The sequence below is a fragment of the Meriones unguiculatus genome, chromosome 7, assembly GCF_030254825.1.
Source record: "Meriones unguiculatus strain TT.TT164.6M chromosome 7, Bangor_MerUng_6.1, whole genome shotgun sequence".
Lineage (NCBI taxonomy): Eukaryota > Metazoa > Chordata > Mammalia > Rodentia > Muridae > Meriones > Meriones unguiculatus.
The window spans coordinates 110,362,947-110,423,894 of record NC_083355.1 but is presented as its reverse complement, the minus strand read 5'-3'; the positions used below and the strand labels follow the sequence as shown (position 1 = coordinate 110,423,894).

Here is a 60,948-nt window from a genome sequence, read left to right as displayed (position 1 = left end):
ATAAATATTATTTAGCCCAATACTATTTATTTACCCTAACACCCATCATAATCTTTTATACTGGATGTTGTTTTAAGAACCATCCTCAGGTGCCCCAGCCCTTTTGTCCTGCTTGCTTTGGAGCCAGCCCTCCTGGGTCTGGACAACCCAAGAGTCACCTGAAGTTAGTAATTTACTTTCCCATAGCTGCCTCTGTTGGGTGGCTCACTACAAGGGGGACTAGTGAGGCGATGAGATCTGACAGCTTTTAAATGCTGGGTAGTGATTGCCAACTGCCCTCTAAGAGAAGTTGTATTTGTTCACACGCCCATCGTTGAGGCTTGCCATTTAAAAAACATTCTTGTGTGTCTGCTTGTGTGTGCACATGTGTGTGGAGGCCAGAGGCTGATGTCAGGGTATGCATGTATGTAGAGGTTAGAATGAATGATGTTCGTCTATTAGTGGTTCTGCACCTTATTTTTATTTTTTATATTTATTTATTTTTACAGTTTATTTACTTTGTATCCCAGCTGTAGCCCCTCTCCCTTTTTCCCTCCCAATCCCACCCTCCTTCATCTCCTCTGTGCCCCTCCCTTAAGTCCACTCATAGGGGAGGTCCTCCTCCCCTTCCATCTGACCTTAGCTTATCAGGTCTCTTCAGGACTGGCTGCAATGTCCTCCTCTGTGGCCTAGCAAGGCTGTTCCTCCCTTGGGGGTGGGGAGGTCAAAGAGCCTGCCACTGAGTTCATGTCAGAGACAGTCCCTGTTCTCCTTACTAGGGAACCCACTTGGATACTGAGCTGCCATGGGCTCCATCTAGCAGGGGTTCTAGGTTATATCCATGCTGGTCCTTGGTTGGAGAATCAGTCTCAGAAAAGACCCCTGTGCCCAGATATATTTGGTCTTTGTGGAGCTCCTATCCTCTCCAGATCTTACTAACTCCCCCTTCTTTCATGATTCTCTGCCCTCTGTCCAAGGTTTGGTTGTGAATCTCAGCATCTGCTATTTTTTATTTTTTAGCATGTGCTAATTATACATGATAGTGGGCTTCTTTTTGAAAAGGGTTTTTTAAAGATATTTTTTGTCTTTTAAAAATCTTTATGTATATGTGTGTGTATATATGCATACATATATATGTGGATATATGTATATGTGTGTATACATACATATATGTGCATATATGTATATGTGTGTATACATACTTATATGTATTATATGTATATATGCATATATATATATACACATCATACATGTTTGTCTGTACATCTTGCATGGTTGGTGCCTGTGGAGGCCAGACGAGGGTGTCAGATCCCCTGGAACTGGAGTTACAGAATGTTGCAAGATGCCATGAGGGTACTTGGAATCAAACTGAGGTCCTCTTGAACATCTAGTGCTTTTAACCTCTGAGCCGTCTCTCTAGCCCTTGATTGTGACATTTTCATACATCTAGATAATGCTGATCATAATCATCTCTGTTACCCTCTCATTCCCATTCGTGTGTGTGTGTGTGTGTGTGTGTGTGTGTGTGTATGACCCCTCCCCTCTTCCATGACAGGGTGCTTCTGGGCCCAGTGGTGAGCAGATCATGTGCAGTTAGTCACAGCTGCTGTGAGTTCAGAGTGCAGAGGTTAGGTCATGCCCTGTAGTCAACATTCCTCACTGCTCTCTCCACTTCCTCCCCTTCTTACGCTTTTTCAGCCCTTTCTGGTGATGTTCTCTGAGCATTAGGTGGTAATAGACACCCATTTTATGGCTGGACATCCAAAAGTTACTTGTCCTGGGCACACTGACAGAAGTCTGCAGTGGCTGCTGACCCCTGCCATAAGTGCTCCAAGCAAGGGCACAGCAGCAATCATCTGGGGCTGGCTCCTGTTCCTTTCCCCGTCTCCTGGAATGTTCTCCCACCACTGGGAGTGCTTCTGCCTCCACCTGAATGTTTGAGGGGAGGCCTCTCACTGAACATGGAGCTTGCTGATTAAGTTATGTAGTAGGCAAATGTCTGTGCCCAGCTATTTCACATGAGTACTGGGGCCCCGAACTCAAGTCCTCTTGCTTTCAGAGCAATCGCTTTATCCAATGAGCCATTTCTTTAATCCTTTTAAAGCATTTTTAAAGAGATCTAAAAATATCAATTCAAGGGGGATGGTTGCCTTATTGTTTGACTTGGACCTGTTTGTGGTTTTGGTTTTTCAGACTTTATTTATTTTTATGTGTATAATAGTCCAAGCCTACATGTATGTCTGTGTGCCATGTGGGTGCCTAAAGCCTGCAGAGGTCAGAAGCGGGAGACAGGCCCCTGGAACTGGAGTTACAGATGGTGGTGAGCCATGGGAGTGGCGGGAAACAGACGGTCCTCTGGAAGAGTAGCAGCTGTTACTACCTGCTGAGCCATCTCTGCAGCCCGTGGGTTTGGTTACTGTGTTGTTGTCCAGGTGCCCAGTTAGAGTTCTATGGCTGTAGAGACCTCATGTCCAAAGTAACTTTTTTTTTGTTTTTGTATCTTGTTTTTTGATACAGCGTTTTTCCGTGTAGCCTTGGCTGTCCTGGACTCACTTTGTAGACCGAGATCCGCCTGCTTCTACCTCCCAGAGTGCTGGGATGAAAGTAGTGCACCACCATGCCCAGTTCCCAGGCAAGTCTTATAAAGGAAAACGTTTAATTGGGGCTGCCCTAAAGTTTCAGAGGCTTGTCAGTCCATTACCACCGCAGTAGGAAGCATGGTAGTTTGCAGGCAGACATGGTGCTGGAGGAGCCAAGGGCTCTGCATCTTGTTCCCCAGACAGCCGGAGACCACACCATGCTAAGCTTAGCTTGAGCATAGGAGACCTCAAAGCTCACATCCTCAGTGGCAAGACTTCCTCCAAAAACAACACTTACTCCAAGGCCTTACCTCCTCATAGTGTCACTTCCTTTAGGCCAGGTGTTCAAACACATGAGTCTGTGGGAGCCATTTCTATTCAAACTGCCAGACCAGGATAGCCTTGAATCATGGTCTTCCTTCCTCATCCTCGCAGTACCAGGCTTGCCTGGGAGCAGTCCCTATGGTCTCTGGAAGGCTCCCTTTGAAAGAGTGTGCGGAGCGATCTGCCTTTCTTGCCAGCAGAGGGCGCCTGTGCTCTATCAGAGTGGAAATTGACCCCTTCAGTGGGGGTCCCTTAGGCTAAATGAGCTGTGACCCCTTTGCACCCAGAGAAGGCTTCAGAAAGATGCTGTCTTTAGCCACACTTGTGTCTAAGCTGAGGTCTGTTTCAATTAAAAATTTGAAAAGATGTGCTCCATTAAACTGGCTCAGTGGGTAAAGGCACTTGCTGCCAAGCCTGACAGCCAAAATTCAGCCTCCAGAACCTATGTCAGAAGGAGAAAACTGACACCTGAAAATTATTCTTTTACCTCCATCCAAGCTTGTGCATGTGTAGACACACCAATAGTAGCAATTATAATGAATAAGATAAAGTGTCATTTTATTCTGGTCAATTTCTCCCTGAGAATTCTGGCGGGGTAGCAACATGGCACAGCCCCTTCCCTACTGAGGCCTTGGGGCAGGCCTAGAGGGACGTTTAGAGCTTAAGGCATAGAACCGTTTGCCTTCCGGTAAGCCTCACTTGCTTTCCCTGAGTCATGCAGCTGGAGGCCAATCTAAGGGAAGTGTGTGCAAACCTCTCTGCTGTTGTTTGTGCTCCTGGAGAGGCGGGTGAGTCCCTCAACGCCCCTCACATAATGGAGTTGGGATGATGCAGAGTCACTTGTCTGGGACACAAAGTTTGGAAGGGGTACCAGTAATCAAGATAGCATTTTAACACAGTGTTTTAAAAACTTGGACTGAAAGGATGGCTCAGCAGATAAAATCTCTAGCCCCACATGCACGAGGACCTGAGTTCAGACCCTCAGGGCCCACATAAAAACCAGACGCAGTGAATTCTGTAATGCCAGTTCTCCTACAGCAAGAGCGAAGGTGGGGACATGTGAATTACAAAGAGCTCTGGCCAGATAGAGCAGCTCCCACTGTAAAACCTGTTCAAACAAGAAGGTAAGGACAAAGTTGTCTCTGACCTCCACAGATATGCCTTGGCCTGTACATGCCACACACAAACACACATCCTACACACGTACAAAATTTAAAATTAAAACTAAAGCTTGAAGTTGACAGGCCAACATCCACAGGGATAAACAACCTCACAATGTTAGATAAGGATGGGCTTTGATGCTGTAGGTTCCCTTTCTCATCCTTGCCTAGATTGGATCATGAAGATCCCACCTATCTGTTTGTCTACAAATGTTGACATTTTATGTGTCCCAGCTTACCTTCTCCCGTCTTGAGATTGGCAGTGGGACCAGGAAGGAGAAAGCATCAACTTTGATGGGTGGATCTGTACCACCTGGCAGGAGACAGGTCTGAGAGACACACATGGCTAATACCACCCCACCACAACTGTCCCAGCTTCCCTTGCTCCAGTTGTTAGCTTTGCAAGACCAAGGCCAACCACACTGTCCTGGAGGCTGCTTTGGGGGAACTAGATTGGATCAGCTGGATTGGGAGAGAAGGCTTCAGCCCCTCTGCAACATTTGTCATATTGGAGACATTTTTATTGAGGCATTCTGTAGGGTGGGTTGCTCCTGGTGCTATGTGCACAGAGGCCCGGGATGCAGATTGGCCTCTAACACCATGTTGGTCCCTACCACAGAGAACTGTCTTACTCCATAGAAACAGAGTGCTGCGTGACTCTGAACCACAACCCACCAAGACGTCAACCCCACCCGCTCACGAGACAGGAGCTGAGTCCCAAGCGCAAGACCATTCTGAGCGACTTAGGGTCTCAGATTTTAAACAGTAGAAGCGGGCCCAGTGTTTGGAATTTGAGTTTACTATAATAAAGAATACACAAGGATCCAAGTCCATTTCCTGTGACTATAGACAAGCACTTGAGACTGGGAAAGTTATAAAGAAGTGTGTATATTTTAAAAAGTAATTATATTTCAAAGTGTGTGTGCGTGTGCATGCGCGGGGATATAAGGACAACTTGATTGAAGTAGCAAGGGCCATTCATGCATTCCCGAAGAACCCGCCATGCCACTTCATCGAGGCTTTCTGTGTAATTCCCTTTCATAGTGCAGTCCGAATTACAACTGATAGTCACACTGACCCACTTAGTAGGGCCTGAAGGAAATTTGTTTTTGTCTGGGAGGGGTTTGTAACCTGAAGTCTTTGCTTCTTCAGCTACGACTGCATTAATTCATTTTAGCATAGCGTTATTTAATATGTGCTATACATAAAGTGAGGTTTCAAAACAAAACAAAACAAAAAAACAATAGTAGATTAATCAGTCAGGGTGGGCCAGGTTCTACTGCAGTAAGAACCATCTAGCTCCCTGCAACTTACAGTAACAAAAGTTTGTTTATTTTTACTCACTGTATCCTTATTATAGATAGCTGGGAGATTCAGCTGCCATCTCTCTACGGTACAGGCTGATGGTGGACTTTAGCTCTTTATTTTATTATTGTTGTTTTGTTTTTTGAGATAGGGTTTCTCTGTGTAGCCCTGGCTGTCCTGGAATTCACTTTGTAGACCAGGCTAGCATTGAACTTAGAGATTGGCCTGCCTCTACTTTCCAAGTGCTGGGATTAAAGGTGTGCACCACTACTACCTAGCCATATCTTGATGACCCATCTTGACACCAGGTTTCCAAGTAGGCTGTTGCTGTTTAGGCTCCATTTCCTACCCAGATTCAGATTGATTGGTCCACAGTCTTAAATGAATCCTTAGTCAATGACCAATCTGGTCTCTCAGGACTAGATTCTTGGGAGACAGCTTCAGTGAGATAGCTCATTTAATGGGGGGGAGGTAGGGGGTGGGGAAGACATGATGACAAAGGTTACTTAAACCTTTGGGTAGGGACTTTTGGGGTTGAGTGTATATTATTGGCTGGGGCCAGGGCACTGGGGAGGCCTCATCTGCATGAGGAGGAATTCCAGCTGCTGCAGGATATGACCGTACAAGGGGAGAGGAAATTTAACCTGGCTATTGGGCTATGTGATCTCCTGAGGGGTTGGGCAAAGGTGGGGGGTACAGAGCTATGCGTTCTGGGATACACAGGTCCAGGGCAGGGGCCAGCTATCCTACTCCTGCAGATCTCAGGATGAAATTTCCGAGGTTTGGACATCCCTCAACCCCACTCTTGCTCTGTGCTGGCTGCCCCCAGGCCTGCAGCTCCACAGCCCCCAAAGGCTGTAGCAGAAAAATCATGGAGGTCTGTGACCTTGACCCTTTCATGGCACAAGGTTCACTTCTCATTGCCCCATCCAAGTGAGAAGGCCACTCTTTCCCTGAATTGAATGAGCAGCAGGAATGGCTGTCACAGGTGGGTGAGGCACCAGGAGTCCTCTCCCGCCCCTCCCCCCACCTAGCAGCACTGGCTGAAAGACACTCAAAACATTTGGTGCTGTGGCTTGAATCTGAGACACCCATACGCGCTCACGTGCTGGGACACTGGTCACCATCTGGTGGGCTCCCGGGAGGTGGTTGGATCCTGAAGCTTCTGACCTAGTCAGTGGCTTTATCCCTTGATGGATTCATGCAAGGAAAGGGAAAGGCTGGAGCTTGGTGCCAGTCGGAGGAGAATTCATCTCCCAGGAAGAGATCTCACACAGTCCTGACAGCTTGTCCGACCAGCTTGCCGGAGAGGCTGGAGCTGAGGCAGTGATGGGTCAGTGATGGGAAGGACCGCACCTTGACGAGGACTGCTTAGATATTCATACCTCTTGCCTGTGGAGCATCACTGGCCTCTTCACCTGCCTGTACCGGATACTTCTCCTTTTTCTATTTTCTCTATTGTTAAGTGGCTTATTGAGGATGAAATGTATATCTTGTTCAGGCTGCTAGAGTCCATTCTGTAATCAGCTGCTCTGTCGATACAAAAGAGCTGAAGGTGTTCAGAGACCAGAGATCTGCTCCATTGGAACCAGAACTATCTGGCAAGCATCAGGACCTGGGTTTAGCCCCAGCACCCACATAAAAATGCCAGGCATGATGGTCTGAGCTTGTTTACCAAGCACTGGGGAAGTAGAGACAGGAGCATCCTTAGGCCTCCCTGGCCAGTCAGCCTACCCTAATTAGTGAGTTCCAGGTTGATGAGAGGCCCTTTCTCAAAGGAGGTGTGAGGGTGTCCTCTTGACTCCACATACACCTGTGCACACATGTATACACACACACACACATTAAAAATAAGTTTGTGTTCTGCTCCCTGCACTGGAGGAGACAGGTGCTGTGTCAGTAGTCTGCCCCCGCCCCCTGAGCCCTGCCATCTTCCGCCTTTGCTTCAGAGCCTTGGTTCCCAAGTTCTTGCCTAGGAACTCACACCAGCACGGAAGTCAGATCAGCAGGCATATTCAGCCCCTGCCCTCGAGGCATGTGCTATCTTCCTTAATCTCCTCTTTCTCTCTTGGAAGTTGACATAAACAGTTGGCTCCCACAGGGCGTCAAGAAGATGCAAGATGGCTGACAGTCACACAGCCTTCATATGATGCTGTGGTCCTCTTAGGGCTGCACTGGGGCAGGACACACTGACCAGTCTAGCTTCCTAACCTATAAACCAAGGAGCTGAACTATATCAGGTGGCGAGTTCAATCTTCTGGAGCTGCCAGGCCTGTGTGACATCTGCGGGATGATACTGCCTGTGCCTCAGAGGGTCTCCCCTGCGGGCACTGGGCATTCCCCTCTCTTGTTCACTGCGAAGTTCTCAGTGCCAACAGCAGTGGCCAGAGACTAGACCATCTGCTGGCTGTTGGCCAGAGGCTGAATGGACAGCCACACTGTCAGCTCTTTAGACAAGCTGGAAATCTGCATTGTTATGTGGGATTTCACATTGGCAACAAACCCAAAAGCATGTTTAAATCCATGGGGTCCAAAGTGGACACACGGGCAGGCTGACTCCTGCTGATGTATCCAGACCACACTGCCCTCTCCAGGAAAACACCGAACTGGGGAAATGGCCATAGAGTTATGATCAAGGTTCTGGTGGCCCAGCCTGGTGGACCCATGGCTAGGTTCCAAGCACACTGCATTACTTTTCAGTTACTGAGTGAATCTGTGTTGGGCTGTTCCATGATAACCCCTTCCATGCAGTTGTGACAGATGGCCATCCCCCACATCCCATGCATCCAGAATGTCTGGTCCTTATGCCTTCGTCATCCCTGGACACTGACTTTGGCCCTTGGCTCAGCAACTCTCTCTTCCTCAGGCCTTGCAGGGTCTTTCCTGATGGTGGTCTTGGCCGGCAACCCATTCTCCTCCCACCCGTGCAATTCCTGAGTCTTTATTCCTTCTTTCCTTCACTATCCTTCACCCCCTGCTCCAAACCCTGTCCCAGTGCCATGCTTGTCCTTGTCACCCCTGGGACAGCTCTCCTCCTGGGATGTCTGGGAGCATCCTTGCACTCTGGTCTGGATCTTCCCACAGCATCTTCCTCTTTTCCTGTGCCAGTGCCACTCTTCCCTACTGCCTGCTACTGCTTGGATCTGAAGAGTCCCACAAAGGTCCACATAGCAATGGCTTGGCCAGCCTGTGAAGCTCCTGGAGGGTAGTGGGATATTTAGAAGGCCATGTCATGGGGGCATTGCTTAGAGGAGGTATTGGGACTCCTGTCTGCCTTTGTTTCACATTCACCATGAAATCTGTATTACTTCCTGCACTATGTGCTCCTGCCAAGATGCCCTGTGCTGCCACTAACCCACAGCAACAAGACCAACCACAGATGGAAACCTCTGAAGCTGTGAGCAGAGATAAGCCTTTCCCTTTTTATGTTGGAATTTCTAGGTGTTACGTCACAGGGAGGGAAAGCTGACTATGCTGTATCTCCTAGGCTTGCTTTTACCCGTCAAACATTCCCCACAGGCTGGCTGACACCCCCAGCCTCCCAGAACCATGATGGTCTCTCTGCCAAAATCCAAGCTCAGCACAATCTGGCTGCCTTTCAGGGCCTGCCTAGCAGCAGTGAGTAAATTCCCACCCAAGTTCATGCTCTACAGATTACATGGGACCTCTCGGAGCCCCCAGAACACCCTTCTGCTTTGTGAGCGCCATCTGTCGGTGGGCATCAAATAGTCACTCAAACATCAAACAGTCTTTTTCTCCTCCAAACCTGCCTCTGTGATCTCCCCCACCATTCCTCCAACTCTTCTTTCCTAACTTTAGAACTCACTGCTCTGCATCTAGCTTGCTGCTTCTTTCTGGATCATGCCCTTTCCCTATTTTACTCGGTGAACTGCTAGTTTTGTTGTTTGTTTAAGAGCCAGGCAATGTCTCTCCCCCAGATACTTCTTTACTTGTCCCAGATAGCCCCCACCACCCTGTGCTCTCATACCACCCTGTCACCTGGATGGGTGTTTATCCTGTCCTGCGACACTCTCTTGGGTACTATCCAGAGCTCTCTGGAGGCAATGGTTCTGGGAGGGTCTTTGCTGGATCCTTAAAGCCAAGATGAGATCGGATGGAGGCTCCAGCATTTGGCAATCTTCATGTGGCCTCTGTGTCTTCCCACTGTGGGGACTGCCTGAGCACTTAGCTCTTCCTGTCTGTCTCCTTGGCCCCCAGGGTTCACCCTACTTAGACCTGAAGGGAGGAACTGACTCCTTCCCTGGGAGCTTCCTATTCTGATTTATTTAGAGGCATGCAAGCTCCTTGTAGACAGGGCCTGCAGCTACACCACCTCTGCATTCCTCAGTTAGCCTAGGAAGGACAAGGTACATGGAATTGTAAAGACGGACCCTTGCTGGGTGCATGTGTAAGTTTCCTGCTGTTGCTGTAGCAATAACCACAAACCACAAATCAGAACACAGCTTTATTCTCTCACAACTTTCTTCTCTCACAGTCATGGGGGACTGGGCTGAAATCAGCATGTTGTCCAGGCTGGCTCTTTCTGGAGATTCCACAGAGGATGTCTGTGGTTTTTTTTCAGCCTCGAAGGGTGGCTGCAATCCTTGGCTTGTGGCCCCTTCCTCACACTCTGACTTCTGCTTTTGTCTTCACACAATTACAGCCCCTCTAAGGCCCCCCCCTCAAAAGGAGGGGCTCCTGTTATTATAATTATATAATATATAATGTATAATTATAGAATATAATTATAATAATAACAGGGCCTCCCTGTTATTATTCTGCTTTCCCTGTCTTGCAAACACTTCCGGCAGCCCAATCTCCATATCCTTAGCTTCATTATGAAGGTCTTGCTACCCTGTAAGTAGCATTCCCTAGCATCTTTGTGGCCATGGGCCAGCTGACCAGATGGTCTTTATGATATCAGAGATGGTTGGTCAAGAAGCCAGGCTTCTTGGCTCACTGCTGTTTCAATCCCAGCAGGACAGTCGGAAGAGCTCTTCCCTATCGGGAGGTACGGGAATGAGACCTCTAGGAGTGCATCATTTAGAAAGTTCCCAGATCCTGGTCCTTAAGAGCCGGCCTGCAAAGACGTAAATCAGTGGGTTCAGGCAGCTGTTGATGAAAGCAAAGAAGTTGGCCAGCTGCAGGCCCAGGTCCGTGAGCTCCTTCCAGGAGCAGTCCTGGATCACTCTCACCTGGACCAGGAAATCCAGGAAGGCAAAGAAGTGGTAGGGGGCCCAGCAGACCAGGAAGGAGGCCACCAGTGTGAGGATCAGCCCCGTGGTCTTGCTGCCCTTGGGACCCCCACACCTGGTCCTGCTGGCTTCCCTCTGCCCTCTCAGGGAAGCCAGGATGTGATAGTTGAAGAAGATGATGGCGGCCAGTGGGAGGAAGAAACCTAGAATGTTCAACTCCACCATCCTTGCAAAGTGCCAAGCCTCGTGGGGAAAGAGCAGGATGCAGGCAGAGACGTTCAGGTCGGGGATGACTTTGACAGAGCGCAGAAGGAATGTGGGGATGCTCAGGAGTGCCCCTGCTACCCAGATGAGCAGGCAGGTGGCTCGGGCTTGCCATCGCCGCCGGAACCCCCGGCTGGTCATGGGGTATACCAGTAACCTGTAGCGGTCCTGACTGATGGCCACCACCAGGAAGATGCTGATGAACAGGTTGGCCTTGATGACTCCGCTGACCACCCGGCAGAGGTCAGTTCCAAAGGGCCAGTTGAAATGGTTCCCGATGTTCTCTGCCCAGAAGGGCAGGCCCAGAACGAACACCAGATCAGAAGCTGCCAAGTTAGCGAGGTAGATTTCTGCTACGGTTAAGCGCTGACGCCGCTGACGCCGAGGCAAAAGAAAGATGGACAAGACTAACAGGTTCCCCAGGAGGCCAAAGAAACAGATAGTGATGACAAACCCTGGAAGTACCCTATACAGCAGGTCCCAGGCTTCTGGAGCGCCCTCGCAGGGGGTGACGTTGAGAGGGGCCTGATGACTTTGGTTAGAGGGCTGCAGCTTCAACAAGGCCTGGGACGCCATCCACAGTGACCTGAAATCAACAGAGTGAAGAGTACAGGTGATGAAACCCAGCCTGTGGTCTGTTCCAGATAATAAAGTTTTATTGGCACACAGCCATACGCACTGCTTACATAGCATCTTTGACTACTTTTGTGCTATGGTGGCTGACCAGAGTGAGGCAGCACAGGCTGTCTGACCTGCGAAGCTGACAGTACTTACTACCTGTTCCTTTAGAGTAAGAGAGGACTACTTTAAAAGAGGGAATTAGTAGGAGCTGGAGAAAAGGCTCACTGGTTAAAAGTACTGGCTGCTCTTCCAGAAGACCAGGGTTTGAGTCCCAGCATCCACATAGTGGCTCACAACCATTTGTAACTCCAGTCCCAGGGATCCAACATTATTTTCTGTCTTCCACAGACATTGCATGCATTTGGTGCATACATGCATGCAGGCAAAACACCCATACACAGAAAATCAAAATGAAGGAAATAAAAGTTTTTAAGAAGAGGGGACAAGGGCCAGGCGTGGTGGTACGTGTCTCTAATCTGAGCCCTCCATGGGAAGAGACAGGATCTGTGGATCTGAGGCCAGTGTGCTCTGCAGAGAGAGTTCCAGGACACAGCCAGGGCTACATAGAGAAACACACACACACACACACACACACACACACACACACACAGTTAACCCCCTAACCAGAGGCTCGGTGTAGTGGTTCACACCTGCAAACCCAGAATTGAGGAGACTGAAGCAGTTTTGGGGTACATAGGGAGAGTCTCAAAACAACAACAAAGAACCCCCACACACACTCCAAACCAGAAAGAAACCCAAACAGACCAGACATAAGCTAAAAAGTCTATCTCTTCTGCCAGTACAGATGTAGACAACAACACTTTCTATTTGTTGCCTTTTGCTAAGAGACATGATCTATGATTCCATTTAACAGTCCCCAGAGGAAAATAGGCAGCTATAGACTTACCCGGATAGAAAACAAAAGAGCTCGGAAGCTTCGGCTGGGTTTTTGGTGGCGACAGCTGTCTCGGGAGGTTTCTGTCCTGGGCAGCTCTTTGGACACACACTGGTCTTAAATGAAACCACCTCTGCTCCCGTGATGTCACAGGGGATTACCCAAAAAGTGAGTCTTTGAAGCCAGAGGAGGCTGAGGTTTGGAAGGGGCGTGGCGTCGCCTTTCACTTGGCGCTTAGGGATAGGAGGAGGTTCTCAGCTACCTTCTCACACTTTCTCTGCTGCTGTTTGCGGTCTCTTGATTTTTGCCTAACTACTGTGTGTTGGTAAATAGGTCCCGAAGACATATCTCAACTCTGCCAACACTCCCCAAGGCTCACCCCTGTAGATATGTTGAGTGATGGCTTTCCCGAGTCCCTGTTGGCCCCGGGAGGTCTGGGATTTGGCCACAAGTTCTCAGGCCAACACACTAGAACATCTCCTCTTGAATCTGAGCAGAGAAGGAGACATTGCCAAGAATCCATCAGTGTGGACCCCGTTGTACAAACAGTGAGCTCAGAAAAAGTTTGACTCACGCAGGGCTCGGGCGTTGAGTAAGATCAGCTGCACTTTTCCTAATCCTTGTTGGCGGCTCTGGGTTTGGTTATGGTGTGAGTTGGCACCCATGAAACCGAGCTACCCTAGGCCTGGCTTTCAGAGAAGCTGGAAGTCCTGGGCTTCTCTGAGAGCTGGGCGCCAGGGTCCCCCGGCCACTGGCCAGCCGTCTCTCTACATTCTTCTGTCTCTCTCACTCTTCCTGCTGGAAACTGCCCAGGTTTGTGGCTGGACCTCTGTTCCTAAAGGTGAGTCCAGCTCGTCCAGAGAAAGATATTCCTGCTGTGTCTGGCATCTGGCCTCTCATCTGCTTTTGTTTATTTTTTCTCCCTCTCTCTCTGCTTCCATGATTTCACATCCGCTCGCACCACTTCCAGTTGTTTTTTCTTGCTTCTCGGGGCCGTGAAATCATGCATGCAGAAAGATAAAATAAAAGAGGGAGAGCTAGAACCTGTGAAAAGGTCCCCCACCTTCCTCATGACTCCCCAGAGGTGGGGCATGGTGAGCCAGCCAGGGTTTGGTAGGTGCTTTGTATACTCCTAAGGGTAGCTTAGCCTGAGAAAAGCTTAAAAGCCATGGGCTTTTCTACTTGGCAGTGTGGCTGGGCCTTGCTAGCCAGCGCTGGCTCTGTTGATTCCACAGCAGTCTTGACTGGGCCATGGCTAGAAGCATCTGTTCTGGGGACATGTCGCCTTGCCCGGTACTGACTCCTCTCAGGAGGACCCTTCTGGTGTGAAGAGGGAGGGCCTGTCAGCTTCCCTGACCCGGAAGATATGTTGACGTGTCCACAGGAATGAGAATAGCCAAGGACAAAAGGCCAGGTTTGGATGGGACCATTCCCACAAGCATTGTGGGGGCTGATGAAGCTGGGTTTGGAGGGGAATGAATCTGAGGTGTCTGGGTCAGGCCTGGGGCCACCATGGGTAGGAAGGAGAGGTTTTTTTTTTGTTTGTTTGTTTTGGTTTGGTTTTTTTGTTTTTTTGTTTTTTTTAACAGGTTTGTCCTCACTATAGTGGGAAGCTGGCCTAGGAGCAGGGAGCAAAGGGTCCCTTTTGTGTTTGGGGCAATGGAATATGGGAGAGGGTGACACAGGGGCCAAAGAGAGGTGAGAAGAGGGTGGACCTTTCATGAGGCTTTCTTGAGTGGGCTCTATTTTTAGCTCCCACATGTGTAGTCAGGGCTGGCTCATCCTCATAGTCTGGCTGAGCTCTCTTGGTTGAGTCAGTCCCCTAAGTGAAAAAAGGTGGAAGAGCCAGGACACAGAGAACAACATGACTAGTGGATGCTTATGGAAAAGCCTTCAGGCTAGCGGGGCGCCTCTCCTGCTGAGGACACAGAGGTTGGGCTGTGAGCAGGGCCTCTTCACAGAACACCAGTCCCGGTGCTTGGGGCACATGAGGCCAGTGTTCACTTCTCCAGCTGTTGCTCTTCTTGCTGATCTTACCTAGTGTTGGTGCTAGGTTGGTGCTCCAGACAGGCCCTCCTTTTCAGGCACTCTAGGATCTTCTTCAGCTCTCTCACCCAGTATCTCTACCTCCATCCAGTGTGAAGATGAAAACCTCAAACAAACCAGAGAGGAATGGGCTCCTTTATTTTTATTTATTTTTTCCTTGAGACAGGGTTTTTCTGTGAAGTCCTGGCTTTCCTAGACTTGCCTTGTAGACCAGGCTGGCCTCGAACTCACAGAGATCCATCTGTCTCTGCCTCCCAGAGTGCTGGGATTACAAGCATGCTCTGCTGTGGCCAATAGGGGTGGGCTTCTTTTGAGGCGAGATGCTCTATCCTCCTCAGGGCCCAGGCCTGGCCCTCACCTCTCTTCAAGGTTGGTGGCCACCCACCTTCTGGTCACAAGTTAGGAACCTCACACAGCATGACCTATGACTGAGGACTAGAAACCCTTCTCTTTGCTCTACCACTCTTCCTTTCCTCCGGTTCACCCTGCTAGATGAAGTTCCAGAAATGCTTGAATGTTCCAGGACGGTGGCACCACTCCTGGAGTGCGCAGGCCCCTCTGACACCCGCAGCCACACCGTGAGTGAGTGGATAGCTAGGGTTCCTGGTGTTTCCAAGATTCACCATGAGACCCTCAGAGACAGTGACCTTCTGCTCCTCTCTTCCTGGCCAGACCCCATCCATCATCCCGGTCCCCTGCAGCCCTTACCTAGCATTGGGCTGTGGCATGTAGGGATGCTGGGAGGACTTCAGGGAGTGGTTGTGTGTCTGAGAGCAGGTTCATGCCTGGTGTGGCCCTGGCCTGAGCTATCTGCAGCTAGCCTGAGGTAGAGGACTCTGGGCAGTTCCCCCGGGATGAGAAGATGCTCTCTGGAGGGTAGCTGGGCCAGGGTTCCAGGGACCAGGGGAGTTTATAAGGAGCTCACCTGTGCTCTTAGGCCCTGCACGGGGGTGCTTGGAAAAGGACATGGGGACTCCCAGGTGCTCCTCTCAAGGGGCCTGGTTCCAGTCCTCAAGAGGAAGCTTCTCCAAGGTCCTATCAGAAGGTACTCAACCTGGAAGGTCAACGCTGTTTCTTTATCTTCTGGAATCTAAGTCATTTCTACCCTTGAAATGTTGACACTGTCTCCAGCAGAAACAAAGACAGGACAGTGGTCTTCCAGGCCACGCGTGGCGCTGCTGGAGAGCACACCTCTCAAAAGCCTGGATCGTCCAGTTAACCCTCCAGACATCCTCAGTGGTGGCAGAGATGACACCTCTCACCACACGGCTTTCAACTTCTGACTCCCTCTGCCTGGTGTGGCCTTCCCAGGGAGCCACATGCTTACCCCCTCAGGCCATCCCAGTCCCTACAAATTGTCTTGCAATGATTGAGCCATTTTTGGAGCTACTTCTCCTCTCTGGCTTCCTGGCTCTTCCTTTCTGTTCTCACTTTCCGAGTGTTCTATACACATGTGTTCGCTCTCGTTTGCCTCCCCAAGTAAGTTGGGTTTATCTCCTGTGTTAAGGTCACAGTTCCAACACCTGCTACCAGCTGATGCTCAGGATTTGCTGAGAAAATTCAGAAACCATTCAGAGCTAATAATAGCAATAGTTCTCTTACGGCAATAAGCATGTCCTAAACCACTTGTGCCAGGTACAGTGTGCGCATGGGGCGGGGGTACAGAGGAAACTCAGCGCCCTCCTTCTCTCCCTTCTCAGAATGAGACTGGCCCTCTTCCTGCAGAAAACGGGAGGAAAACCTCAGGTCGCCCCAGAAGGCCCCAATATACAGTCCAGTGTTTCTGATCTCCAAAAGCCAGGCCTCCCACTGTGCCTTTCTCCAGGGGCCAGGTCATCTGACCTCAAGGCAAGACTCTGGTTTGGGGGCCCAATCTAGACATGGGGGAGTAGTAGGTGTGAGACATGGAATCACTTCTCCAGGGCCAAGCACAGCAGTTGGGCTTGTTTTCCACGCTGGCTGAAGGAGCTTGGATCCTCTGCTGCTGAGTAATCAGAACTGCAAGCCATGCCCCAGGGAGACCTGTGGGCTGGGAGCTCCCAGCAGGGGCTGCTTCAGCTTTCATGGTCCTGTCAGCTCAGGAGGGCTACATGGCTGTCCTCTGCTGTCTTCACTAGGGTTTCTATTGCTGTGATGTAACAGCAAAATAACCAAAGGCAAGTTGGGGAGGAAAGGGGTTATTCAGCTTACACTTCCACATGGCTGTTCATCACTGAAGGAAGCCAGGGCAGGAACCAAAACAGGGTGGGGAGCTGGAGGCAGGAGCTGAAGTTGAGGCCGTAGAGGGGTGCTGCTTCCTGGCCTGCTCCCTCGTGGCTGCTTTCTTATAGAACCCAGGACTACCAGCCCAAGGGTTGCCACTACCTAGCCACACCCACCCACCTTGGCCAGTTGTAGAAGAGCAGATGCTATTGCTGGCCCACTGTGGAGGCCATGCAGTGGACACTACAAAGAGGCAGCGTCCCCACGAGGCTCAGAACCCCACATCTGTTATGGTTTAGTTGTCATCTATGAAACAACAGACTTTCCCAGGGGCTTGGTGATGGCATGAGCTGTGAACTGGGAGGTGGAACGTTCAGCTTTTCTTTAACCTAGTTCAAGGTTAAAGAAAGAAAGAAGTGGGAGAGCCCAGGTTCAGGGTCTGCGGACATGGGTATACACATGCATCAATGGTTCCGGGCCAATGCTCCAGGTTCTGGGAGCCTGGGGTGGCCTCTGACAGGCTGTGTGACCTTGGGAAAAGTCCCAGTCTTTTTTGTTTGGTAAAATCTGCAAAATTTAGACAGCCAGAATGTGCTGTTCTTTCTTAGGATGCTTCTTGGGAACAGATGTTGGGATGGAGGCAGCCAGGAACCCCTGAGAGGAGTCTTCCTTGCTTCTTCAGAACCTTGTGGCTATCACCCTTTGCTCTCTTAGGCTCATGGTACAACACTCTGGTATGTGTCCCCTCCTTCTCTTAGACTCTGGGCCCTCCTTTGGTTCAGAATGACAACAGCTGTTTGACAGAGACCCAGTCTGCTTCAGCAGAACCTCATATTAAGCTGTTACTTGTGCCAAGGTGCTATTCTAAACCAGCCCTCACTGTGGGCTTCCAAATGGATGTGTGTTTTTTTCTGGGAGAGGCAAGGTGATTCCCCCACACCAACTTAATCTCACCCACTTGTCACAATACTTGGCTTCTTATTTTGCAAAAAACACAAGAGAAAAAACACAAGCAGGGGAGCTAATGGACCTTACCCAACTTCCTCCAGCCATGAGGTGGCTGAGCTGAAGTGTGAGCAAGGAGCCTGCCCCCACTGCTGACAGCTTTTGTCTCCTTGGCACTGTCCTCTACAGTTTTCTAAGGCCCTTTTCCAGAGTCAAATGCTGGAGATGTTCTCACTTAGGGAACTAAGTTTCCATGTTACAGAGAGAGAGAGAGAGAGAGAGAGAGAGAGAGAGAGAGAGAGAGAGAGAGAGACTGAGGCCAAAGTTAGGGGAGGGAAGAGGAGTGAAGCTGCCAGCCCAGGTCGTGCGGGGATTTCTCCTACAACTGTCACATCTCAGTGGGAAGCAGGTGAGAGAAGCCAGACACCGTCAGCATTCATGCATGAGTGAGCCAACGTGAAATGTCTGAGAGAGGCAAAGGGAGAGACAGAGATGAGTGGCTACGCGAAGCAGCGGGATGGGAGGAATCCGAGGTGACAGCTAACAGACCTGGGATTTCATTTGGGGATGATGAGGCGGTTCTGGAATTAAATAGTGGTGATGGTTGTGCAATTCTGTAAATAACTGAAAGCTGAAACCGGGGAAGCGTAGGGCGTAGGGATTACATGGAGACACAATTTACATGAGTGTATCCGTGGGAGTTCATGTGCTTCTCCACTCACAATGGGCTTTATCTCAATAAACCCACCGTACATTGAAGACAGCATGGATGGCAGATTTGTGTTATACATCGATGCCAGTGAATATCTCAGCTTAGGAGCACAGCTCTGCAGGGTGTTGTTTTCCCTAAGACTGTGACTGTGGAGCCAGGCCTGAGCTGTGGTGTCCCTGCCCAGTGCAGAGAGAGACTCAGACAGACACCAGCCTGGGAAAAGATTCTGACTGGACAGTCAAAGCCCAGTGCCAACATAATGTGATGCCTACAACCTAAATGCCATGCCCACAACCAGGAATAGTAGACTTTTGTACCCATGAGTGCTCAAAGACAAAGTTTATTGTGGTGCTTCCCTGGCACCACAGGGAAGCAATTTATGGGAGAAGCTCCCTGTAGGTCCTTTCTGTGGTAGATGTGGGTTTTGTTGGTTAAGGCCTGTGTACCCCAGAGTCATGGGGGTTCCTGAACACCCTCTTTAAGAACTGCGGGCTCCAGTAAGTTCCCAACCTTGCTGGCCTCCATGGAGAGGAGTGAGGTCTCATGTGGTTCTTAGCTGTGTGTGAAACACTCTCTATGGGCCTGATTGACCTCGGCCTGGCCTTAGCCCAAATCCACAGACTTGAGCTTTCAGCCACTGTTCTTGCCAACTCCTGACCACATGTTGCTCATCTCTGACCCCCACATCCTCCCTGGACCCAAATGAGGGATTGGGGCTGTGTGAGGCTTGCCGATGAGGTCGGAGACTGGGTAGCAAAGGGACGGAGGCACACACTGTTGGGTTCTGAAGCTGAACCTTTGCCTTCTGGACTATGATGCTTGTACTCAGTGGCTTCCTAAATCACTGAGCCAGCACATAACCTCACATGAGTTCATAGGGGGTCACCTGGATGCAGGGGGTATATCTGCTCTTGGCCTTGACTGTCCTGGCCAGAACAGATATATATAGAATTCCTGTTCTTGACTGGTTTCCTGAGGCCTACCAGGAACTCTCCTCATGGCTCTTACTTCCTAGAGCCCAGAGAGGGTTCTGTATGAGGGTGAGGGTAGGGTGGACAGTCCCATATCCAGATCTTACTGCTGTGATTCTAGCCCCAGTCCAGGGCATCCCTTACATATTTGTGAGGATCCTACACATATTTGTGCCCTAAATGTCATGCTCATATCTCTATTGCCTGGGGCTGGAATCTCCCTCAGGCACTTCAGACTTGGGGTGCTGAGTGTGGAGTATAGGCTAACAAGAGGAAGGTTACACGAGAAGTGGAATGTCTCCTGAGATCTGCCCAGGCATTTTGAGTCCAATGTGGCTGGAGGGTAAAGAGTGAGTAGTATATAATGGATGGAGCCAGCAAGACAAACAGGGGCCGGTTCACCAACGGTCTTGCAAAGCCCTGTATGAATGTGTAGCTTTGTTACGAGAGGGATGGGGCATATAAAAGTTTTCCTTGTGGAGAGCGTCCTCATCAACATCTCCATCACCACCACCATCCCCTTCAATAGCTTCATCACCAACCGTCAGCATAATTTCTGCCATTACCACCATTGCCACCACCATCATCATCGTGTCATCAAAGAAGACACACTCCATCACATAAACATGCATCACAGACTGGTGTCGAGTGTGAACTAGACACAGCCTTAAACGCTCTCCTACATGAACCCTGTCAGCAATTCTCCTGCTGGATGCCACTGCTCACTCCCGTTTTGTAGCTGACATGACATGGATAAGAATCAAACAGGAGCCCAGGGTAGAACCAGAAATGGGATGCCACATCCCCCCGACCCTGAAACCTGAGCTCGGAGATCTGGTCCTCATGATCACAGTTTCCTGGAACTATAGTCTTGAAAAATGCTGTTGCTATCGAGTGAAGAATGAGAATTAGAAGATATGTAACTTTGGAGGTGAGCAGCAGTAAAACCCAGGAAACATTAAGGGGAAACACTGTTATTCCCTCGGATGATCAAGACAGGAATGCAAAGAACACTGAGCCCCAGGTTTCTGGAAGGGACAGATGGGTGTGTGACTAGGTGGTACTGTTTGTGTGGCCACTAATGAAGCTTTGTTTGAGTGAGTGAGTAAACGAATACTCAGAGAATGGAAGTGGCTAAGCTGGAGGCATTGAGATCCCCATCAATGGGCATATATATACACGAAGCAGATTTTCATCTTGATATTATACGGGATGCTTTTGATTTGAGGTGAAGGTCAAAAGAAAGGATTTCATAGAAACGTCCCTGATGCTCTATGATAGGAGCATCTGAAAGGGTGCTTGGTAATGAGCTATCTATGGAGGAAAGTAGCAAGGGGAGAAATAAACCCAAACACACTTTCTGAAAAATTCTAATGCTATTTGTTTAATATATTTAAGAGCGCATATGTCAATGCATATTAGTAAGTGTACAAATTGTGTGTCCTGTGTTGTGTGACACACCCCCTCCTCCCTCCAGCCTCCGCCATCTTCTAACTCATAAGTGATACACATCACAAAAGTCTGGAGACCACTGATCTTTTCCAAGACAGAAGCTTTGGCTTTTGATGGCCAGAGTCAGAGCTCAGAAGTTCAGGAAGTGTGACACAGGCAAGCAGTATGCAAAACTCATCCATTTATTCCAATGCACAGAAGAGTTGTGTGTTTACACAGAGCAATCCTCTCCCACTGGCGCTCTGGCCATTTCCTCCGCACACTACAAAGCTCTCTGGGTCTTCCACTGGGCACGATTTCTCATCAGGGTGTCAACACAAAACACAAGGGGGCTTCCCTCCTGCACACCTCATTACAGACCCTGCAGTGATAGACCCTTTAGCCACCCTGAGGAGCCCAGGCTGTGGCCAGCCATGCTCCTTGATCCCACAGCCCACCAACTCCTCTTCTGAGGACGGAGGCCTGCCTGCTTCCTGTTCACAGTATGGGTACATTCTAGCCCTGAATTCTAGCACACGGGTCTTATGTCATCTATTTTTTATTTCTTTTTCTTATTGGTTACAAGTGTTGCATTTGCTTGTTGGAGTAGGGTCCGGGAGCATGGGGTGGAAAAAGAACTTCCTGGGATCCTGTCTGTTAGGACATTCAAAGTCAGATTGGTTGGGATTCATGAGCTTTTTGCCTTGTAAGCTCTCCGCTGCCTCCAGCCTGGCCACAAACCCCAGTGGACTCTGCTCACTTCCTGAGTCTCCATTGCTCCTAGGCTATTGAGTGGGTAGGTCCTAAGTGGCCTGGCATTGGAGGCTGTGTGGTATGTTCCTCCTTTCTCCTTGACGTAGTGTTAGCCACAGGGCCCAGTCGGTAATGACATCGTTGTAGTTTGAGTCTGAAATGTTCCCCCCGCTGCTCGAGCTTGTGAGCTTATTCCCTGACTGCTAGTCCTATTTTGGGAGGCTAGAGAGCCTTTAGGAAGTGGGACCTAGTTGGTGAAAGAAGGTCATTGGAGAAAGACCTTGGAAGGTCTTATCCCACCCCCTGTTCCAGCTCTGTCTCCTTTCTCTGGTCCACTCTAATGTAAGATCTTCCTTTCACATGCTCTGCTTTCCATACTGCTGCTGCTACCTTGGACTGAAACTTTATTTATTTTTTTTATTTCCAAGACAGGGTTTCTCTGTGTAGCCTTGGTTGTCCTGGACTTGCTTTATAGACCAGGCTGGCCTTGAACTCACAGAGATCCTCCTGCCTCTGTCTCCCAGAGAGCTGGGATTACAGGCATGTCAACACGCCCAACTCGGACTGAAACCTTTTGACACTGTGAGACAAAAGAAAACTTTTCTCTCCTTTGAGCGGCTTCTGTCAGGTTGTTTGTCACAGATCGAGTAACTGATGTGGACTTGTGGAAAGATAAACGCCTATGGAAGATTCTGGAACTAGGGGTATGGTGTTTGTCACCTGAGCCTCCGGCAGGATGGCTGGGACAAGTGTCTCCAGTGACACCCGAGCTCACCTAAGTGCCCTGGGATAGGTTCTGATGGGAACCCATTGGCCCTGGAGCCACCCGGGAGGCTGTCCTTTTATCTCTGTTCAGTGTGCAGGTGTGTTGTCTTCTCTAGGCGTTTCTCCAGTCAGAGTTCCCTGGGCCCTGCCATCACTCACGGGGCCTTGTATGGAGATGGTCCTGGAACTGACGCCCTGGGTTAAGTGACCTTGGGTGGGTCAGCTGCTCTTCGGTAGCCTCCACTGCTTTGTGAACCACTCTCAAATAAATCACTGATTGGCACCTGTTGGTCACTGAGACAGGAATCCTGTGACGCAGCATGGACTCCCCAGGACAGCTCCTGATTCGCAGCCAGGGTCTGAGGTGTGGATCCTCTCGGCAAGGGATGACATTGAATTCTTGCAGCATCAGAATTCTTTTTCTCGTTGCAAACCAAACACTTGCTGTCTCCCACCCTCCCCATGTACCAGATGCTTTATTGTGTGTATGTGGGTGTGGGGTGCTAGGAGGGGAAGGTGGAAAGGAGTGAGGGTCTCAGACACCTGCAGGCAGGTCCTGTGCCTTGCAAGGCTGGCTGTTCGCCACAGAGTAGTTTATGAGCCTGAGTGGCTTCGTCTGTGCCAAGCGTCTCTGTGTGGTACGTGCTCTGACGTGTGTCCACGTGATGTGTGTTCTGATGCATGTCCTCGTAATGTGTGTTGTGATGCCTCACAGTCATATAGCACCTCACTTTCCAAAGCACAAAACACCCCCACTTTACATCGCAGGAAGTGGAGGCATGGACCAAGCCACTGTGTTCAGGGTTCCTGGCTCCTCTAGGCCCCGTGCTTGCTGCTTCTCCCACAGTTCCTTGCTCTGATGGACCATCAGCAGCCTTCCGGGGGCTTGCAAGTCCTCGACATTCTCCACTTATGTCAAATTACACTGCACATTTCTTCCCTCTTGCCCACACTGTCCAATGCTATATATTCAGCAAGTGTTCCTTAAACACTTAGGGCTCTTCTTTTGTGCTTTCCACCTCGTCCACGGGTGAAAGAGCCACAGAATCCCAGTCTCTGGGTCCTTACCAGGGCTCCTCAGAACTTAACCTTCAGAAGACCCATGAAACTGGGAAGCAAGGCAGCCAGGCCTCCTCTGCATGTGGCCTCAGGGCCAAAGCTGGCAGCAGTTTGTTCTTCCCCCAAAGGGAAGGAAGTGCTGTTACTCCCATCCCTACCCCAGGACCCCTCCACTCATGGGGACCTGAGTGCCAGCCAGTAAGTACAATCCCACTGTGCTTCAGCGTACCCACTCCTCACAGCATGCTTACGCGGTGAGATAGGGCTGGAATCAGCTGCCTGGTTCCCGAAGGCTGCCTAGGGCGCCTCACGCTCCTTTCTGAACTGAGGCTGAGGAGCTCAGGTCCCACCAGTCCTCACACACTTGGCCATGGTCCTGCTTGGTGGGCCTTGCTCACTGTCTGTTCCCTGCCCAGTCCTGCAGCTTGTGGATCTGGCGTTCCACCGAGATGGAGGTCCGCAGGGTCCCCAGGGAGTTCTCCATCTGGCTGGGTTCCCCCATGCAGCCTGCCCTCCGGCACATCGCCTTGTACACCTCTCGGGACTTCTTCCGGAAGCTCTTGCCCACGATCACATACACCAGCGGGTTGAGGCAGCTGTTGCTGTAGGCCACGTAGGAACTGATCTGCGTGATGACATCGACTGCAGTCTCGTACCAGCATCCCGACAGCACGCGGAGACGCAGCAGCGTGTCCAGGAAGGTACTGATCTGGAAAGGTACCCAGCACAGCACAAAGAGCGCCAGGACAGCCAGCACCAGCACCGTGGCCTTCCTCTCCGTCTGGACCTCCTTAAACTTCTTCATCTCGTTGTTCCTCAGCACCTGCAAGATGCGCACGGTGCAGAAGGTGATGACGCTCAGGGGCAGGAGGAAGCCCACCAGGTTTAGCAGCACGTTGGTGAACACCTCCCACGTGCGGGACGGATAGACGATGACGCAGGCGGTGACGTTGTGGCCCTCTTCGCTGTAGTCCATCATGGTCCTGAACACCAGCATGGGTGAACTCAGAAGCAGCGTGCACACCCAGATCACCAGGCTGTAGAGTTTGGCGCAGCGCACTCCGCGCATGCGCCCTATGGACATGGTCTTCACCAGCGCCAAGTAGCGGTCGATGCTCACGAGCATCAGGAAGCAGATGCTGCTGTAGAGGTTCATGTAGATCATGGTGTTCACCACGCGGCACAGCACCTCTCCGAACAGCCAGTCGAAGTTATTGGCGATGGTGATGGCCCAGAAGGGCAATCCGCAGGCCAGGATGAGGTCCGCGGCGGCCAGATTACCCAGGTAGATCTCCGCCACAGTGCAGCTGTTCTTGTGCAGGCAGAACACACTGAGGACAAAAATGTTCTCCAGTGCGGCCAGCAGGAAGAGGACCCAGAGGAAGGGGGCCTGGATGGCGTTGAGCCAGCTCCACCACTCGGTGTCCGGGCAGTCGTCCTCTGAAAGGGTCCTATTGAGAGCAGACCCGAGGACTTGTGTGGTGAAGTTGAACATCTCAATGCTGAAAAGAAAGTGGTGAAAAAATAGTTGTACTCTCAGGCCACAGGGGAAAGGGAGGGGGAGGGAAAGGAGAGGGGAGGGGGAGGAAGGACAGAAAGGAGAAGGGAAAGGAAAAGGGGAAGAAGGGAGCACGGAAGGTGAGGTGACCCGAAAGGTCCATCTCTCAGCTAATGTCTCCCTGGGGCAGTGAGGATGTGGCAGGACTCCAGTCCCCCTGTGGACAGCACTAGGGGATACTTGACACTCCAGCCCATTGAGAGGTCCCTGCTTGTGGAAGCAAAGGGACAAGACGTGTCTTGGTCTGAGCTCTGTAAGAATCTCCCTGGGGGCTGGAGAGATGGCTCAGCAGATAAGAGCACTGTCTGCTTCTCCAGGTGTCCTCCAGTTCAGTTCCCAGCAACCACATGGTGGCTCGCAACCGTCTGTACCGGAATCTGATGCCCTCTACTGGCATGCAGGTGCACATGCAGCTAGAATACTCATATAAAAGAAATAAAATCTTAAAAAAAAGCGGTAATTGGATATTGTAAAGTGTCAATTACAATGAAGGCAATAATATACATATATAATATGATTATATATATATATATATATATATATATATATATATATATATATATATCTTTTTTTAAAGACTCTTTCCCTGGCTACACGAGCAGTTGTGAGCCCCATGCCTGGACGCCCCTGAAGCCCCTGATGAGGTAATGAGCACACTACCTTCTCACGCCTCTCCCCTAAGGAGCTGTCGTCCCTCAGCTTCTCAGAGCAGGTCATGGATGAGCAATGAATTAGACCAGAGCAGTGATGTCATGCCAGGTGGGGAGACTGAAGCCTGACTGAAGACCACAGAGGGACAACTCGTGTCTTCTGGCAGAGGGAGCACCTTTTGACTGCGTTCACTGGCAGCAAAGCATGGAAGATGAGCAGAGGTTGTATGGGAAGAGGAATGGCAAGTCCTCCTGGGTGCAAATCCTGGCTCCTCTATCTGTTAAGTTAATGTCTCTGGACCCCTAACCAGTGAAATGGGAATAATACCAAAGCATGATTGTGAAGATACATTAAGAAACCTAAAGCACACCCAGGAGGCAAGTGTGATTAGCACGTCACCTGTGGGAGAAGCAAGGTGACCGCCTTCCCAGAGGTCCACTGCTGGGCAGGTGAGAGGAGGCACTGGGCACGTGTGAGAAGGTTCTGTTCAACATCCTGGGATTTCCCAGGATGAGCTCCAGAGTGTCTTCTGGACTGGTGCCACCTTCGAGCTAGGCTGGAGCCTCTGACTCATGGGTGATTTAGTTTTGATCCCTGAGGTGTCTGGAGCCTTGTAGCTCCCAGGAGATTAAGGAGGCCCATGGTCACCTGCCTTGCTCCCATCAGTCATGGACACATGTGTGATGAGTACTAGAGAGATGGTGATTTCAGGAAGCCATAGATCCAGCATCCCACTTTCATCACCATCATCACCACCATCATTATCACAACCACTGTTGCCTCCATCACCATCATCAGGGGCTCTGGAGCTGGTCCCAAAGGAGTTTAAAAAAGGCCTTAGGATGACAGAGAGCAAAAGCAGGCAAGGGTGGAGCAGTGACCCATCTCAAGTCCATTTTGGGATCATGAAGTGAGATTAAAGTTTGGGAGGTGGCCTTAGATAAGAGAGGGTTGTGTGACGGAGATATAGGAGGTGAGAATGAATGAGGGAAGAAGAGAGGGTCTCCCCTGTTGCCCTGAGGATGTTATGGAGGGGGTGAGGGGTAAGATGAGTGCTCTGGAAAGATGCCTTGCTACCAAAATTTTCTCTGATACAACTCCTTCTGGAAGGGAGAATCTAATTCTCCTTCCCATGGATGTGGTTGGACCTGCTGCTGACCCACAGTGGCACTAGTGACATGTGAGGTCATGTGACCTCCAAAGTGAGGTCATTAAATGCATTGCAGCATCTTCTCGACCTCACAGAGTGCTGGTGGGAAGCCAGACACTCTCTGGTGCAAGTGGAGTCACCAACCCCAACGCGGCCTGTGCTGTTTCCGCTCCCATGGCTCAGTCTTTTTTTTCCAGCTGAGGCCAGACATCATACAGCAGAGACAGGGTGCCTGGAGGCTGTCCTGCCTCCTGACCTGCTCATGGAATAGGCAGCTTCTTTTGGAATATTCCAGATGTCCTGCTTGGCCCTCTATCTGCTGACATAGAGAGCCCATGTTCTTAGCAGCAGCTTGGGGGAGCTATTCGCCCACTAGAGACTCAAGCATAGCATTAGAGACATTCAGTATAGGGCCAGCACTCTGAGAAAACCCAAGAGTGCCTGCCAGGAGGCTGCCTGGCCTGTGAGTATGGAGAGCTATGGAGACAGTTCTCAGTGACCTGCTGGGGCAGATGCCTCTGCTGTTCCACCAGCATTGGTTGCTCAGGGTGGAGAACCTGCTTCCTGGTTCTACTCTGGCTCACTTTCCCCCAAGCCTTCCCTTAGTGTTTGTTCTGTCTTCCAGCAGATGTCATTTCCGTGGTGACCCTTTCTTCACAATGACTTAGACTACCCTGATCTGCTGGGCCCTGATGCCAAGTTTGATTCTTTTACTTTCTTTTCCGGGATTGTTTTTTGGACAGCTAACCTGTTGATGCTCTGTCCTTATGGCCTCCCCTAGTACCACAAAAGCCCACTCCTGTCGCTCTGGATAGGTCCATGGTGACTACGACTGAAAGCGTTGGTCTTCAGGCCTTACATGAGATGCCCCTTAGACCATCAACCACTGTAGGACACTGCCATCTAGACTCCTACAGTGACTCATCACAAACTGAAGATCCCTCGACTCACCCCAAAGAGGCCATGGTGGGCACGGGGTCTTCATGTACAGACAGGAGCATGGGTCGCTTCCAAGAAGAGGGCATTTGGACTCAGGACAGGGATGAGGGAGGTTCCTCCTGGGAAGCAGAGCAGAAAATGCCGTTAGCTGTGATGGTCAAAGCATGTATCTGGGCTAGAAAGATGGCTCAAATGGTTAAGAGCACTGGATTTTTTTACAGAAGGTATGGGTTCAATTCCCAGCACCTACACAGTAGCTCACAACTGACTGTGACACCAGTTCCGGCGGATCTAACACCTTCTTCTGGCCTCCAAGACACTAGACACACGTGGTACCTAGATACACATACAAAATAATTAATTAATAAAAAACGTGCATGCTTCATGAGCATGCAAGGTGGAGGCTAGGGCCTTCTCTGGACATACAAATACTTAACTTAACCCAGGCTGAATGCAGGTATGTGTGGTGAGTGTGGTGCAGGGTCTATGTTCAGGCTGTGGAGAAGTGGTGTGCTACTCAAGTAGTCACCAAGGCTTGCCCAACCAACATCAAAACCAAGGCCAATGGCTTGGCTGCTTCCCCAGAGGGCTCACGTGAGAAGGTTGGCGCCTAGACATTCAGTCTGAACTGTCCCTTACAGACTCACGCTTTGAATACTTGGTCCCAAGGGATAGAGCTATTTTGGCATGCCATGAACCTTTAGGGGGTAGGGATTGCTTGACAGAGGTGGGCCACCAGGAGCGGGCTTCCTGAAGGTCTGTGCACCCCTGGTTCTGAGTCACTCTCTGCATCCTGTCCCCTACAGCTCGAGGAACCTCGTCTCACGCTCTCCCTACCATGAACACTACCACACCTTCCCTGCCACCATAGACCGAACCCCCTGAAACTGAGTTCACACAAGCCTTTCCCACATTCAGTTGTTTCTGTCAGGTCCTCTAGCCTATCTGGCCTTTGAACTCTGTCCAGGACTCCGTATGACATGGCAGTCCTGGCCTGGGAGGTGTGTGTCCTGCCTGGAGGTACGTGGGAGGCTGGGCGCACGCATTTATTTGTGGGTGTGTGAGCATGCGTATAGGAGTGCACCACAGATATATCCCACTCAGCAGCCAGACAACTCCTAAGCTAGAAGCTTCTGGACACAGCAAAGGCACCTAATTTCAGAAGCCTGGCTCTCCGAGTACAGCAGTGGGGGAGGAGGGCAGCACAGACAGTAGAAAGAGGAAAAAAAATGTGTTGGAAGGCACCCAGATAAAACTGGGAGAGTTTTACTGGAACCTTCCAAAGCCAAGGCCAGAATACAAACTCACAAGCTCAGTCTTTCTGCTTCTCCAAGGAGGGAGGTTGGGAAAGAGAAGAAATACCCTAGAGCCAGCCTTTCAGAGACCCTTCCAGGCTCTTTAGGGGGAAAATCCAACCAGGTGTCCGAGGCTGGGTGTTTGAAGTATTATTAGTTTAGCATATGTTAAGAATTACTTGGGGCAGGGGCGGGCTCTGTTAGTCATACGCCAGCTGTCCAGGAGAAGGGCAGAGATGCCTCTTCTGCTTTGGGGCTAGCTATCCTATGGCCAGGTCCAGTTCATCAGGTCAGTGACAGCACCTGGGCACCTCGGGTCCTTGAGCTTGATGACCCTGGAGAAGAGTCCAGTGCCCTCAGTGACTTCGTCATACATATCTGGACATATGGCCCAGTCAGACCCCAGCTTTCAAGATAAAAACAAAGTGTGTGCTCTGTCTTTGTCCCATCCATGGCCAGCAGGTGCTTATTGCCCTGGGGACTTGGCAGCTAAAGGCTACCCCGCCCTGCTTCTGCATATCTGGAAGCTGCCTGGCTGGGACTCCAGTATGGGTTCTGCTGGGCCCTGTTCCGGACCACCCACCCCTGTTCTCCATTGCCTTGGGCTTGGCAGCCACCTTGGGGAACATTCCTGGGATTCTGCCATCTGGCTTCCCCATGAGTCTGGCCAGGGGTACCCTCAGGAGATGGAGGGAGTGAAGATGGGATATTGGTACTTCATCTCCCTGTCTTGGGGTGCATTTAGGGTCCAGAGTTTCCAGATTTCACCCACAGTCCCACTGTCTAAAGGGGAAGGGCAGGGAGTATAGACTGTAGCAGCCCAAAGCAGCCAGGTACCATCCTCCCCTCTGACCCTACATGCTGTCTACACTCTGCATATGGACCGTTTTGTAACTCTCTCTTATGCCACCCAGACTGAATGCAGAGGTACCTCTTGGGGTCCTGACAAATATGGTTTGAGAGAGCAAGCTCAGATACAAGGAGAATGTTTAAAAAGAACGAGGATGGGAACTTGGTGCTCATGACCCTGGTGTCATGTGCTATGTGTGTGTTCATGTGGGTGGAGAGCATGAGTGGGGCCCTCTCACAGAGGTTGATTCTCAGGCATGGAATGGGTCTGAGCTCACTTGCTGATACTGGGAGCTGGGCGGGGGGCAGAGGACATTCCAATTAACTTACACAGTCAGTGTGTGTGACATCTTCTGGAAGCAGCTCAGATAAAGGGGGTGGAAGTAGAGCTTTGCCTTTTGCCTGCTTGCTTCATTCATTTTTGTAGGCAAATTCATCTACTCTGTTGCTGCTGCATGCTGTCACTGGTGGCAGCTTTTTTTGGGTTTCCGACACGGACTGAAGACCAGAGGCTCTTTGAGAATCCTCCAGGCCTCTAGCACCAGGAGCTAGCTGCTAGCACTAGCTTCTGGGGAACTGGCCTTTTAGACTGGGCAGCCAGGTTCTTGGGCTCTCCAGAATGGAGACAGCCATTGTTGGACTACCCAGATCATATTATGTAAGCAATTAAATAAACCACCTTTTAAGATACATTCATTTTATCTATTCAGTTCCTCTGGAGAATCCTGACCAGCACAGACACGACCCTCCATGGGGCTGACATTCTTCTCAGTGGGGTCATGAACGTCAGCCTCCCAGCCCTTCCCTTCAGTGCACTGTGAGAAGTGCATTGACTCAATGCTAGTCAAGTGCTAGCTTTTAGCCAGCAATGTCTTGCCTGCACCACGAGGGAGTGCCCTGCTTCAGCCACCAGGGTCAGGGAAGGATCCAAGGAGAGGCCCTTCCACCAGCCAGCATGCTCTCCTGCCACAACTAAGGGTCTGACCCTGATTTTATACCTGGATGGATGGATGAACACTGATTTCACAGCGGCTGAAGGAGACACGCAGCCTGCCGGTCCCAGGGAACCTTTGAAACTTTCTGTCTGTGTTCCAAGGGGCGGCTCTCCTATACTTCAGCATCTCAGCAAAAACTGTATGTGTTCATGTGTGCATGTGTGCCCGCTCCATGTGTTTATTCCCGTGGGATAGAGGCCCCTGCCTCTTTGATCTTCACGCCCTCTGCCCATCATGTCTCAGCCTCTTGAATAACAGCAGTGAATCAGTAATCAAAACTCTTCACACCACGCCGGCCAAAGCCAGAAAGGACCGGGTCTCCTGGGTACCAGCCCTGACTCCTCCCAGGATATAAATTTCCTCTAATGCCTGCTTTGCATGGTACTACGTCAGGATGCTGTTTATAGACCATCACTAGGTAAACCTCCAGCCAAGGCGCAGATGGGCCTGGGGGAGGGGGAGAGGGAGGGCACCTCAGAACCTGCATCAGCCCCTGCAGCCCTGAGCGTGGGCTTCTAGGGAACCCTTTCCCTTAAAGGAGAGAGGTCAGAACCATCTGCAGGAGTGGGGTTGGTGGTGTGTGTGTGTGTGTGTGTGTGTGTGTCGACAGCAGGTTCTCCATTCTCAGAACTCCTAAAGAGTCAAATCAGAAAAGCAGCTCCAACATGTGCATGTGGGCCCTCCCAGCATCGGGACTCTTGCTGGTCCAGATGCTACAACTACTTTTAAAGGACAGATGGAGACTTGAGGGGCAGAGCCCCTCTCCCATCTTGCTTGCTGCCGGGGAGGGAGGAGGCAAGGTGACCTTGCCTGAGTGCTAGACCCCGGGGTTGGTGTGTGTGGGTGGGGGTGAGGGCAGGCGGGAATGTGTGGTTTAATTCTTTGTCTTTTCTGACCGGATGAGTTCTGGGAGAAGGCCCTGTATGTTCAGAGCCTCTCGATCACTATCACGTGTGTTTAGGAACATGACAAAACAGAGTCGGGTACCTGGGGCTGTCCCAGGGATTTCATCACTGAGACCCACAGCTGATCCAAAGGCCAGCTCCAGCACTCACTAGCTGTAGATACTCTTGGATAAGTAGTGTAAGTCGGATACTAACGGCATCTATCCCCTTGGGGAGGTTGCGGGGATGCTAACAATTGCAAGACACAGTCTAACTGCTCCAGGCCTACCCTGTTTCCTTCCCCTGTTAACAGCAGGCTTCAGCAAGCAATTCCATTAGAGGGAAGTACCCTGGTCCCAAAAGAGAAAATGGCCAACCTTCCCTCTTCCTTCTCTTTTGCAGAGGAGGAAACAGGGGGCCCCTCCACTTCCCCCACTAACCTGGACACGTCAGCCTGGAACCAAGCCTGGAGCCAAGACTTTGTCTGTCTAAAACTGGAGCAGCCAGAGAAGCTCTGGAGCTGGGCTGGAGCCCCCCGGGGAACATTCCTTCAGGTGTCCTGGTAATTGAAGCCCCAGCTTGATGAAGTCCTGCAGCATTTGAGTGGGAAGGGTTCCTAGGTGGCATTTCAGAAGAAAACTTGAGGCTCACAGGGTGTATGTATTCTCCTAGGTTAGCTGAACTTCACCTTGAATCTTGGACTTCTGTCTCATGGCCACCCCATTCTGGGTGAGATTCCGCCTCACCCCATGCTGTGGAAATGCACAGGATGTTAGGAGCGCGTGCCTTTTGTGAAGGTAGAGGGTAAAGTCTCAATCTTCCCACGCCCCTGACCGCCCCAGGTTTCCTGTCAGCAGCATTGAAATAATCTCTGGTAACAGGAGGCGATAGAAATCTTTTCCACAGAACAAAACTGAAAACCACATTAGAGAAGAAGGCTGTGTGCAGGTCCAGACAGGAGCGCGTGCTCCAGGGATACAATTGCCCAGGATAGAGGGCAAGGTAGGGAGAGCATGGATCACAGAGGATAGCTGAGCTTCTTCAGCCTCTCCAGCTGCTCTGAGGGTCTGTGATAGCATTCATTGTCTAGAGAACTCGAGAGAGGATGGCTGGCCACAGGCTTCTTCCAGGGTGGCCACTGCCCTGGCCCTTTTCACCATTGCCATGACACAAGTATGTGCCGTGACTAGCTTTCCACCAAGCTGGGTTTGCCAAACAAGAGGGAAGAAGGTGACTGAGCAGGGAACCCAAGCCAGCAACAGGCAGAGAAACCCCATGTCACAAATCAGTTTTGGAAAACAGCAGGGGAAGATCTGTTGAGTTTGGGACAGGAGGAGCTGAAGTTTTGTTCCTTCCTGTACACACAGTATAACATCCAGGGTCAAGAGGACATGCCTTTGGCTATGAAGGGACCGAGACCTTGGTGCTCTCACTTCCTGGGCATGGCCTCTCTCTATCCAAATGTCTGTTTTTGCTGTCTTTGCCATGCTCAAGGTTAAGAGTCTGTGATGAAAACACAGCGGGCAGGACCAGCAGAATTAAGACACCCAGCAACAGCCTAGCGCCACCTTTTAAAAATCTTATCTGAAGATCCCCTCCTCTGAGAAGCCTCCCCCAACTTCTCCACCAGCAGACAACCCTTCTTATCTAAATGGGATGTTAGAGCTGAACAAATGGAGGAGGTTGGTCTGGTATTGAGCCCTGGGCAATACCCAAGCGTGTCTTTGGGTAAATGTCTGGTGTCTGTAGACCTTCTTTTCCTCATCAGGAGACATGGGTTATAGATGAACCTGGAGGTGTTCCCCCCAAAAAAGAAGAGAAAGCAGTGAGCTCCCCATCCAGAGATGCATACAAGCAGAAGCCATGGGATCTGCTCACTGAGTTTCTGGAAGCACATCTTCTCTCTCATTGGCATCCAAAGGTGCACCAAGTCCATCTAAGCCAGCTCCCTTCACTGGGCATGGCAGAGAGGAGATGGCTCCCTGCTTCCCTGCCAAGCTCTCCCCAGCCTCTGAGGACCCCAGGCTGGTTCTGCCCAATGAGGCCTGTCCAAAGTCCTGCCAAGATGGAGCATCCCCTTGGTCACATGACCTCTGTCTGCTGGAAGAGGAGCCTCTCAAAAGAGAGCAGAGGAACCCTTCAGAATCTGGCACTCTGGGCTCTGCCAGCTTTGCCAGGAAGGTATGGGAGGGAAGCAGGGCTCTGAGTGCTGAGCTTCGGAGCAAGGGGCCCAGAGAGATTGAGAAGACAGGGATAGCTGAGTCCTGGCTGCTCTTTCTCATCAGGCCTGGACTCTAGGGCACACAGGAACAGTGTCTTGATTTTGTCTGTACTCCCTGGACAACCTGGGGCAAATGACCTCACTTCTTGGTGAAACAGGCTGACTTCTCTGAACAGGGGGTTGGGTAGACTGGTGAGGGCCACACCTTGCCATGTATTTCTGAGCACGTGACAGATAAACCTCTGCATTTAGACATGATTCCTATTAGCCCTGTTTAACTGATAGGCAAACTGAGGCAGAGCCAGCAGGTTAGAGTTGGGGTTTCACTGAGCTGGAACCCCACATTGTGGAGATTTTGAACCAATACTAATAGACAGACCAGCATCATAAAACACACTGTGACTGTCTCTAGGCTTCAAATGGCTTCCAACTCACAGCCAGTCCCACTTCTATACAGCATGGAGTCCCATCCCTCCAGCTGGGCCTGCTCCTCAGCTGTCTTATGATCAGTCTGCAAATATAAGGAAATGTATCTCATCTTTTTTTTTTCTTTAAGTTAAAAATTCCTTTTTTTTTTTCTTCCTGGCACCACTACCACAATTTACAGAGCAACATACCTGATGTAATGAAAAGAAAGAGGAAAAGACAAAGCTACGACAGAAACAAGACTTCAGGAATGTACATCTAGTTAACACTGCAGTGCGTGAATCAATAGCTGTGCTTTCTGAAGACTGTGGCTGTGCTGGTCCTGAAGGAGATGGGTTTCCTGTTTGAGCTGCAGTAACTTTTTCGGCTATGGATCATCGTTCCTCCTGTGCCAGTTTAACAGTTCCTCTTGCATTCGTGATGACTGTCTCAGAGAAATCTGCAGCTTTCCCGACAACTCCTCACTCTCTTCTGCTAAGAACTGCAGCCATTTTCTGCTGTCTGTTGCCATAGCCACCACCAGATCCACAGCCACCACCACAGGGATGGCCTGAGTTTCTTCTGCCAACCATGTCACCTTTCGTGGGTCCATAATTTGTTTGCTGTTGTCCACTTATAATTTCCAAAATCATTATAGTCCCCATCACCACCACCATAGTTACCTCCACCAAAATTTCCTCCTTCATTGTAACCATCACATCCTTCTCCATATCACCACTTTGGTTTCCATATCCTGGTACATCACCACCATAACCTCCTCTGTTACTATAACCACGTCACCTCCAAATCCATTATATTCACCATCACCACCTCCATAGCTATGTCTGTTGCCAGCACCTCCACCACCATAGCTTCCTCCTCCACTGAAGTTTCCCCTACGACCCATAAAGTCACCAGATTCACCTCCATGACCTCTCTGTGACCCAGTAGACTGCACCTCTTGTTTAGAAAGGGCTTTTTTCATGTCACAATCGTGCCCACTATCAGTGGGCAGTTTTATCAACTGTGTCATGATCATCAACAGTTACAAAAGCAAATCCTCTCTTTTCCTCACTCTCTCTGTCTTCTAGAACTTCTGTGGTTTCAGTCTTACTATACATTTCAAAATAGTCCCTTAAATTATATTCTTCTGTATCTTTAATATCACTGTGATGACTATTCTTGCTTGTCAACTTGACTGTATCTGAAATGAAGTATGATCCAAAAATGGAAGGCACACCAGTGAGGAATTTCTGCTTTGTCTGAAGTAGGAAGATCCAAACCTTGAATCTGGATCTTGAGGTAAGAACACACACGCATGCGCGCGCGCACACGCACACACACACACACACACACACACACACACACACACACACTTATGGAATTAGGAAACTTGCTCTTTGCCTGCTTGCTAGCAAGCGTTATGGATAAAGAAGCTCTGTTTGATGCTAGGCATCCATCTTGGTACCCCCCAGCCATTTGTCTCTGACTCCAGTCCCTGGAAGATAAGTTGCCAGTAACCCTGACTCAGTGACCTCCCTCCAAAAATGTAAAACTGTGGCCATCTACTTGTTATGATCTGACTATCTGCTTTTTTGCTTCTACAGCTTGCTTACATAGATACCCAAGTTTGTTTTTTTTTTTTTTTTTTTTTTGAGTTGCCTTAAGCACTTAACTTGGTAGAATAGAACAGTTTTTGCTGGCTTGCCTAAATATGGAAGGTGTTTGTGTGACTTTCCTCTTTAAAAGCCTTTCCCCACGCCTCTCCATCATAGCCATTTCAAATTTGGCTCATCCATGGTTCATCCATACTGCTAGCAGCTAATCAATAAATCTTTTAGGTATTACTGGATTGAGTCTATGGTCTCTTCCTGGTCTCACGAACTCCATAACATAACTACTTCTTCACTGGCATGAGAGCCTGCTTCTTCAGGGTTCCAGTGTACATCAGTTGAGATATGCAGCCTCATGGACTGAGCAACTACTGGATTCCTGGGCTTTCCGTTCACAGGCATCCATTGTTGGGTTAGCTGGACTGCAGACTCTAATAATATATATGTATATATTTATATATTATACACATATCATATATATTATAGAAATATATATCATATATAATACAATATATACATACATTGTGTATTCATTCTATAAGTTCTGTTACTCTAGAGAACCCTGACTAATACAACCACCAACAAAAATTTTCTCACTCTTAAGTGTGCGCCAGGCTTTACAGAATCCATCACATACTCATGAAGCTCGTGTGTCTGAACACACATTGCAGCACTCATCTCTTCCATACAACTAGTAGGTCACAAAACCAAAGCCCCTGGAACATTTTCTTTGGGGATCCCTCATCATCACACAGTCTCTAAGTGTGCCCCACTTCTCAAAATGTTCTTTTAGGTTATCCATCTGTAGTTTCAAAGCTCAGATCACCAATAAACAGCTTCCTCTACTGTCCTGGTTCCTTTGGATCATGGTCCTCCATTTAGAGACTGGATTCATCCCTTGTAACTCCCAAGTTCATTATAAGGAAATGTATCTTTCCTTATAATGAAATGAGTCACTCTAGAAAGTTCTTGAATCTTAGAAAAAGGCTGTGGGAACCCTTTTTTAACAGATGCTCCATCAAAAGCACAGATCACAGTCTGGGGCTTTGGAGCAGCATCTCAGATGGAGACAATCTTGCGGAACTGTGTTTTCAGCCTGTGAGGTTTGGGTGAGCTCTGACCAGCTGACATCATAGTCCCCCGGGTCACCAGTCGTGAACTGGGCTGGTAAGATGGCTCAGTGCGGTGGCTCTTGACCTTCCTAATGCTGCAACCTCTTACCACAATTCCTCGTGTTGTGGTGACCCCCGACCATAAAATCATCTTTGTTGTTACTTCATAACTGTAATATTGCTACTGTAATGAACTGTAGTGTAAATATCTATGTCTTCTGATGGTCTTAGATGACCCCTGTCAAAGGGTCTGTGACCCGCAAAGGGACTGTGACCCACAGGCTCAGTAGGTAAAGGCACTTGCTGCTAAGCCTGACAGCTTGAGTTCAATTCCTGGGACCCATACAATAGAAGGAGAGCACCAACTCCCACAAGTTTTCCTCTGACCTCTGCGTGCATGTGAGCATGCTCATGTGAAGACACATATACTAATTATTTAATTAATAAGAAATATAATCGCATATTTAGGGACAGAGGTGGCAAGGCAATGGTGTGTCAGGATAGTCAAGGGCACCTCGACCTGCCCAGCAGTGCTGTACGAGGGACTGCAATGGGTGTAAACCAGCCAGTTCTCAGGATGAGAAATGTCAATCAGAGACGGTGTTTGCATCCTGAAGGATGCCCAGTCGTGGAGGGCCAGGGCAGGTCCCTATATCTGTACTTATTCTGCCCTTATAGACTCTTCTCTGTCTCTCTGTGCGTGTCTCTGTGATATGTGTGTGTGCGTGTGTATGTGCGCGTGTGTGTATAACCTAGAGGACAGCTTCAGCTCTTTCTCTACGTGTCATCTTCTTTCTTCTATGAGACAATCTCCCACTGATCTCTAATCTAAGTAGTCCAGGCTAGCCAGCTAGCCCCCCCAGGGATCCACCTGTCCCTGCTTCTCCAGGGTTAGATTGTTAAGTGTGCACCACCTCGCCTGGATTCTTCTTTTCAGACTTTATCTATCTATCTATCTATCTATCTATCTATCTATCTATCTATCTGCATGTTTTGCCTCCATGTATGTCTGTATACCACCATGTGCATGCAGTACCTGTGGAAGCCTAAAGAGGGCATCAGATTTCAGAACTGGCATTACAGACGGTTGTTAGTTTCCATGTGGGTGCTAGAAACAGATTCCCGGTCCTCTGCAAGGCCAAGCAGGGCTTTGAAGCAATGAGCCACTTCTCCAGCTGACACCTGGGTTCCATTAAAGTGGATTCTAGGGCTTGAACTCAGATCCTCATGCTTGAACAGAAGCCCTTTACCCTCTGAGCTACCTCCCCATCAGGCCACATTTATGTCACCCCATAAACATCCCATCCCCCACCCCTCCAGCCTACAGCAGGAGAGCCTCAGCTGGCTGGAGGGGCTTGGAGGGGACTTATGACCTGCCCCAAGGATGGGAGGCCTCAGCCAGAACTTGACCCTGCGTGAGTGCTCGCACGATGCCACAGGGATGGAAAATCCCCACGTCTGAGCTGGGATGGAGCAGAGCCTCTGACGTGCGTGTGCGGGCTTGCTGACTTCTCCAGCACTTCACATTCTGAAGCCAGAAATAAATCCTCCCAGATTCCCTGCCAGCTCATTGCCAGTTTGACCTGCTGGAAACCATTCCTACTCCAAAGCCTGCCCTGGGGAAGCTGGGTCATACTTCTGTTCCTCCACATAATGAGGGGTCTCTGAGTACTTTGAACCTTATGCGTGAATGGGGCGGGATACTAGTAGGCGCTCAGTCAGTTTTCAGGATTGCTATTAATGTGAGCTTAATTAACCCACTGAGGCACCAGCCTGCCCATGTGCAAGGATCCGCTCTTGAGTGCCCATCCCCGCAGAGACCTTCAGAGCCAAGACAATGGAAAAATGGCCTGCTCTGCATGAGGCAGGTGATAGACCAAGAAAGGCAGCAACAGGTGGCAGCTTCGACGTCTATTCTGAATAGGGAGGGGTGGGGCAGGAGGAGAAGGTAGAACAGCTTCCGATCCTGCCTCCAGAAAATCAGATTTTGGCATGACTTCATGAACAAATCGCAAACTTTTTGTTTACTTTTAAAGGGGCCGTTTCCTTTTTGCATGCTGCTTCTGAGGAGAATGAAAGGGCAGGAAGTGCTTCATGAAGGGACAGGCTCATCCCCAGGGGCAGCCTGACACTGGCTAGGTGCACGTGCAAAGCCTGCTAAGGGATGGTTCTCAGAGCCTGCCAAAATGAGTCTCCTTCTGGAACCTTGTCAACCTTGTAAAACCCAGGCCATTAAATCACACAGACACGCGGATTCTACATTCCAGCGGGTGCGCTGCTGGGGACTGGCACTGTCAGCACGTCTTTAGCCACAGGATCACCATTTGCTTTGGGCTTCCTTTATCCTTTGTAGAGGTCTCTAAGTTTGCTTTTTAAATGAAGAACATTTAAGGGGCTGGGGAGAGGCTTCAGATCCACGTTGAAGCTGGGCGTAGCAGTGTATGCCCGTAACCTCAGACTGGGGAAAGGCAGAGCAAGGCAGCTCCTGGGGGCGTGTGGTGGCTCAGCCTAGCTGAAAGTTGGGCTACAGGTTCAGCAGGAGGGCCTGTCTCAAAAAACAAAGCGGGGAGCTAGGAAAGAAGACACCGCCATTGACTTGTGACTTCCTCACAGGCATGCACAAGCCGGCACCCCCGCCCCCTCAGCCCCCATACTTCTGCAATAACAAGCCATGTGTTTTCCCCTTTAAAACAAAATAGAGAGTGAATTATGATTAGTTTGTATAAGAAGGACAACCAGCCAGGCTTGGCTTATGTAGGAGCTGGCAAATAAATGCACAGCTATGTTTATGTTTAACTTGAAATGTTAAACTGTTTCTCCCATGATTCTCTGGTTGCCTAACAACCACAGGTGTACCAGTGGGCTTCTGATGAACTGGGAAGAGCCATGTTACGGACCTCACAGATGGGACTCTGGGACCCATCAAGCTCCCTACCATGCGGCCAGGCCCCTCCAGTGAGCATGTAATTGAGCGTACTTCTTGGATTTGGCCGTGACAGTCCAGCGAAACCCCAGGAGATGGGCAGAAGCAGGCCCTTCCACAGTGTTCTCATGGGCTGCATCATCTTTGAATATGAGCCCTTTGAGCACATCTCACATGAGCATGGCTCCCTGTTACCTTTGTTCATGGAGGTCCGTTCCTCCTCTGCCGTGCTCATTTGAGTCTCTCAGCCAAAGGTTCCTGTATTGGAGCCTCGGCACCCAAGGTGGCAGTGTTGGGAGGTGAGGAACCTTTAAGAGGTAGGGTCTAGCAGGAAGGCTTTTAAATCACTGGAGGCGTGCCCTCAGAAGGATTTCACTTCTGCCTCTGTCTTTCACCATAATGTTGACAAAGGGGAGGGGCTTCAAGGGCCAACTTTTAGCAGCACAAACAGAATTAAAGAAAGCTCTTTTCTTTCTCTCTCTCCCGTCCACCTCTTGCCACCATCTCTTTCTCTTTCCTGCTTTCCCTACCCAGCCTCCCTAGTGCTGGGATTCCAGATGTGTCCCACCACACCTTGCTGAAAACCCCCTTTATTTACAAAGTTACCCGACTCAGGTACTTTGTGATAGTGGTGGGAACTGGATGAGCCCAGAGCCACACAGCCCATTTCTCTCTTGTGTACAGACTCAGCTCTGTTAGAGTCTGATGTGTTTACTCCTGCTCAGCCTGATTCTTCTTACAGCGTAGGGACCTCTATGAGGAGGAAAGAAAGCCCAAAGCAGCCAGGGAGCCCCTCCGCTCAGCCTACAATCTGATGTTTATCTGTCTTTTTTCTCTTTGCAATGCAAAAATGGATTCAGAGTAAAGTAGGGTGCTGTCCTCTCCACTATTCTCATAGACTATGAGGGGGGTCAGATTCCATTTTTTTTTTCTCAGCTGCTGGGGAATTGGGGGAGCTGGAACTCACCCTATCCCTGAGCCACCCAAACTCTCGTACAAACTGGCATGATGGAGTCATGCTAAATGGCATTCAAATCCCATCCCTGTCACTTGCCTGTGCTGTGACCTGCTTTCTGAGCCCGAATCCTCTCCTGTAGGGTAAGGAGCTTTACTGTTGGTGTGAGGGTACTGTGGGGTCGTGGCATGATCCCCCTGTCACTCACAGGTTCTAGCTTCCTTGCCCTACTCAGGCATTACAGTTGCTTTCGCTTCCACCCAATCCAAGGATGGTTCTGGGCAGTGAGGAGCCATTCTCAGTCATAGGCACCAAAGGGACTCTGGGAAAGAATTCTCTAGGCCACTTGCAAGCAAAGCCTCTTGGCTGGTGATTATCCATTGCTGGGAGAGAGGATAGGTAAGGCACATTGAGTTTAGGCGACTCTGGGATTCCTTCCACTGTGGAGAAGTGCCTAGCTGGGGCCTCAGGGTCGTTCCGTTCTCAACTAGCCTGCACTCTTCCCCCAAGGCCCCAGTGCCTATATCCATAGCTTTGCCTATCTGGGGAGGCCAGGTGTCACAAGAGCCAGGTCAGGTTCCAATGCTGCTTTAGCCACTGTGTCAACTTTACAGACTATCAGGTAGGGACACCTCACCTACAGAGCAGGTTTGTCAGAAGGAGTGGCAGTGACAGGTGTGGGTGGCAGTGGTCCTGTGAGGCACTGTATGGCACACCTGGACATTTCCAGCCCATACCATGCCCTTTCCCCTATTTAGGCACACCCTCTGCTTCACAGGGTACATATGGGTCCTGAACTTGAAGCCTACTCTAAACCTCCCACTAGGCTCTAGCTCCTGCGGATACAGGTCTTTGATCTGGATGATTCCAGAGCAGACCCAACAAGTGTTTTAAGTCTTATATCTTGCTAGGTTATGTTTGGCGCATATCCCTGGAAAGCCTGCTCTTTTTTTTTTATTTTTATTTTTGGTAAACAGAGGAGGCTGATCTGGGAGAGGGAGAGAGGGAAGGTATGGAAAGAGATGGGAGGAGTGGAGGGAGGGGAATTGTAGTTGGGATGTAGAGTATAAAAGAAGAATAAAAGTTGAGAGAGAGAGAGAGAGAGAGAGAGAGAGAATAAGGAATAAACCAGCTTCCCAAATCCTAGCACATAACAGGCAGGGAGGCAGGCTCTCACAGGCTCTCTCTGTTCCATCTGCCCAGCAGGGGTCCTCATCCTTATCCATAAGGACGAGAAAGCAAAGGCTCAGAGAAGTCAGTATCCACAAGCCATAAGCAGAGCTTAACCCTAGACAAGACCAGTTGGTCCTAATTTCTAATCACTGGGCCTCTTATTTTTAAGAGGCACAGTTGTGAGCCTAGTTTGGGGCAGAGAAACTCCAGTAAAGAATTGAGGTAGAGACAGGTGACATCCAGGCAGGAGTTCTGAAGTAAAGGAGCCACTCTCTGCTTGCTTTTCTGTAGTTGAGGAGCCTTCTGTCCCAGGGCCAGATGGGAAGAGATCTGAGCAGCTCTTACCTCTCCAGTGTAGTCTCCATAAAGGCTGGGGCACTGCTGGTCCCAGCTTAGACTACAGACTACTCCTGACCACCCGCCCGAGCAGCCATCCAGCAACTGACCTGTTTCCTGCAGAGCTGTTCACAGCCTCCATTTACCTTCTCCAGCCCTTGCTTCAGAGGGAGGATTAGAGAAGGGACTGAAGTGAATGCGAGCAGGCATGTGACACATGTGTACATAGGAGGATGCTGTAATAAAACCCTTACATATATGTAATGTACACCAACAAAGAAAGAGCCAGTTCCTGGGCTCCTCTACTTAAATAGCTTTTTTGTTTGCTTATTTTTTGTTTTTCGAGACAGGGTTTCTCTGTGCAGCTCTGGCTGTCCTGGAACTCACTCTGTAGACCAGCCTGGCCTCACAGAAGGATTTCACTTCTGCCTCTGTCTTTCCCCAGAAAGTTGACAAAGGGGAGGGGCTTCAAGGGCCAACTTTTAGCAACACAAACAGAATTAAAGAAAGCTCTTTTCTTTCTCTCTCTCCATCCACCTCTTCATTAATCATAAAGATGCTTCATTAATCATAAGCATCTTTTCTATAATGTTGCCCCTTTCTTAAATTAATTAACACAATGATCTCCAACTCAGAGATCCACCTGTCTCCTGAGTGCTGGGATTAAGGGTGGGCGCCATCACGCCCGGCAAATTTTTTGATATAGAATTTTTCTTCTTTCCAGTTAGTCTTTCTCTATTTTCTTGGGTTATTATTAATTAAGGTTTTTTTTTTTTTCTTTTTTCTTTTTTTCTGGTGCTGGGGATTGAACCCATGGCTTTGTGTACATGAGACAAGCACTCTCCTACAAAGCTTCAGTCCTGGTCAATTTTTATCTTTTATTTTGAGATAGGAGTGTCTTCCTGAGTTTCCTAGACTGGTTGGTCTTAGACTTGTCTTCCTCCTGCCTCAGCCTCCTGGGACTACAGACCTGTGCTGACAAGCCCAGCTTAGCTGTAGATCTTTTTTTTTTAAGTGAATTTGAATGAATTCATGTTTGCAGCTCTTATGGTTTAGGCAACTAACATTTCTGAAAGTATGACTTCTCCTCTGGTGTGGCCTTGGCTGTCTCCCCTAAGTTTGATAAGTAGTGTTACCGTAGAGTTGGTCATTTCTCAAATATCTGCAGTTTCACTGCGGCTCTGTGATAAGTGAGTTTCCGGAGGAGTTTCTAAAAATTTTAAGGTTTTATATCAGTTGCTGATTTCCATAGTACAGGCTGTCAATAAGTCCTATCAGAGCTTTACATGTAAGTATCCATCAATATTAATCTCTACCTGCTGAGAATTTTCTGGCAGGCCTGGAACACACAGTTGATTTCTGCAAATGTAGGGCCATGTCTTGGGTATCATTTCTACTACTCTGCTAATGGCTGTCTTTAAAAACTACTGACAAGCATGAGAATCCGTATCCGTTGATTTAACATGAGTAGAGAAATGATTTCTCTCTCAGATATGATTAAAAACACTGAGGCTGCAGAGATGGCTTCGTGGGTAAAGTGCTTGTCATACAACCCTGAAGGCCTACGTTTGGATCCTCAACAACCAAGAGAGCTGGGCACAAAGGCACATGTTCCTAATCTCAGAGGGGATAGCCCATTCGGATGGGGAGAGACCCTGTCTCAAAAACGAGGCCAAAGAGCAACAAGGGAAGACAGTAAATGTTGACCTTCAGCCTTTACATGAGCGCACGCACAAAGGCAGGCACACCTATGTATGCACACACAGCTGGGGTATGTCCTTGTAATCTATGTGCTGGGGGAGGTGGAGACAGGAGGATCCCTTGGGCTCGCTGGGCTGCTGGTCTACCAACTGGCAAGCTCTAAGTTCAGGGAGAACCTCTGTCTGACGATATAGAGAACTATAGAGGAAGACACCCAAGGTTTGACCTCTGGTCTCACAGTGCTTGTGTGGTGAGGGCACATGATCACACTCACCCCCCCGACACACACACGGATGCACACACAACCCACACTTGAAAAGAACCAGGTGAAAACCTTTAGCACCTTTCTCATTTTCCTCCCTTGCTCTTCCACTTTCACCTTTAGGTGAAATTACATGAGATTTTAGTTCCTGGTAGTTGCAAACTGCTTATGTTTTCTAAGCAGCTATTTCAAACACTGTCAAGCATTACTGTCAAGCTCCAACCATCTTTAGGGCCATAGCTTAGATTTTAATTGGAAGGCTTCATTAATCATAAGCATCTTTTCTATAATGTTGCCCCTTTCTTAAATTAATTAACACGATGAATTTCCTACTCGGCTGGAATAATCAAGAAGATTCTTTTTCTTTTCCCCAGGGAAGACAAACCTCTCCTTGGGATCTGAGTCTGTGTGAGCAGAGTCTATGCGCCTGAGTCTGTTTTTAGTAGAGGTGGTTTCAAAAACTCCCTCCCCAGCTCCAGGGCTCAACAGAGAGCCAAGCATCCCATGGTAGGTGCTCAGTGAATACGTTTTCCCACTCAGTCCCAGCAAGATTTCTGAAGACTCAAGGATAGTTTGAAGACCCAAGGATAGTTTGTTCTACCGCCCTCTGACCCCACCCCTGACCTCACTGCCATTCCACTCTGCTGGCTCCTGGGTGCCCGCCTGCATGGGTGTACGATTTCCCCACCTGACCTTATACCTAGCGAGATATAGGTAAACCCAGGCTGCTGGTGCAGAACACACAAGGTCACCCAGGCTGGCCTCATACTTGGGGCAATCCTCCTGCCTTGGCTTTCTGAGTGCTGGTATTCCAGATGTGAGCCAGCACCCAGCTTGTCTTCTTATTTCTATTCTCATTTGCTTTGCTTCTAAGATTTCATTAAAATGTCTGTAAAGGGACATTGTATGCCCATGATAGTTTCAAAGAATTCAAAAGAAAGCACAGTGACCCTAAGCCTCCCTCCTGGCATGAACTAGCCCCATTACCCACTCCTGAAGGCTACAAGGATGTCTCTTTTCATCCCGTCCCTCCTCTTTCCAGATGTCTCCTGGCTTTGACAGGCAGATGCCCATATCAACGTGTGGGGACACACACAGATGCTCCCAGTTACACGGCCCTTACCTCTGCATGCATCAGTTGAGCAAACCCTCTGTCTTGGTTTCCTTGTGGAAGGAAAGGTTTGTTTGGCTTACATTTTCTGGAACACAGTCCACGGAGAAAAGCAAGACAGGAACTCAAGGTAGGAACCTGGCAGCAGGAACCGAAACAGGAACCATGGAGGAAGCTCGTGACCACTTGCTCTTCCCAGCTTGTTCAGTTTGTTTTTTTGTATCCAACCCAGGACCATCTGCTCAGGGAGGACACTGACCACAGTGGGCCATGTCCTTCCACATCAGTTATTAGTTAAGAAAATGTCCCACAGGCTTGCCTGAAGGCATTTTTCTCAATTGAGGTTTCTTCTCAGATAACTATAGCTTGTGTCAAATGGAAAAAAAAAATCTAACCACCACACCATCTCATTTTCTGAGGTTTTAGGAAAGAAATCCAGGACCTCACCCATGCCAGACAAATGCTCTGAGGTATGCCCTCATTTGATATATCACTTTTTTAAAAAATTGAGATATAAGTGCTTCTTTTTGGAATACGTCGCAGCGACTGCTCATATGCATGCTGCACATAATAACCAAATCAGAACAATGGACGGGTATCCCTCACGCTAACATTTTGCTGTATCGGGAATCCCACACTCCAGTGGCACTTTACAGTTCACTGTGGGTTGCTGCGGAAGCCAGAAGCCCCTGCACACTGGCTGTTCTTCAGGGCGTTACTACTGCTTGCCTCTTCCTCTTACCTTCTTTGTGACTGGCCTCCAAGTGGCACTGCTATGGGAGGCCAGGGCTATTCCTTCGCACTTCAGCCTCTCAGGGGGTTTCCAATTTGAATTTTTAGGTGGTTTCTGATTCAACTACTATTTATAGCAGAAGGAACCAAGGCTCCCGAGAGCTAAATTACTTGCCTTAGGCCAGGTGGTAGGGGAAGGATGGAATCAGTTCTAACTTAGCTCCAGAAGAAGGGAGGACAGGAGAGGAATAGAGAAGAGAGGAGAGGAGAGGAGAGGAGAGGAGAGGAGAGGAGAGGAGAGGAGAGGAGAGGAGAGGAGAGGAGAGGAGAGGAGAGGAGAGGAGAGGAGAGGAGAGGAGAGGAGAGGAGAGGAGAGGAGAGGAGGAGAGGGTTCTTATTCTCAGGGCTATCCCTCTAGTCTGTGCTCTAAGGAGTTTTGCAAGGCTCCTCTGAAATAGGGACGATTATCCCCATCACAGGCAAACAAGCAGAGACCTAGAGAGACATCCTTCTACTCATGACCTTTGACTTTTTAAAGGTCAATGAGATTTGAACCAACATCTTACGTGTTCCACCTCACTTTGAACTCTGACAGTGTTGGGAGGGGGCTATGGGGTCCCAAGTTTTCTGGCCTCCAGAGTCTCAGAGACCTCACCTTGGTGGGAGGATCAGAGAAAGACGGGTTCTTCAGTTTCCTCTGGAATGCAGCCTGGGTGTGTGTTTTGGGTGTAGGCTCCCCAGGAAACCAGGAGAGCTTGTCATGTAAGCCCTTCACAGAGGGCAGATGAAGGGCTTGGACATTCCATCCAAAGAGGCCAAGGAGAACTGACTTGTGTCGATCCTAACAACAATGCATGGGCTGTGGTTCTGGGGAAGCTCATTACCAATACCCGAGGAGCCTGAGAGAGGGACCAGGCCATGGGCAACAGCCAGCTTCCTGGTCCAGGCAGCATGCATGCTAAGATAGCTGCATATGATGAGCTGGGAACTCTGGACATGCCGGAACGGGTCAGTTGGCACCCTGGTGTCAGTGAGCCCTGATCCTTTTACTAGTGACCTTTGACTTCTTACAGCAAAACACAGGCCCACCTGATCAACTAAGGACAGTTGTAGGTTCACAGAAAGCACAAACGATTCTTGTCTAACCCCTCCCCTACCCCTCTTGTCCCCATATTAACTTTCTCCAGGACGTCACAGGGAGGTGCTCACAGTGTCACCTATCCAAGCCAGCTCCTTTAGCTTAGGAACAAACTGAGTGCTCTCAGTGCTTTCAGTGTGTCCACTGCACATGCATTCATTCATTCATTCATTCATTCATTCATTCATCCAACCTTTCACTTATTCAGCAAATACTAACCACGAGGCCCAGTTCTCGAGCCTAGAACTGTATATCCCATGAATGGACATAGAAGTGCGGTTCTCACCTTCACTCTGGAAGCCCAGGAACCTTGGCAATCTGTAGGACCCTCTCTTGGCCCATGCATCCCCTTCCTGACCACAGCTGCAAGCAGACAGAGGCAGCCCTAGACACCCTGAAATGTTTGTCCAGCCACTCTCTGTGTGAACAGAGGTCACATAGTCCAGTTATTCTGGGCTTGGTCCCCTTTTCTTGGCATCCAATGGGTTCTCTGTAGAGCAGCGTCCTCCCATAGGCTCAGCCATTGTATCTTTCCCTTTTTCAAAGGTAACAGAGCTTGCATCCCATAAAGTTATGAGACTCCCTTGGCAATATGCAAAGAACATTGTGAGGTTGTTGCTACCTCCAGACTCAGTTTCCCCATCTGTGGGGGTGGGGGGCACGAAGGGCGTGATTACAAGGGCTTTTTAAATACATCAAGCTGCAGTGCAGAAGTTCAGGGAAGAGCTGGCATGAGCTCCTAAGGTCCCCTGCCAGTCAAGCACATGTGCTTTTCCATTTTAATAGTTTCTCCAACCCTCCTTTCCCGCCTGTCCCTGCCCCCATCCAAGCAGAGGAAAACAGGGGACACTCCCTAAGCTCCCGAGTCTCACAATTGTGGGGTGTGCCCAGCACCCACACCGCTGTCCGGGCACAGAGCAGTGTGTGTGTGTGTGTGTGTGTGTGTGTGTGTGTGTGTGTGTGTGTAGAATCAGATCCTCTACAAGGCCTTATCTGACACAGAAGGGCCAGGAGTTGTGGCTGGCCCGGCACCACACCACACCCCTCCAGAGCTCCTGCTTCCTGTGGACTCTTTGAGAGAGCCACAGGCAGCTTGTGACTCAGGAAGGCGCATTCTAACCTGCCTGGCCCACGAGCATCACCGCCGCACCCCACACACGGGCCGAGGAGCCACCGACCCGGCAACCCAAGTAAGTCAAACTGGCACGTCGAAGGGCGACCACATTTCTGTCTCTGCATTAGAAGGGGACCCTGGCTCTTCTGTGTGGCCCTGGTCCTGAGTATAAAACCTTCACCAACAATGTCACCCTCGGGGTGGAAGCAGGGCTGGGACTTGAACCCACGACAACACACAAAGCTCACTCCTAACCACTACCTTGAAGGAGGAGGACCACAGCAGGAGGGACGCAAAGATTTGTGGATTAAAACTGCCACCACTGGCACACATCAGGTACAATAGCCAGTGGGGGCAAAGTCTCTTTTCTGTCTTACCCTTCTCTCCAAGGAGCAGCTAAAGCACGCCTTGCAGGCAGAGAAAACCTCTCCCGAGTCACAAAAGACCATCAGTGGCTCAGTGAGTGAAAAGCCAGACTCTCGACACCTGTCCTGCCGCGCCTTTCGTTCAATGCTTCCTGCTTTAGCCCGTGGTGTCTACGCGGAGCCCAAACCGCAGGTCACTCACGGGGAAAAGATGAACTGGAAGAAACAAGCCAAATCCCCTTGTCTGCAAGTAACGGTAACCCTTCCTCCAGCCATTTGTCAGAGCTAGGGGAGAAAGGGAGTCTTCCTCCAACTCCTCAGGACCATAGAACCTCTGGGAGCCCGAGACTCAGTCCCAGCTGCTGGCCAGGACCTCTCTGTGCTGGCCACTCTCTGTGCTCTCCATGGACTAGCCCTTGCCAGTCACTTACCTTTCCCGGAGCCAGCCGTGTCTGTGCTGTAGTGAGTCCCTCAGTCCAGGTCCTGCCTGCCAGTGCTGTCCCCAACAGTCCTACTCTCTCCTCAGGAGTTGAACTGGAGTGGCACTGGGAACAGCTCATCTTTCAAGGGCTGGCCGGTGATGTCATCACTCTCCTGAGCACCTCCCCCTCCACCTCTAGCCCAGCTCAGCTCCCTGCTCCGGGATGACCAGCAGCTCCTAGCTGGGCTGTTTTTGGACCCCTAGCTGTGGGGGGGCCAAATTGGGATGGCCACAGGTGTGCACACTGGGGGAGCCTGGAGCTGCAAATGTCTCCCCTGCAGCTAGCGTGGCCACCGGGGAACCCCGTGCAGGCAGTGTTTAACACGGCTTACCGGCTTACCGTTTTGGGTCTCCTGTGGTTGTTTTGCTTCTGAGTTTTAGGTGCAAACACTGGGCATTTGCATAAAGGGTGTAAACAGAAGGCAGCCAGTTGGGCAGGGGAGTTCTGAACGTGTTTTTGTTGTTGTTTTTTCTTTGTCATGCATACCTCCCAAGGGTGCTTTGGCAGAAACTAGGGTACATCTCAGAGAAGGGACACACTGCTGGCCAAGTTCTTGGGGGAGCTGTCTTGGGGCTCCTGCCAGCCACTGAATTCCTTTGGGAAATTTAGAAGCAGCTTCTTCCTCCACTTTCAAGCTCTGGCTGTCCTCATTTTCTTTGAATATCTGCTAAAGATCTACAGTGCCTTTCTCTCCAGATTAGAGGAGCGGAGGGTACAGGGGAAGCCAGAGACTAGTCAAGAAGGAGCCTAAGGAGCCGGGAATCCACACAGACAGAGCCCCAGCTACCGTGTATTCCTTCCCCACCTCAATATCCCTCAGTCAAGTTCACACACCAGGGATCAAATTTAACGGTGTCGCCTTAGGAATGGGGGCAGAGACTGAAGCTAAGAAATGCTATGGATCTAGGGCCGAGATCTAGCCCTGGCTTGGTTTGGGACTAACTATAGTTGAGTCAAGGCTCTTCTGACCTGGATGTTGTTAGGATGGTGCGATGTGGCGGAGAGGGGGAGCACCATGGCGGCCCGTGCCATGCAACAGATCTTGTGGGAAGGGAGGAGTGAGGGCCTGGGGAAAACGTAGGGACTGTAAGTGAGCCGTTAGGGCGGGGGGGGGGGCAGAGACGGAGAGAAAGGGAGAAACAGAGGGGGGGGAGGGAACAGAGAGACAGAGACAGACAGAGAGCTGGAGAGGTGGAGGTCCTTAAATTCCGCACACACCTGGTGTACCTGGCAGCGGTGGCAGGAGATGACAATTGCTAGGACCCTAAGGCAGGCCGGCTGAATCGCCTGTATGCTAACAGATGTCCCATTGCTTCCTCTGCACCTCCGGCTTGACTACCACCTCGGTGAGTGACGTGTAGACTGGCTAACACTGGATGCAGATGCTGTGTGCCTATCCACTTCTGCACGGAAGACCACGACCCCCTCTACCTCCCACAGCACTGAAGGGTCACAAGGGAGGGTCCCTTCAAGAGCTCTGTAGAGCGGAGGAGGAAGCTGGACTGGTGATCCAAAGGACTGAAGCTACAGGATCTTCGGTTAGAGGTCCTCCTGGCTCTCCAGAGTGAAATCCAGACTCAAAAACCAATGACAAAACCCGAAAAGCCCCTCTCTCCTGTCTGCATTCTGTAGTCTCGGCAGAGTGGCTGGTTCAGCTCACATTCCAGCCTCTTTTCTCACTGGGCTCTCGCCCTGGTGGGGAGCACCTGCCCTCTTTACCTTGGGGCCAGCTGTGAAAAGTCCTGTATCATGAGAATATTCAGAGCTGATAATCCCCAGGGAGTGTGGGAGACTCAGCTAGCCCCACCCACATGCCACCCAGAGGCTGCCCCTACAGGTCTGGCTCACTGTCACCCTGCCTCTGGGGCCAACCCTAGTATGGCCCTGGGAAGACTCTTCTCTTCTCTTGTTGGATGCAACAACTCACCAAGATTGTGTCTTCTGCCTAGCAGCTTGGGGTTGTGTCCAACTGTCAAATGAATCCAGAAATCTTATACAACATCCTCAACCCTGTTTATTGACACTATCAATGAATGGCCTATTCCTCAATTTAGCTCCCCATGTCTTTATACCAGCCCTTGTCTCTTTCCTCTCTTCCACTTTTCCTCCTTCCTCCCTGATTCTCCTCTCTCCTTTGCTCTTCCTTCTTTTATTCCCTCTCTCCTTTCTTTTTCCCTCCCCAATTGCCCTCTCCTTTCTCCCTTACACTCACTGGTTTATCTACCCACCCATTCACCTCATATATCTGTAGGCAGGCAGAAGTGAAGAGACGGGCACATGCCAGCCCAGTCCCTAAGGGCAGAGTGGGCTGTGGAGTCATTTCAAAGCATTCCTTATGAACTGGTAACCACTCCTCTCTGGCTTATCCCACTTTTTTACAATTTCCTTTTGCTATGAGCAAATCTGGCTCAACTCTTTCTGAGTGCTCCCTGACGTGGTCAGCACTCTGTGTGCTTGCGTGGGGGCTGCAGAGGGGGTGCTCAGCCTGGACCGGGCTCCAGCCTTCAGCCCTCCACTGCATTCAGGGAGGACAGTGGAGGAGGTCAGATGTTCCCATGAAGCTCTGATAGTGTTCCCGCCCAGCCAGGGACCTTCACACAATATGCACAGGTTCTCCTGTGCCCTGCTTCCCTTCTCTAGTGCCATTTTCTGCCACTTCAGCCCTCTGTGCCTTAGCTGCAGGATGCCCTCTCAGCTTCCCACGTGTGGCAGGATCACATTTAACTTTGGCCCTTTGCACTGGCTGTGATCTCTGCCCTGGATGGTAGCTCCTGTTTTCTGGAAGGCTGTTTGGGGACTCCTGAGAATGCACCATGTCCCATCTGTGTTCACCAACTCCTGCATGGCCTCCACCAGGCCTGGTTGATTTTTTTGGGGGGAATGGGGTTTAAGAGCCTCGAGGGCAGGAGCTTACTGCTGCTTATTACCCATACACAGTGGGCACCCTATAACTGGAATGGAGAAGGGAGGAGTTCTCACCCAACCTAATAGCACGAAGCAGGATACCACTACATTTGTGAACAATGCTACAGTGTTCCAGAACATTCTCTGTGGTGGTGAGAAAGAAGTCCTCAAAGTTTCCAGTTCTCTGTCTGTCTATCACCTATCTACCTACTTACCTATATCTATGTAAGTATGTATGTATCTATTTATCATCTAACTGTCCACCTGTCTACATACATGTGTGTTAAAAGAATGTATTAAACTGGCGAATGTGAAAATAGTAACAACAGCTCTCTCTCTCTCTCTCACACCTGAGAGTCTGAGAACCCAGTAGTTGTTTGGTCCTTAAGACTGGGTACCCAGTAGTCTGAAAACTCAGACAGTCCTTGGAGAGCTGCTGGACTCAGTCTACTAGGGAAGCCTGGAAAGTCTGGTTCTGATATCATTGAAGAAATCAGCACCAACAGGGTAAATCATCCCAGAGGCAAGAGGGAGGCCAGTCAAGCCAAGGATCTTCCTTCAGCTATGTCCCCAGGACACCACTTTAAATCTGGGCTTCCCTGTTTTGGGGTGGTTCCGCTCAGGCAATCCTCACAACTCTCCATGAATACCGCTACCGTGGTGATTCTAATTTGCAGCAAGTTGCGCCTTGGTGGCAGGATGCAGCTCCCCCTTCTCTGTTGTTTCTTCCTTCACATCGGTTCTTAGCTTTCAGAGATACCAGTTTGTCTAATTGTCACCCTGTAGGACACTCAGCCCTCCCACAATTGTTTCTCTGGGCCTAGGGTCAAGATGCCCAGTGGAGGTCTCCTACCCAGCCCTGCTGGGTCATCATGGCCCTTGTTTATGGGGGTGGGCACTCTCTGGATTATGATGTCTTTTCACAGCAGGGAAGGAAGCCTGAGGAGGCAGCAGAGGCTGAGAGAGGCTTCCTAGCCTGTCCTGAGTGCTGTGAGAAAGATCTGTGGTGTTGTCCTGGCGTGTGCGTTCATCTCTGCACTGGGGAGAAGGAGGGGCAATGTGCGTCCCTGGGGCCCCAAGACCAGCCAGCCTAACCTACTTGGTAAGTTTCAGGCCAGTGAGGAAGCTTAAAAAAAAAAAAGTGTGACTATCTATGCCTGGAGAATTACTACTAAGGTTGGCCTCTGGCCTACCTGCGTGCACATGCCTGCACACTCCAAACCCGAGGGTAGGCCTAACGTCTGAAGTTCGCCCTTGTTTGAGCTCCGTGAGGGAGACAGAAATTGACACACCCTGGGGAGGGCACTGCTTGGAGCGGTTAGAAATGTGATGTGTGTGTGTGTGTGTGCATTTGTGTATGTGCTATACATATTTATGTGTTTTATACAGCTGGCTGCTTATGCTCGTCATGTTACACGTGGTGTCTCACACTTGCTGTTTCCGCTCACTTTGTGATAGAATGCCGAGGTGAGGCTGGGTGTCTGGATCTCGTTTGGCGAGCACTTGTATCCCGAGCTACTGAGCTGATCACCCAGCTCCCCCTTCTCTGTTGTTTCTTCCTTCTCTTCCTTTCTTGGAGATTGAACCCAAGACCTTATGCATGTTAGGCCAAGAGTTCTACCTCCCCATCAAGCTACAGCCCTCAACCCGTCGCTATTTTTTCCTTACAAGCCAACCCCAGCCATCGGTCATGCTGTTTTGAGCAGGGGACCCTGATATGTGACAGCAAGGCCAAGCTCACCTTTTCCCCTTCTCAGCCTGGGACATTCCACCAGCTCTGTAAAGCCTTCTGCCCTGAAAGAAAAGCCACTCAGAAGCAGATCTTCTTCCCCCTGCTCTCCCTGAGCTGTACTTCGTCTAAGTGGGTGGCCAGCGCTGGAAAGGCGCCTGAGCAGGAGGCATGCGATGGGGCCTCTGGCCACTGATGTTAGAGGAAGAGTGCCTTCTTTCAGAGTCCAAAGCAGGTGTGAAGCGTGGATCTGGGTGGAGCACCCTGTCTCAGACTCACTTTGAGTCCCTTGAGCCAGGTACCCCCACTTCTAGTTGAGGCTTTACACCCCATGTGCTGACAGGTGACCCTGGGAAGAAGGAGTGAAATTACTAGGGCTTGGAAGGTACATTCTGGCTCTGACATCTGTCCCTTCTATAGAGCTGAGATGGGTACACAAGTCTGTTCCTGCCCCTCTCTGAAGCTGATACACCTCATGGTTAGGGTCACCTTAGCACAGAGTAGACTGGGCCCCTTTCCTCAGCACTGAGGAGATACACTGGGCCTCTTACCTAGGATTACATAATGGATTGTAAATGAATAAACTAAAAACAAGTAAGGTCCTAGCGATTCCTGGTGCAGGGGTGAGGTGGAAAAGGTGCTGCTTGAAGACTCATCTGTCCTCTGCCCACCTCTTCTGCTTCTCTGGAAGAAGGATGCAGGCCTGTCCCTCTGAGGATGGTGGAGCCATCAATGGGAAGGCTCCCTCAATACTAGTCAGCTGCTGCACTTCCCAGCCCTGGCCTGCGCTGTTGCCAGGAGGCAGGGAGAGGCAGTTACTCACTTCCTGAGGCCCAGCACACTGGCTGGGGCCTTTCCATCTGGAAAGTGCTTCGCAGGGGTCTACAGAGTCAGTTCCCGGCATCCCTCCGGCTCTTCCCCTAAGCCTGGCTCTGCTTGGGAATTCCAGGGGGCTGGCTGATCTGCCTGGGTCCTCACGCTGTCTCTTCTCTCAGACCTGGGATCTTCACCCAGCTGTCTGAGCATCTTGGCATAGTGTCGTCCCCAGCCTCTCTCCCTCCCTCATCTTTAGTTAATAGTGGAGCAAGGCTTAGAAGGTGTCTTCTGGGGACTTCTCAAAGGACAGGAGGGGCCCAGGACAGAGGAGACAGGTATGATTGGCTGGAATGTTGGAGGATTCGAAGGGCTTGAAGGAACCTAGAGATTTTGTTTTTTTTTTTTTTCCTAGAATTTTCCCTTCCTGTCCCAAATCCAGACTTTGTTATCCTGACCACCAGCTGTGGCACAGTGGTTGATGACACAGCAGGCAGGGGTCCCTCTATGCCCTTCTCCTGGTCCTGCCCGTCGGCCAGCTGGCTCCTTCACTGCCCAGGTGGCTAGCCCACTAAAAACTACTCCACTTGCTCTCTGAAGTCACTGTCCCTTCACTCCCTTCCTGACACGTTCTGGCCCAACACAATGTCTCCACCGTCTCTGCGCTGAGCCTCTTCCTGTCTGTGTCTGTGATTTGTCACAGGTGTGTGTGGGGGTCCTTCTGCCTTCTGGTCCCTTGTCGTCCGAGATTTAGTATACAGAACTCCAGCACACTGTCCTTTCGTAGTGTGTTAATCGGCCCTGCAGGCTGTGAGATTAGATAAGAGAGTTGCTAGAAGGCCACCAGCAGAGCGGCAGGCATGTGGCTGGGGACAACACCAATGCTAGCCTTGACCTCAGCCCAGCAAAGCCATGCCTCACCTGCAAGTCCCCATGGGAGTGGTGAGAATAGGAACACATCCGTCAGGGGACAGCCGGGAGGCAGCCACCAGCCCCACTGCATCATGCCTCGTTTTTGGCAGGAGCTCAAAGCACCCTTCATTTCCTCCATTATGAAAAGAGAAAAATCCCAAGACACTAAACTGTCTTTCTGTGTAATTCAGTAGCATTCTCAGTGTTAACCGCCCAATGCTTCTGCCTAGCTCCCCAAATCTCCACCAGCCCCGAAGGAGACTGTGCCCACTAACCAGTCACTCCAGTCTTCTGTCTCCACAAGGCTCTGTCCATCACCGAACTTCGGTTTCTACAGAGCCACCTGTTCTGTGTATCTAGTACGTATGAAACCATCCAACATGGAAACCTTCATGCCTAGCTTCCTCTACTTGACAAATGGATAAGACAAAGTTCATTTCCACTTTAGTATCTATCCGGTTCTGACCTTTTCACATCTGAATAACCTTCCATGGTGGGGTCACACTGCTCCCTCTGAAGCTGCTGCTCCTCCTGACAGTGGTGAACTATGTGGTGTGAACATGCATCTGTCAGGTCTTGCTCAAGTCTGTTTCAATCCTTTGGCGTTATGCTCAGGCCAGTCCTGGGTTGTATGCCAGCTCTGTGGTTAATGTTGGGAGGAGCCACAGGCTTGTTCTCGGCTCATTCTCCACACAGCAGCACCATTTTGTTCCCACCAGCCACATATCTCTTTTATCTGGCATTCCTAGGTGGGTAAACTGTCTGCTGATTCCAGAAGGATGCTTTGATCAGGTTGATGCTGGGGTTTCGTTCAGTGTTTCCTCTCCAGCAGCATCCTTCTATAAGAACTTGTGGCTCTCTGAAGCAGGTTCCCACCTCATTCCTCCCCAGAGAGGGTGAGGAATATGCTCCAGGCTGCCCAGCTCACTGGCAGGTGAGGTGGAACAGGACCCCAGCCCTGCTGATCTAGTGCTTTGCCCGTCACTAGGAGTGTTCCTCTGTCCTCACCTGTACTTCCTGGGACATCATGGGATTTCTAGGGACCACCTGTCTCCCACTCTTCATTTCACTTCAGGCGGATCCTGATTTAGCCCCAGCTCAAGGCCTGGGCCTCCCTGGGAGAGGAACACTCTAAACACACAACATCCTGGCTACATTCCTCTGTCAGGAAGGTGACGTCAGGGGGCCCGAAGGCCAGGGGGTGGGGGTAGCGGTGGGGGTGGGAGCTCAGGTAGCCAGATGCCCTTCATGGCTGAGCAGTTCTTTCCACTTCGCCTTCAACTGCTTTCTGAACGTGTCTGCAGCAGGTCTCTGGGTGGGTGGCTCACCCCAGCCATCCTGAGGCAGCCACAGGACCTCTCCAGCCCAGGGCAAAATGTACCCTCATTCTCCACTTTTAAGTGGGGAGCAGTTTGTCCAGCTAGGTCCTGCTCGGTTGGAGGTGTTGCCACCGTGGGAACAGCTTTCGGGTGGGGATTGTCACGCATGTCCCATCGAGGAAATGGAGGCTCGCAGTGGTCAACAACCCGAGCTCATGTCTCCACAGCTACCAACTGCCAGGACTCAGTGGGTCTTGCCTGGGGTGTCCCAGAGAACCTAGCTTGTTTCCTGTGGCCCCCCTGTCCCATCCACTCCCTTCCACAGAGTTGTTGAAATGATTTATTTTTCTTTTTTTCTGAGGCAGGGTCTCGTGAAGCCCAGGCTGGTCTTGAATTTGATATGCAGCCAAGGAAACCATTGACCTTCCATCCCTCCCGCCTCCACCTCTTGAGTTTGTAGGTACACACCGCCACAGCCGATTTATGCAGTGCCGGGAATCCAGCCCATGACCCCCCCCCCCCCCCCCCCATCCTGGACAAGTACTTTACCACTGAGCCACATTCTCAGCCCTGAATGGATAGTTTTAATAATTGTTTTTACATGAACACACGGGGCAATTAGGGTTTGTGGTCTCCAGTTTTATGGGTTTTGACAAATGCAGGATCTTGGATCTGCCAGGCCAGTGCCAAACACAACACTTAGTTACTCGAGGGTGGGGCTTGTGTGTCACCTATATTGTGAACAGCCTCGCTCCCCTCCCCCCCAAAAAACAAACCTGGTAGCAAACACCATTCTACTTTCTGTCCAGAGGGCTTTTCAAGATGGCCAACCGTCCCGTGGTTTCATGGCCCTGGGCGTATGACCTGAGCCTCCTGTGCTGGCAAGCCCGTGGGGTCTGCACCCTGGTGCCCGTGTCCCCTGACCCTTTCTGTCCCCTGCTTCACCCTCTAGGCCTGTGCTACTTGGATGACTGTCCACAGCGTGTAGACACATGCTGGCTCTCTCCACTGAGAATGCTCTCTCCTGGTCTCAGCTGCTAGGACCAGCTTCTCTTCTCTTCAGACACAGCCTCGACACCATCCTGGCTGAGGAGATGCTGCCCCCGACCACTGCTGCTCTCTGACAGGACTAATATAAACACCCGCCATGTTCTGCAGGTACTCAGGTTCTCTATAGGCATGGGTTGGCTGTGGACATCTTTGAACCCAGTTTCTGTGACCCCTCCAAAGTCCGTTCTTCCTTTAGACCTTTCAGTCTTCTGCAAATTTTTTACGCACCTAACCCCTCCCTCCCTCCACCAGACACACCCACATGGCCACCTCCGCTCCTGCTGCCCTAGGCCAGCATGGAGCGTCCTGTCTCTGCTTTCTCACTGTTCAGACAAACCCCATTCCAATTTTAGGAAGTAGGAGAGGGTTTTCCCATCTCATTCCTTGTGAGTCTTACTCCTGAAAGTCCCAAGAGATGAATGGCACTAGGATTGCTGATTCCAGTGTTCAGAAGGAATAGGACCACCCATGGAGACAGCCAAGGGAGCCTCCACCTTCCAGAGACAGGCCTCTGAGGAAGGCTGATGGGGAGAGATAAGAAGTGGAGGATGGAGAAAACACACAGTCACACACTGGTCCCTTGCGTGGGCCCAGGGGGACTGGGAGAGCCCCTGAGAGGGTGGGGGGTGTGATGGCACCTCAAGAGCAGAGCCTGGGGTTCCAGGATACTTCTCAAGGCCACCCATCCTGTTCTCCTGGCTGGGAGGTTCCAGTGTTTACCAGTGGGTCTGAGAGGTGGGGGAGGGGCACCGTGGGGCCCCACATCAGGGTTGGGCAACATTGAGCAAGAATATCCTGTCAGTCCATAAATAGACACTGCCTCCCTAAAGGTCCTGTCAAAAGCCAAGGGGGCTGAGGTGGGAACAGATCCAAGCCTCTCTGATGCCAGAAATAGCCAGGGTCCCCCAAACGGCAGCCCAGACAGCTGGGTGGCAACAAACACTTCCGGGCTCCAGGGTAGGCACTCTTCCCAGACCAGAATGACTCAGAAAAAGGGAAGGTGACCTCCTCCTTCCCTGGGGGTCACTTTTTCATCCTGGGGTTTATTGAAGGACATTCTGAGCAACACGATGGAAGCAAGAGTGAATGCCTTCCCGCTGCGGAGCCTGGCGGAGGGGAAGTGCTGGGTGGTCGTTCTGACTGAATCACCAGCTGGTCCTTTCCATTCACTGCCTGCAGACATGTGCCACTATGTCTCTGGGGTTTCCACAGTGGTCCAGTGCTCACGGCCAAGGGTGAAGTTGGGTGTCCCGGCTCGGAGCCCGTGCTGCCAGGAATACGACTCTCAGCCACCTGGGATCTGCTCTTGTGCAGTCACACCTGCTTCCTCCAAGTGCTGAGGCGCCACAAGCTCAGGCTTTGCCTACCTCTCATGGCCGTAGTCCCTGCACCTGCCATAGGAGCGCTCTGCTTCTTAAAATCATTACTGTGTGTGCGTAAGTGTATGTGTGCTTGTGTGTGTGTCATGTATATGTGTGTGTGTGTGCATGTATGTGTATGTGAGTGTGTGTAAGTGTATGTGTGTTGTGTGTATGTGAATGTATGTGTATGTGAGTATATGTTTATGTTGTATGGATGTGTGTGTATATGTGTGTGTGCATGTATGTATATTTGTAAGTGTATGTATGTTTGTGGGAGTATGTATGTATATGGGAGTATGTATATTTGTATGTGAATATGTGTATGTGTGTTGCATATATGTGAACGTATGTGTATTTGAGTGCATGTTATTGTGTGTATGTGTGTGCATTGTGTGTATGTGTATGAGTGTGTGTGTTTGTGTATGTGTGTGCATTGTGTGTACATGTATGTGTATGTGAGTGTGTATGAGTGTGCATGTGTTTACTCATGTGTTATATCTGCTTAAATCATTTTCCCAGGTTTTAACTGGGCTGCTTGTTTCCATATGGATGAGTTCTGAGAGTTCTTACAGAGAGCTTCAGGCCCTTTATCAGATAGATGTGTCCTTTGCCAAGATTTCCCTGTGGGCTTGTTGTGACATTAACACTTGTTATTACATCTTATTTATTTCAGGGTATTTGCAAGCATGCCATGGCACTCGCGTGAAGGTCAGAGGACAGCTTGTGGAAGCTGATGTTCTACCGCATGGATCCTGGAGATGGAACCTAGGCTGTCAGGCTTGGCCGCAAGTGCCTTAACCTGCTGAGCCATGTTGCCGGCCCAGATCATGACATTTGTAAAGTGTAAGAGCTCTGTTTATTGCTCATTTTCACAATCACTTCTTTTGCATAGTGAATAGAACATTTATCCTTGTAAGTATTTTCTTAATCAGTGATTGATGGGGGAAGGCCCAGCCCATTGTGGGTGGTGCCATCCCTGGGCTGGTGATTCTGGGTTCTATAAGAAAGCAGGTTGAGCAAGCCATGGGGAGCAAGCCAGTAAGCAGCATCCCTCCATGGCCTCAGGTTCCGGCCCTGTTTGAGTCCCTGTCTTTATTTCTCTCAGTGATAAACTGTCACCAGGATGTGTAAACTGAAATGAACCCTTTCTTGTCCCAGTTGTCTTGGTCATGCTGTTTTATCACAGAAACCCCAACTAAGGCATTAACTTAGAGAAATTTATTTCTTTATTATTTTCAGGAGTCGGTCTCTTCTACATGAGCTCTGGGGATTGAACTCAGGTCTTCAGGCTTTTGAGGTGAGTGCCTTTCCCGGCTGAGCTGTGTCACTACCTCGTTAGTAACCTCCTAAAGGAGTCTGGGGAACAGGAGGAGGCCAGGATGTGGCAGCTCTGTCCTCTCCAGCCCATTTGCACTCCCTGCTCTGGCAGCCTCTTACTTGCTGCTTTGCTTACAGCCTGCTCAGCTGCTCCCAAGGCCTCTGACTCCAGGTGGAGGTGTTGCCTGGACTCCTCTCTCTACCTGTGTCCCTCCTTGCCTTCTCTCTGTTCCGTACTAGACCAGGCATTGCGATCTATCACTGTGACATCTCTTGGGCACTGCCAAGGTGAGTCGCACAGCTCAGTGCCCTAGTGCCGCTGTCTCTCAGGAACAGCCAGCTCCAGATGGGCCTTTACCACCCATAACCTAGC

The 60,948-nt window shown here is 50.2% G+C and overlaps 3 protein-coding genes and 1 pseudogene across 4 annotated transcripts; 1 reads left to right on the top strand and 3 right to left on the bottom strand.

Moving 5' to 3' along the window:
- Positions 1–9,836: 9,836 nt before the first annotated feature.
- On the bottom strand, positions 9,837–27,621 carry Bdkrb1 (bradykinin receptor B1). Its single transcript, XM_021649422.2, has 3 exons — positions 27,517–27,621; positions 12,335–14,474; positions 9,837–11,392 (listed from the first exon to the last, which is right to left on the bottom strand). Exon 3 carries the CDS (start codon positions 11,380–11,382, stop codon positions 10,387–10,389), a length of 996 nt encoding a protein of 331 aa, XP_021505097.1. The 5' UTR covers positions 11,383–11,392; positions 12,335–14,474; positions 27,517–27,621; the 3' UTR covers positions 9,837–10,386.
- Positions 20,812–49,151, bottom strand: Bdkrb2 (bradykinin receptor B2). 2 transcript variants are annotated; one of them, XM_021649416.2, is made up of 3 exons: positions 49,120–49,151; positions 27,517–27,623; positions 20,812–24,708 (listed from the first exon to the last, which is right to left on the bottom strand). In XM_021649416.2, the coding sequence occupies exons 2-3, from the start codon at positions 27,588–27,590 to the stop codon at positions 23,601–23,603; spliced, it is 1,182 nt and encodes a 393-aa protein (XP_021505091.1). In that variant the 5' UTR covers positions 27,591–27,623; positions 49,120–49,151; the 3' UTR covers positions 20,812–23,600. The 2 variants fall into 2 exon arrangements, with proteins under 2 accessions (XP_021505091.1, XP_060244110.1); XM_060388127.1 differs by lacking the exon at positions 49,120–49,151 and adding an exon at positions 25,425–25,606.
- On the bottom strand, positions 34,636–36,900 carry LOC110555921 (heterogeneous nuclear ribonucleoprotein A3-like; annotated as a pseudogene).
- LOC132655349 (uncharacterized) lies at positions 47,068–59,237 on the top strand. The gene is made up of 4 exons (XM_060388358.1): positions 47,068–47,101; positions 48,212–48,399; positions 48,714–48,944; positions 58,950–59,237. The coding sequence occupies exons 1-4, from the start codon at positions 47,068–47,070 to the stop codon at positions 59,235–59,237; spliced, it is 741 nt and encodes a 246-aa protein (XP_060244341.1).
- Positions 59,238–60,948: the final 1,711 nt, after the last annotated feature.

What these genes read in the sequence shown, in the direction of transcription:
- Bdkrb1 (XM_021649422.2), bottom strand. Translation starts at nt 11,382, where the DNA reads ATGGCGTCCCAGGCCTTGTTGAAGCTGCAGCCCTCTAACCAAAGTCAT.
- Bdkrb2 (XM_021649416.2), bottom strand. Translation starts at nt 27,590, where the DNA reads ATGCCCTCTTCTTGGAAGCGACCCATGCTCCTGTCTGTACATGAAGAC. An exon ending in CCCACCATGGCCTCTTTGGG is followed by an intron (nt 24,709 to 27,516) that starts GTGAGTCGAGGG and finishes CTTTCTTTTCAG; the next exon opens with CATTGAGATGTTCAACTTCA.
- LOC132655349 (XM_060388358.1), top strand. Translation starts at nt 47,068, where the DNA reads ATGCCGGAACGGGTCAGTTGGCACCCTGGTGTCA. An exon ending in CCACCGACCCGGCAACCCAA is followed by an intron (nt 48,400 to 48,713) that starts GTAAGTCAAACT and finishes CTTCTCTCCAAG; the next exon opens with GAGCAGCTAAAGCACGCCTT. An exon ending in CCCCTTGTCTGCAAGTAACG is followed by an intron (nt 48,945 to 58,949) that starts GTAACCCTTCCT and finishes GGTTTATTGAAG; the next exon opens with GACATTCTGAGCAACACGAT.